Here is a 72089-nt window from a genome sequence, read left to right as displayed (position 1 = left end):
GAAAGAAGAATTCTTTTTTTGTCCTATATAAGTATTCTCCAACTCTACTGAACAGGTTTAACAATGATTTCATAGTTAGGAAGCCACTGCACTTAGCTGAGTGATAATATAGGCTATATTTAATGCGGGCTCAGTAAGAAATTCCCCGGAGACCCATGAGGATATGGGAAGTAATACCGCGATAAATATACATAAGTAAATTGCAATATCATTGAAAAATGAAGTAAATATTCCAACATTTACCCACGTTTTAAAAGTTTACAGAAAACTAAAATTCAAATCTATTTATTCCCATAACAGAAGCCAATAGCGTTAGTTCAGTTCAAAGGAGCATTTCTGCAGAATAAGTGGAGGCAACAATAGGCCTGAGGCCTGAATGTGAGGCCAACAGCCTGTTTGCTTGGCCCGCACTTCTAGGCCAGATAAGTCACGCCTCGTGGCCTAGCTAGGGCTGCCCTGATTTAAATTTAAAGTTGATAATTTATATTTTTAGTTTATTTCTTCTACCTTTCTTCTTCTTCTTTTTTCTTCTACCTTTGGGAATTGGTAACATACGTGTACATAAGCAATAGTTGATAGGGTGACGGTGTGAATGTAGGTAAATATTTTTGTCGATTTTGATTTTTCTTTTATCTTGATACATACTTAAGTCTATGAGGAAAGTCTGAGCCAAGTTATATGATTCTAGACCTAGTGGTTTTAGGAATGCTTTTATCTACCAGTATGCTAGAAGATGGAGACAGCTAACAAAACTTGTGGTGGTTGTTTTTGTTTTTGCCAATTTTATTTTGCGTTAGTGAAATCTAGAGCAAAACGGAAGAAAGTAACCAAAGTTATAAAACGTACAAATTCCACTGCTCCATTTAATTGTCGAGTTAATAAAACGGGAGAAACTAAATGGCTAAATACTTTATTCAAATAGCGCGGTAAAAATAAAATGTGAACGCATTATTTTTGCACCAGTAATAAAAATTTCTCGGCGCGAATTTTGACGGTACGGTGGAATTTAAATTGAGTGTCGATATTTTATTTTATATTTGTACTAGTTAATTCCGCAGCCGTGTGAAATGTAAATAATATTATTTACCATACATTTGGTTTAGCAATATACATAACCTGCGGTTGTTTTCAATCGACCGTGTTATGCTAATGGTTCCTGTTAGGGTTGGTTTCTGTTCAATTTACAAACAGGCTGGATATTATTTTAGCACTTTCATGTTTGGATTATAATAGTTTTCATTTGGGATTATGGTTTCGTGTTTAGGATTTAATTTAGATATTGTTTACATATTCCAATAAAATTAAAACACAATGAATATATTTTTAAATCTCTTCTGATACGGAGCAGGAAGCGTCAATTACCAAGCACGCTCAAGGCAGATTGGCTTCTTTCAGACTTGAAGTCCAAGTTTTCTCAAGATATTTTTCGTCCAAGATATACCTACTTACGGCCAGTTTCTTCATCAAAAGTTAAAGTTAAAGTTATGGCTAAAGTAATGTCTAAAGTAAAAGTAACGGTTAAATTCAATTTTTTTATTAGTTTTGCTGTCACTTTAGCCTTGAAAAAACGAATTTCTTAGAACTTTTACTTTAGACATTACTTTAACTTTAACTTTTGATGAAGAAACTGGCCGTTAAAGAGTTTATTTAACTTAAGAAAATTAAACATTTAACTTAAGAGCATTAAGACTTGCCTGATTCGGAATCGAACCAGCACACTCATACTTGAGATTCTGATTTTGACCTCTATCTCTAATATCCATACTATCAAATGTAACTGTATTGTACGCTCATTTTATTATGTTGATCGACTCGCCAACGCACCACCACACAGGTCGACAGTCTGACAACGACTGACTCCCCACCGCTCGATCCGGTATTTATAACCGAGTGACGTATGCGCACGAGGCGTCATAATAATGACATAACCTATACAATGATGCACATGTACCTGCATACACTACATCTCTCCCTTGTTGTTTTGATTTTAACCTTGTTTCAAAAAGTCCAACAATCAAACTCATAAATATTTTGGTAATTTCTTAAAGATCTATCAAACACCTGCAGCACAACAAAACCACGCTATCAGATCAGTCCACCGATCACACTGCCATCAAACTGATTTACTTTGTTCCGTTTCCATTTCATTTCCCTTTCCATTTAAGGAGACGACAGATATCGGTGATACTGCAGGACACTACATCCCTTCCCTTGTGAAATAAACATAAATAAAAATCCGTCCCTTTGCAGACGGTAACATACCAGCATCTGCTTCAGGCTCAACAAGACAAATTCGTAGCAGTGATATCAGGCCGGCAAGTTTAACTTCAGGTTTTGTAGCCGCTGTTCCGGCCCTGTATTATATCTACACTAGAGATGATCCGTCCATTTGGCAGACATCCCGCCAATCAGTCCATGTGAAATCAAGCAAGTCTGAAATATTGCTGTGCCTTCAGATAATGAGCACTCATCTTGCTTGGTTCGACTTCACTTAAAACTGATACAGAATGCATTGTTCCAAGGTAAAAGATCGGCATTAGGGTACCTCATCAATGCTTTTCACTCATTCAAAACCGTACGAGCCGTACGAGGAAAGTAATCACATAAGATCGTCCCAATTGAATGGTGACCTAGATGGACTGTTTCCAATTTGATGATGACCATATACTTTGTCACCCATTTAATGGCGACCACATACTTTGTCTCCAATTTAATGGTGACTCTATACTTTGTCACCCATTTAATGGTGACCACATACTTTGTCTCCAATTTAATGGTGACTCCATACTTTGTCACCCATTTAATGGTGACCACATACTTTGTCTCCAATTTAATGGCGACCACATATTTTGTCACCAATTTAATGGTTTAAATTGTAGTTCTATGTACGAGTTAAGTACTTTGTGTGCCTTGTAAGCAAGAGAATGCTAACTCAACTAATTTTGGTAATATGTAGTTTTTAATTTGAGAGTGGAATATCAAAGCCTATCATTATCTCAGCAATGTAACAAACAATCTGGTCTTCAACCCTATTGATCAGCGCTAGTACTTTGCACGTTTCTGCTAGTACACTCGCTGAAATTCTGATATAGGCTTTAAATACCCTACATCAATGTATGTCCAATATCTAGTCAAGAAACTGTAAGCTTCTTAGCATTCAACACCCAACATATGAATACCTTACTGCATATAATAGTTGGAAGCGACCTGCATCCAGCGTCTTCCGGTGACCTTTATAAGGTCGTCTTTATAAGGTATCTGTGGAGATCAAAGGGGGAGGCCTATGTTCAGCAGTGGACGTCCTATGGCTGAGATGATGATGATGATGATGATGATATAATAGTGCGATAGGAATACTTATATTTCGGTTAGGCATCCAAGAACACTATTATCACCGGACATTGCGTTCTGTAATGTTTGTTTGCTTTTATTAATGTGGTTTTCAAAAATTAAAGTAGTCAAAGAATTATTATGCTTTGATGGTAAGCTTTTTAGTGTCATGGTTACATATTGATTATAACGAAGGTGTAAAGTAACAGTACGAATCAGATTTTAACTAATTAGAACCATATTATGTAACGAACGCACTTTAACAGGTGTCACTAACTTTGCACTATATATTTTGAAGCTGTGACATTCTGCATCACCATAAAATAGAAGAGTCCCTGACCCTCAACTCATGCTCTTCTTCCTTTCAACAAGGTGACAGCAGCTCACAAACAGTTTTCTAGTCGATGCAATTTTCCTTTTGCAAAACAACCGCTAAACTTTCTAAAACATTTGTCTACACATAGATAAATGTGGGATTCTAATTCTATATCTCAATTTCATGAGCAGCTATGCTGCTCTCATGTCATACTTGACCTCATCAATTTGATGATCAGCTTTGTGCTGCTTCCATTTTTAATATTTTACGCTTTTCCAATTTCATGACCGCGTATAGGTAACGTAATATATATTTTTTTTTTTTTTTTATGTAAGTATAGTTGGCTGCATAAGTATGTTTATAGTTTCGTTCAAAAGCGCTTACCCTTTATTGCAGCTGACTTTATCTACGTTGTTTTAGTTAGACAACCAGAATATAAAAATATTATTATCTTTTATAGGGACAGCACCCCAGTAAATTTTTGGTGACTAAGGGCAATTTTACTTCCTATACTTTAAGGAACACTTACTCAGATTATATTTTGCAGTAGGACTTAGGAACTTAATAACATTTTAGTTATTATTAACCAAATGTCGACGCAACTGTGTAGTTTAATTAGCACAAAAGAGTAATAAATGTCGATAAATGTAAATAGTGATAAAGTTCTTTACCTCTCATGCGAGTCCAATTGTCTTACGGTAACCTAAGATTGGTGTTCTAAGATCAATTATTATTAACCCTAACGCTATGGACACAAGACATTATTTTGTTAATAGATATCCATCCCATCACCCATATGGATCTTATCTTATGGGATGGGTTGAGGAAATTACACAACTTTATATTACAAGTAGGTGTGCACTTCAAGAATATATTAATGTGATGATTTATTAACTTGAGATCAATAAATGGATTCTATTTCATATATGTTCATATATGGTTACGTTATTCGCTCCTATGGAAGCATATTCTTCCACAACTCTCAATGTACTTATACTGCTTATTGGTACTGCAATACTGTAAAACATAATTTGCAAATAACAATATTATAATGAGGGCCACTTTGTTAAACTATTTGTAAACACCAATGTAAATCAATAAAAAAGAGGCTAAGATACCAATTAAAATTCATTCAAGCCTGAGTCTTGAAGGTTTTAAAAGCACACGCAATCATCAACTTTTGAGAACTTGATTGCAACAATCATCCATGAGCTAATCATCATTAGACAGTTCCCAGAGTAAGTATCTACATTGGAACTCCTTCCAGGTATCATCCTTAAAAGATTTTTTGTCACAGATGAGAAGGCCCAGTTGGGTAAATGATGATGATGTCCTCCTAGCCGATTATCGGCTACGGCGGCTGTACTCACGTAAGGGGATTAGCCAACTGCGTAGGACATATTATAGTGCACAAGCATTTGCGCAGACACAGGTGCACTCACTGTTCCTTCACTCTCATAACCCGATGGGACGGCAATCCGACACGACCGGAAAGAGATCAGGCGCAGGACCGACATTTACGTGCTTTCCGATGCACGGGTGTATCAATCACCAACTTCCAGGCCCGACCCGGGAATCGAACCCGAGACCTCGTGCTCAGCAGCCGCGCTTGCGACAGCTAGACCAACGAGGCAGTTGGGTAGATAAAGTAGCATTGTCAAATAAATCACAGATTGCTCCAATGCTTAGTTCCATATTCTTTTGATCTAAGAGTTTTATATCAACCTAAAGTACTGAAATTACAATTGTGAGCTAGCATGTTTACCAAAGATTCTATCTATTGAATACCAAAATTTTGATCCACATTTTCCAGCTAGTATTGCTGCTTGTATGCTGTTCTACTGTTCTGTATCTTCTGGAATATCTCTGTTGTATAACAACCTCTTTAATACAGCAAAATAAAGTAAAAGTATTGAAATTATACCTAGGGTGACTGAGCAACTGTTATAATTAACACTATTATGGGTAGGCAACCCACTAGAGGTGTTGATGGACTTGGATGTTGTGCATAGGTGAATACATACCAGTATACCTGGGCGAGTTCTTCAACATACATGGCCAACCTACTACGGTCCCTCAATGTGCTGTTTGTTTAACTAGATACCTAGCACATGTTTGTCATTTGTAGAACCGTTGAGTATATAACCCACCAGTTTGTTCTTGTAATATCCTCTATATTGCAAGCACTTGAATTAAGTTAGTTAAGTACCAGAACAATATAGCAGGTATAAGTTGTTGACTAGACTCTGAGAAGTTAAGTTTGGAAGCTTTTTATGATCCAAATCACCGGGCACAGAAAATATAAAAATTATCAAGATTTACTATTTAGTTGTTGCAGTAGTTGACAACTATCGCCAGATAATTTATGCGTGTACAGTCAATTGAATGACCAGTAGACGTTCACTACCGTTAACTGTCAAGCTGTCAATTTAATGACCAGTAGATATAGACTACTGCCAACTGTCAAGCTGTCAATTTAATGACCAGTAGATATAGACTACTGCCAACTGCTAAGCTGTCAATTTAATGACCAGTAGATATACACTACTGCCAACCATCAAGCTGTCAATTCAATGCCCAGTAGATATAGACTACTGCCAACAATCAGGCTGTCAATTTAATGACCAGTAGATACACACTACTGCCAACCATCAAGCTGTCAATTCAATGCCCAGTAGATATAGACTACTGCCAACAATCAGGCTGTCAATTTAATGACCAGTAGATACACACTACTGCCAACCATCAAGCTGTCAATTCAATGACCAGTAGATATAGACTACTGCCAACAATCAGGCTGTCAATTTAATGACCAGTAGATACACACTACTGCCAACTGCCAAGCTGTCAATCTAATGACCAGTAGATACACGCTACTGCCAACTGCCAAGCTGTCAATCTAATGACCAGTAGATATACACTACTGCTAACCGTCAAGCTGTCAATTTAATGACCAGCAGATTTTTGGAATAGAATAGGTCTTTATTTGCTTAGAATGCAGGCACTTACAAAATAGGATTGTAAACAACATAATAAGATCCGTGTACATTCCGCCTTGTTGGCATGCAAGCACAACAATTATTAAACACAATTGATTATAAGGCAAATAGGTTATTGTATTATATCCTCTAGGAAATCCCACCACTGCTAAAGTCGTCTTGACGACAATTCAACAACCAGCAACTTTATATTGCTTCCAATAAATGCCTATTATTGAATAAACTTTGATGCAGGTTTAAGAATGAGTAAACTGATCACCAAGTAATGATTTTGTATTATAAATTACTCATTTGATAAATATTAACACCTGCAATAAATATTGCTACTTCCATTAGAATTGTAACAAGGTAAACTTAAACAAAGAATTACGTAAAAAGGTTAAAATTTGTTTGCAATTCGGGTGATACATACATGAACATAAAAGTTATGTATACTTTGTCATTCTACTCTCTTCCCTTCCTTCTTTCCTTTTGCTCTTTTTAATATGATTGAATATTAACATGGGTCAGAGGTTACTTGTTGTCAAAGCTTATTTAGCATACATTAATTTGGTATAGGCATGAATAGGACAAATTATTTAGTATAACCTTGTATATCAAATATTTTTCTGGATCACAGAACTAATAGGTAGTTCAAAATTATAAAAATTAGATAATAGGTAACTGTTGGTCCAAACACTCACGGTTTTATCCTCGTCGCCAATGTATTGTACGCTCATTTTATTATGTTGATCGACTCGCCAACGCACCACCACACAGGTCGACAGTCTGACAACGACTGACTCCCCACCGCTCGATCCGGTATTTATAACCGAGTGACGTATGCGCACGAGGCGTCATAATAATGACATAACCTATACAATGATGCACATGTACCTGCATACACTACAGTAACTATTTATGACTATTCATATCTTTCGTTTTAAAATTTTCTAGTGGCAACCCTATATCGCTTCTCTCGCAGCGACAAGTGACGTCACAAATCCTGCTTAGCTTCGTGCCTGCGTTCGTGTATTTTTGTATTGTCGCTGTAACTTTGCATCACATGCCTTCAATTTTGTTTGTATTTATCATTTTATCCTTCTAACTAAATAGTATGCTTGAAATTAATGGTATCACTGTAGTCTAAAAACTTCCAGCCGCGGTTTCACCTGTCGTGTTTATCTATAAATCTATAGGTTCACAGATGCAGATAAATACTTTATTCTCATACTAGCTTCCGCCAGCGCCTTCGCCCGCGTGGTGTGTTGATTAAAAATAGCCTATATGTTAACCCAGGGTATCACCTATCTACATACCAAATTGCAATCAAATCGGCCGCCACCAGCCGTTTTTGCGTGATTGAATAACAAACATACAGAAACTTTCACATTTATAATATAAGTAGGAAGTAGGATTGTAGGATAAGCTATGTCACTGTCAAGTTTTATAAAAATCCATCCAACAGTTTGTATATACATTGTATATATTTTATATAATTATAAAAGGTATATATTTAATTTATTAAGATATTATACATATATATTATTGTTATTAGTATAACGTTGCACATTCGCCCTACCCCATCAAATCACTCTTTCACTCTAAGGTTGGCTGTAAGAGAACCCAACACTGGGTTAAGCTCGCCGTTGTACATAATGTCTCCGTTTTCAGTGTGTCAAATGTATTTATGTGTGCAATAAAGAATAATAACAGTTTTTGCGAGAAAGAGGAACAAACCCTATCATATAAACTTTCGCATTTATACTTTTAGTAGGATAGAAGGATTATCCCTGAATCCACCACCACTATCCGTCATATTCGACCCCTATCGTTAGTCATGTTTCAATATTTTACAGTGTCGAATAAGTAATGTTTTCGCCTCCAAAGGAAGAAGGACCATTAGTTTCCAACCATTACTAGGATCCATCGATGCACCTACAAAGCATGATTTTCATTACTTTTGCACAAAGAGTGTGCAGCTGCTCCGTGCATATTTTATTTTCTAAGAGAGTAAAATGTACATAACTTTTATACAGCAGTTGTACAGCTTTCAGCGCAAATGTAAAATCCCTTTTTATGTCATCGGGTGACATTTCAGTGTGCGGGGAAATGATGTTCAAGTACTTTAAGTAAATATTCCCGATAGCGGGAAAAACACAAAGATTTGTCAACATTTACTGAATTAATTGCCTATGTTGTTGATGGCAAGATTTGAAAGGAAAAAAATATTACTGACACACCACAAAACAAACACAATAAGTGATAAAAAGTACACATCATGGTCACGTAAGGTCAAGTTCAATATTATGCCACACAGGAATGCCTGTGTGTGTTGGTTTTGATTTTTCCTGGTCTTCAATTGGACCTTAGCTAGCTTGCTTAACTGGCTGCTGCACCGATGACCGTATTTTCATGTTCATCATTCACACCTATTATTATTTAAACTAAATAATTAACAACAAACACTACGCACCACAACTCCATTACCGAAATACCTCAGCATGGAGAGGTGGCACCTTACCCCCCTCACTCCGACCCCCCCCCCACCCCTCCGGGGTGTGAGTAATGGATCTCAGATCGATCCTCTTGTACACATTTAAGTCTTAAGGCATGTTCTATCAATAGAGTACTGAGGGTATATGAAGGGACAATCAGGAAGGGATGTGGACAGTTTTGAGATTCTGAGTAGTTTTAAGTAATTGTTGTAATGATAAAAAGACTTAATGAAATCTGATAGTTGTATTAATTGATTTGCTTATAGATCGGGCGCAAAATATTATCAACAAGCAAAATGTTAGGCTACAAGGACAAATCCGTTTAGCGGTGCGTCTGTATTAGTAGTTGTATTAGCAGTAAACTATTTTCTGAATTAAACACCTGTCAAAAGATATCTTGTTACATATGTACCTTGCTGGATGCTGTTTGTGATCCATGATTATTATCACGTTGACAACATCAACTTACCCCTTCGATTAAATCAAGGTGCATCTACAGTTACGTTAATAACATAATAAGCAGATCAACACACTTACATACTTTATTAAAACACCATAAACCCATAACGTGGAAGTCTTTAACACATAAATGAATAATTTAAACAATGAAACAGTAGCAATTACCAATTCAAATCGTAACGTTTACCATCGAGTTTACGTTCGTAATCTGTCTTGTTGGCGTTTCGGTGAGATTGCAATTAAACCAGGTTTAATTCGACGATTAGTCTTAACTGGCGTGACCCAATTACTATTGAGTTACAGGCTATCGGAAGATTTGGGAAAATGACGAACTGTCTGCCTTGAGGGTACCTAGCTGTGAGGTTGAGAGAAGCTGCAAAAGACAGTTCCCTGAAATGGTAACTGGATTGATCGTAGTTTGGGTCAATGTAGCTGAAGATAAACAAACAAAGCTTATTGAAGGCGATAAAATAATTAGACAAAAATAATAAGGTAACGATAAAAGGTTGGAAATATCTTCTACTTAATTTCTAAGAAGAACTAATATTACAATACCTTACCTAAAAAGTACAAAAGGTACCTATAGAAGTTTGTAACTATATCACGCTTCGACAATAAGACGACTGAACTAAAATGAATAGAATATCGCAGGAGATAGACAAAATGTTGAAGACCGTCTGATATAAGCATGCTACATTTTCGAAAAGAAATTCTAACATTAAGGACGTTAAGAAAATCTTGGAAAGAACACAAAGATAAAATAATAATAATTGAATAACCATTACAAATGTTGTGAACAAACTTGAAGAAATCTGCGTTTGTAATCTTGTCTGTAACTCAGCATTTAAAGGGCCAGAAAAGGCGTTACAGATGTCAACTGTCGCCGAAGTGCGAACAAAGTTGCGAAGGAATCTATTGCGGGAACCAGTTATATGTATAGGTATGGTACGACCTTTTACTGAGCTTTTACTGAAGTATAAGTAGCCTTGTGTACCTATACAGAATTTGTTGTTTGAAAATGTGTGAAGGCTAAAAATAGGATAGGAAAAGATATGAATGGGATGTAATGTTAGGCTCAAAGAATACCTGCGAAAGTTATAAGTGTATATTTTGAACACTTATGTGTTTTTGAACACTTATGTGTTCAAAATATTGCTATTCGTTTTCATAAGTTTTCAGTACAGTTTGGCAAGACGTAGGTAGGTAATAATGGTAAAAGTATATGTTGCTTTGCTTCACAAGCATCAGTGGTTTGTTGTCCAGCCAACGAAATTGGCAACGCCGAATTAAACAATAAGAATGAAGCAAACAAATTCTGACTGAAACATTCTAAATCACCAGCTTCACAATACCCAGCACCAATCTTCGTCCAACTGCCCAAAATTACATGAAATCTTGCCAAAACTTGGCTAAACAATTCCGATTTATTTTCAGCCAACCGCGACTTAAATTTGAGCAATCTAGTAAATTGGAAGCATTGTCGGCACTCCCGTTAACGACGACGCGTTTGAACGATACACCATTGATTAAGTGGGAATTGATAGATTGTTTTGTTTCGAAATTTATTTACAAAAGCCTCATTGTTTGAGTTAAGTGAAGATTAGTGAGAGAAACAGTGAATACAGCGGTATTGGTGAAATTGTAATTAATTGTTAAGCTGTAGAAAATTGATGGGGGTTCCTCCAATTTGCAAATTAGATGCCGCCATACAATTGAATTGGTTAGATATATTTATTGTGCCGGTTTTCTTTGTAACATTGCAAAGTGAAATGGTTTCATACATTTTATGTGAATTTCACGTTTAAACCTGCATGGTGTGAATTAAGAAGCATGAAAGAATGAAGAATGTTATACATAATTCATTCACTCATCATATTATACTGGAGAGATGAAGTGGCAGATTAAACCAAGCTTGTACCTACAGAAATTTGATCCGTATCAAACTCAGTCTGCTTATAAAGAGTATGAAGAGAACTCCGGTAGAAAATCAAACATTACCTGAACATTCATTCAATTATTGGTGTTCAAATTAGATTTGCGTTTTCCCTTTGTTTGTGCTACAGTCGAAAGGAATTTCAATCATTGAGTTCATTAATTTTAAAGTATGAGTTATTTTAATGCAAATTATCTTTTATAAAAGAGCGTATTTCATTCCTTATTAAAATCAAGTCATTTTTGATAGACTGTCATTACAATAAGGTTACCTATTAATTTTACGTTCATGTCTATTAGATTGACTAACTTTTGAATTAAATGCATTTACAGTAATAATAATTGACCTCTTATTCGTTTTAAGTATATTCATTGCATAGACAATTCTAATAATACATAAAGTTTTTAGTCACTAAAAGTCTGACACTTATTCACATAGCACCACAGAGAAGGAGGAACATAATCGGGCCCACGTAGGTTTACTCGGATGCAAATGAAACCAATTCTATCAACAAAATCCTGTGCTATATCGTTCCATATCCTCGAATGTCGAAAATAAACTGTTCCAATTCCGATGCAACCCTTTGTAACCGCCTAAGAAGTGACATCATGACCCATTCTGGAGCCGTAAAATGGGAACACATGTTATAAAATAAAAATGCACGAAGAATTGTTCGCGGAAATTTTTGGGGATCGTTTAAAGAAAATGTTGCATTATAAGGCATGTATTTTGATGCTCTATTGTAAAGCTGAAAAGTTTTTTTTTGTATAAGAGATCTATTTTCAAGAACTACTGGTCCAATTAGAAATAAATATATCAGCATTAGATAGCCTTTTACGAAGAAGCCTATTTTATATCCAGATAGTCAGACCTATTATGTATGATAGTCAGACCTATTATGTATGATGTGAATTCCTTCGAAACCACTGCAGAAGTAGTAGAAAAATATTTCTGAAGTACCTATTTACAGGCTGGTAGCTACATGAGCAAGAAATAATAAGGATATTTCTTGGAAGACAATAAGCAGGTATTGTAAGTCAAGTACCTATGTAAGTGATTTCATTAAGCGTAATACTCAATCAAGATGAGGAAAAAACTCTTGTTATAATTATTTCTCATGCCTTTTATCCTTCTCGTACATATGTTTGATGTCCATCTTGTTAAATAAGTGAGCATTATTAGATTTGTGCTTTCACGTGTAATAAAAACCTTAATGTTTTTATTAAGCATCGAGAGAATAATTTCGGATTCTTTGCGAAAGACACGTCTTCAAAGAAAACCGTATAAATAAAGGTTCCATAGGGAATCTATGAATAATAAGTGTTAAGAAAATCATATATATGGTTTTCTTAGGTAGGTGAAATCTCCTTCTTTTTTGTATTTTGTAGAGTTGACCATTTTAAAGAGATCAAATCATAAACTCTCTTTGAAAACGAAGGTTCTATTGACCTTCTTAACATAACACACAAACCTTGAAAAAAGAGCCAAAAAACAATAACCTATTCTTTACCAAATGTTTCAGTATCCGTCAAGGACCAAATCTTGGAAATCTCCAGTCTACCTGCTATAAATACAACTTGTTCTAGTTCTCGGAAAAGGAATTAATAATAAACGTTTCACAGCTGATAAAGGAAAGTGTTTTTATATTTATTACTGAAGAAAAGAAATAAGCAATCGCTCCACTGATTCTTAAAGAGAACTTAAGTTTCCAAGAAATGTACAAGTGTTAAGGAAAATGAACCACTTCAATTATTCCACTAAAACTATTGTTAGATCAAGTGTATTTGGTTCATTTTGGTTTTTATAAAAGATCAGATTCTGCCTACGGTTACATCCGCGTCCCTTGGGAACTTCTCCACGAACCTGGAAAAAAATTGCCGGTGGCCGTCCTTGATAAATGGACTATCTAACACTGAAACATTTTTTTTATGAATCTAGTAGTTTCTGTGATTAGCGCGTTCAAGTAAACAAACTCTTCAGTTGTATCTTACTGGTATATAGACATCGATTTTATTAACAGAACATTTATACCATAAAATTGTGATGTTGCTACATTTAGTTTGTCCCCTTTTAATTGCTAACTTTAACTTACCTTATTATTTAACACTCACTTATTTGCCGGTTATATAACCTTAATATCACAGGCGATGGGAATGAAATCAGACGAATTACCAGCAAAATAACCAATTAACATCTCTAATGTTGTTTTAAATAACAATTTAGTAAGCACATTAATATTAACACGGTTAGAATTTGCATTTATTTACACGTGTAAGTTATTTACGGCTTCATCGCACGTGTGAGCACGAGCTAATCCCCTGTGGCTTAGATTTTGATTTAATTGATCTGTTTTATAGCGGTTTTCCTTGTGGCGTGGGGGTTTTAAATGGACTATATAAGATAAGGACTGCGTAGGCTTTGAAAGACTATGTAGCCTTAAATTGTACTGGCTGGAAACATGGTCGTCATCTGGAACACCTGTAAGTTAGAAGACAAAAGTACAGTCGCAAGTGGTCCGATTAAATTCGACCCTCTTTTAACCCTCTACACGGATTTAAGGACTAGAGGGAAACCATAAGGTAGGAAGTTCTGCGGAGAGTTATAACCCTATCAAACGAGGATGTCTATACAGCTCTTAATCTTGAGCTTTTTGTGTTTTAAATAAGCATTTACTACTATTAATATTGCCTACGTACTCCTAATAAAAACTATAAGTAGTTCAAATATGAAGAAAATACGACTGACTTCTTTCTAAAGGCAGTTGAGTTCCAACCCGATATTTTCCTTAGGCGTTCAGCAATAGCTATAGCTTACCAATTGTATATCTATATAGTAATACATACATATGTATGGGCTCCTGAATGTATCATGTGTGTGTGTGTACCCTACGGAAGGGGGTTCCAGAAGCGTTAAACAAAACAATTCGATTTTCGCTCAAACTCGCGGTTGCTGTGTGGTATGTTATTGGGTTTCAATAAAACGATAAAATATTAGCTTAACTTTATTGTGTACTTTTTTTTTATTTTTATAAACATTTTCCACATCAACATATAATCTGAAAAATATAGTTTAAAATTGTTGGTGTACTGGACCGATTATTTTTACTCTTAGAAAATGTCATTGTTCTTTAGTGAAATCATCTATAGTTGGTCAAGTACATATAAATACTTAAGAGCCTCTTAACGACAACTATTTTGTGTATAAGTATGTATGTTGATTACAGGATAAAAAACAATAAGTAAATATCCTATGATAACTCTGAAAGTATATAGCAGATGCTCCAGATATTAAATAAATCTCCTCTAAGTGTAGGTAGCCCCGGTAAGCTAAAAGCCGGAAATGCAGCCTCCATCGATATTATCAATAATTAGGCACGGTAATGGAACCGGCACTAACATTTCCAAACCTCGGGTGAATACTATTCACAGCTCCTGGGAAAATACCGGGAAAATTCGTAATTTACGGAAAATGAGGATTTTGTCAGTGTTAGTACTCGTGCGTCAAAAATGTATCCATATTTAGAAATTACCAATTAGTTAATAATTAGTTAATGAAAGGACAATTTGAGACTTGAAAATAAATAAATTATTTGAGGTATATTTTAGTCGTTAGCTATTAATTTGTGCTATTTTTACTTTATTTGTGTCTAAATACCGTTAAAGTTAAGATATTTCAAAAACAGCAATAATAAAATTATGTCAAAAAAAATATATATTTAAGCGCTTTAAAGAGCGCTGGCGGCGTTCACAGTTTTTATACGATGCGAATAAAACCGCGGAAAGGTATATTACGCCCATATCTTATGAGTTTATTCTTCGATTATTTTTTATATTCGTATATAATTCAAGGGAAAAAACCATGCTAACCAATAAAAAAATACAAAAAAAATATATTTAAATTTCCCCACTACATACCTCACAGCATCCCGTCACACAAAAACGCAGGCGTTTAATTTTATTTTGTTTACTCTAAGGGTCTCCAGTCCCGAGGGCTGAGGGAGAGTAGAACAACATTGTCACCACCGCGCAATTTGCCTGATTATTCCAACTCTGGGTTCAATGGACTCTAATATCATGTTTATTCGCGGTGAGTGACGGTAGGTATGTAAAGTGGCGACATCTAGCGTTTAGGAGTTCTAGGTTTGTATACTAATCTTAGGGTATACAGACACAGTGGACTTTGGAGTGGTCTATGTAGATGCTAGCTAAAAACACATAGGAAGTGGTGAATGGCTGGCGTTTTTGGCAGCTGTCTTTTGTAAATTTGACATTTGAAAACTGCTGATTTCCACTTTGAATAAATGACTTTTTATCTTTAACTGAACTGGCTTTTATTTATTTTTGTATAACACTGTTATAGTCATCATCGCGATAGTGGTTCTTGCATGGCCAACCCATGTTTTTCTGTTGTTTTTGCTAGTTTATATTTGCTTTACTTTCATAATTAAGATGATTAATGATTTGTATGACGGAACTAATCATAAGATCAGCCGAACTCGGCCTATGTGGGCCGAATAGTCACGATAGGTAAAAAATCATAATAAGTCTTGAGTACCTACCTACTTTGTTAATCTATTTAAAATCGCTTTTTATACACTTTTATTTCCTTATAACTACTTATTATGTAGATATCAAAGAATATTGAATACTTATTAATACCAGAAATACCATGCATATTAAATAAACTTTTCAATTTAAATAACATGCTCCAGAATTTCGATGATAAACCAAAAATGCACACACAATATTAAAATTTAACTTTTCACAAAAAACCCCGTAAATTCTGAAAATGCAAGCACATAAAGCACCAAGTAGTTTTATTAATGAGCGCTCGACGCTTGTCGTTTTTATTTCTGTTCTTTATTTTTCGCCGATAATCGACCAATTAAACCATTTCAATTGTCGTCATTAAAATACCACGGTTCGTAAGATTTACCGCTGAAATAATTAACGTAAACAAGTGTAAATTGCATTTCGAATTGTTCATTTTGTTGATTCGTATTAAAAAGATGAAAAAAGTTTGGGCTCGTCCGGGATTTGAACCCGGGACCTCTCGCACCCTAAGCGAAAATCATACCCCTAGACCAACGAGCCGGCTGACAAATTTGTTCAATTCGCAGGTCTAATCATTTTAATATGATTAAAAAATACTAGGTACCGATAAAGAATGGGATTAGAAATCGCGACAGCTGTATTTACCTCTCGCTCATACACTATAGCACATGAGCGAGAGTTGAATACAGCTGTCGCGATTTCTAATCCCATTCCTTATCGGTACTTGGTAGTATAAAGATACTTGGCAGCAAGTCGCAATAAAACTTCATTAATAAAGAAAATCCCGTATATAAAATCATTATCAGACGCATTTTAATATCTTATTATGACATTTATGGTATTATTTAAACAGATAAAAAAAAACATTAAAGACCTACACCTATTGGTAGACGACAATAGGTATGAATAAACTGGCCCCTCGATTTCTTCTGCATCCCAAAGAATCCTCTTCTTCAACTTGATCAAAAGCTGCTGAAAGACACATACTTAGTAGGGAAAAGGTGCTTCAAACAGGGACATAAAACTTAAACACGGTTTAAAAATTCATCAATTCACTTAGTTTTAAATTACCTCTCAACAAGAACACCAAACTGTTCCCAAGTCATCCCATTTCCCATCCTTTAAACACCATAATACAATCGTATTCGCCACCGCGTCAAATTTATACCTGCCCCTTATAAACAACAGATACAGCCCCCTGTAGGCTCGTAAACACGTAAGTACACATCCTGTATGTGTAGCCACGGAGTTAGAAAAGAAAGCAGAGATACCATAAGGAAGATAGGTCAGGCGCCTTCTTGTAGGTCAAGCTACGTACGGTGGGCTTGATCAGTTACTAGAACCCAATCTGTTAAAGACTGGTCTTGATGGATTGGTGATTTTGTTTTGAAAATAATGGGAACTTCCCAAAGAAGGCGTATAAGAGCGGAGTAACGTCACTCGTACCCCAAACACCCTCATTTGCTGCGCTACTTTCTTAGAGGATTTTGTGCTATGACATATCCGCTAGTCATTTCATTCTCCATGGCAGCACCATATAGCAGCCCTTTTGTGCTGTAATGCTGCACATGGTTATCTATGTCACCATGAAAGTGTTAATGTTAAACTAGTCGTTTCTCTCGGTTTCATTCGAGTCTCGGGGGTACAACTCTTCGCATCTGAATAAGAAATATAGATACACACGCATATGTAGGTATATTACAGTCATTTTTTATCGAGTAGTGCCAAACATACAGACATCCCTACAAACCTTTAATTATGTTTGCTGTAGATATGTTTCGTAAGTAATGACAACTTGTACATACATTAAACTTGGACATAAACGCACTTAGATCCATTAGGATCGGAGACAATTCATATCCGATTTATACGTTCCAAGAAATACTGCAGCATTGATTGCAATCTTAGATAGATATGGATTTTATTGGAAATTCTCTAAGATTAGCTGTAGTTTCGGCAAGATTAATTTCAAAGATGAACGCCCCTTGAATTATAAATTACAGGCTATTTTTCTTAGTGCGTAACAAAATCAATTTCAAAATATTGTTGACCATAAAAAAGTTATCTTGTAAATAACATCTTTAATAGATCGATAAAATATATTCTTTAATATAAAAACAAAAACAAAATATTTCTTCTTTGGAAAGGCAATTAGGTTATAAAACCGAAAATACTACTTTAGACGATTTTCAATATTCTATTTATAAGACTTCATTCATCAACTGTCTAGCCTTCGGCTTCCAGTCTAACTGGATGCAGCTGAGTGCCAGTGTTTTACAACGAGCGACTGCCTATCTGACCTCTTCAACCCAATACGACTAGGTAAGACGGGTTGTCAGATTTACCATCTTCTGACTACCCGTATCAACTTCCAAAGATGCTCAAAATGACAGCTGATTTATAAGACTCCCAATTTCAAGTACTAATTACTCCAGCTTTACCGAACAAATGATTAATAACACAATTAGGTAAAACAGAAGGGACTGGTAATATTTAGAGGCTATACTTAGATAATATAGATAGGTCCATAGATCCGTAGTTAGCTGAAGATTGACCTACTTGCACACGCAAGCTCCGCTTTGTCAATAAGTTTGGAACGCACTGAGCTGTAAGTAAATATGTACGTTGATGAGATCGGTAAATATAAGTAGGTAGGATAGAATCAGTTTTGGAGTAGTGAAAATTTAAGAGTTTTGTTTAAGAACGAGTGCTTATTATTATATTTTTGTATTGATTGTAAAAATAATATAATGATGAGGCATTACTGTCAAAGGGTCCCATTTTGGCACTAAGATAAAGATAAATTTATATGTCCAGGCAGATGCAAGTGAAACACGTTTGTTTGTTAAAAATATGAACTTAATATAATTCTGTAAACATGTGGAAGCTTGTCATTAGCAATTATTTTATATACTTTGTTAAATAATTGGTGTAATTAGTCTGTAAGCTTTCTTTAAAACAAAATAAATAAATAAATAAATAAGATAGGTTTATACCTACGCATAACAAATATCCTGTCTCTATGTTTAAGTTTGTATAGGTACCGAAAAATAAACTCCCGCATTTATAGGAAGTCATAATCTGCAAAGATTTTAAGCATCACCAATCCTAAAGAACGCAGCTTACCTCTTACGAATTTATGTTAACGGAGAAGTGTAGTGTTAGCTTTTACTATCAAAGCCAGAATAATCAAACATCTCATCAGCTTAATAAGACCCTGTTTGTCAGTACATCATTATGAAATTAATATCCATGTGACTGTCTTACAGCTATGATTACACGCTGTATCTCAATTAAACTGATAGACAACGGATACCAAATGACTTCTAGTTAAAATGACAATCCATTAATTAACAGTAATCAATTGCTTCATAATTGATAACGGATATTCAATATAGAGTCGACAATTGAATTAATTTGTAATGCATTATTCATGTCTGCAAATAGTAACATAATAACATCTTAATATACTTAGAAATCAGACGTTCGAACAGTAATTAAAAATCCCTGATTTTCTTGCTACGACTTTTTATAAATCCTCAAAAAAATATCTGAAAGTACACTCTGCGCACCAAAAGGATACCAAAAAGACGTACATTAAAAGAAGCCTTTAGCCTGTCTCAGTAAATGGACTACCTAACACTTTAATAATATTTCATATCAGACCAGTAAGTAGTTCTTGAGATGATCACACTCACGAACAAACAAACTCCACAGCTTTATAAGTAAGGCTTGGTACGACACTAAATCATAAACCAACTCATTACACCTACTTATTGTATTTGTAATACGATCATAAAGTGTATCTCTCGTTGCACCCCCATCTCAAAAACCAACTTAGAAGTAAGTATGTAAGTAGATCGTAACCGCCCTGTCTTGATCTGCGCTCAAACCATGGAGAACAAAATGATTAGCGGAGGTGCCGTAACGGAAAATCTCCTAAGAAAGTAACGCGCCAAAAAGCGGGTATGCGGGGAACGAGGAACGTTGCTGTCTTCGTCCTTATACGCCTTCTTTGGACACCCGACCACTTTTTGTAATACCAGAAATCATTGACAGATGCCTCAAAGACCTCGAGAGCCTTGTCTGTTTACTTATTTCAACTAGAAGAAGGCGCTTTACCTACCTGCATCATGGCATCTCCGCTCATCTTTCCTGAGTCCGTGGTTCAAACTTATATTTACGAGGAAAACAAACTTCCCTGTGTCTGTGTGTGGGCACAATTGTTTTTTATGGAACTGTTATTGGTTGGAGAATATATTACAGAACATTGTTATGTTGATTATAGATTTTCTGTGTTCATAGTGATTGTTGAGTCAGGAGAAAGAAGTCAGGAGAATAAAGCTGAAGAATTTGAACGAGTTAATCTCAGGGACATCAAAATATTAAACAACTAATTTATCGAGAAAGGCTATGAGCAGCCCATATATCTAAGTGCGTTGAATGGGGGCCTTAGAATCACTAATAGCAGAAGCTGTTTTATTACAAATGCAATTATCCAAAAGAAATGAACTATTTAGAAAGCGTAGGGGACAGAAATACTTAAAAAAAGACATTTAAAGATTATTTCTGTCATTGTCTAGCCCCGAAAATCTAGAATCTTAGCTGAATAAAGAATTAAGGTATTCTACACCCAAATTCTATGACTTTAATTAAACCGTTACCACTAACAAAATTAAGCTTAGAATACCCCTAACCCCTTAGAAGACACCTTAAAACCATTACCGTAACTTCTCCCAAAATGCAGCCATACAATTATCCCAAAGTATCCCCCAAATGAATTGGGGTAATACCTGCACCCCCGATTCATTTTTAATAGCAATGTGTTGTAGTTAAATTGCTCGTTAGGGGTACAATGTACCCCTGGCCTAACGAGTGCGCGTATAAAAAGCTGGGGTAATGGCCAATGTGAAGCAGTTTGGGGTTATATGGACTGGTTTTTGGGAAGTAATGTTTTTGGACTATTGTCTTTGAATTAAATAGGTGTGTCTTTTTTTGTAAATTGGGTTTTATTTTGTTAGTGTCATAAGCTCAAGTAGTATTGTTTGTTTTATATTTAACGTTGGCTTAATTCCAAGAACCTTGCCCTTTCTTACCTTTGAAATGGACAATATCTAATTAAAAAATTAAGCTAAGAAGGAATAAAAATAGGTTCTTTCACAACACAAAAATAAAAAGGCAAACATCTTAAACTACAGTAGGTAACTGAACTTCTTATCCTAAAATAATTATCTCTAAACCAGATCATTAGCATGTACGAACTAAAATTAAATGAAAATACTTAGTACCTTACTTCACAGCTCTACTAGCTTAGTACGGCATTCAAGTGTAGCTTAACGCTTAGGTATTCTAAGCCACGGAGTAAGGAAAGATGAGTGGAGATACCATAATGCAGGTAGGTCAGGAGCCTTCTTCTAGCTCAAATGCGTATAGTGGGCATAGGCAAAACCGTCAATTACGAGGGAATAACGTGGCGTTTGGGTTCTATGAGACATGTGTGAACGATTTTTGGTATTACAAAAAATATTCGGGTCCAAAGAATGCGTGTAAGGGTGCAGACAGTAACGTTCCTCGTCCCCAAACATTCGCATTTTGGCGCGCTACTTTCTTAGGGATCTATCAGAAAGAGAGCGATCACGCGGTCAAGCATTTAAGCGGTCAGTGTTGTTCTTTAGGACGTTATATAGATATACTGACACAGGAGGCATTCTGACCGCGTCGATCAAGTAGAGGAAGTAGTAGTAGACCTAGAACGCAAAACTGCAAAACGCTTGAAAGCTTGATCGCGTGACCGCTCCCTGTCTGACAGATCAGTTAGGAGATTTTCCGTTATGGCACCTCCGCTAGTCATTTTGTTTTCCATGCTTAGCTTATTCTAAGCTAATGCTGTACGTGTAACGTCTAGAGGCGTTCTATGTGTAGGGTAGCACGTCTTACCCACTTTTACCTAGCTCTTAATAGCAGATCGTTACACTAGATTGCGAATACAGGCACTAGTGGTGGGTTAGTGTCGATAGTTTTTGTAAATTACTAATTAATTTGGGAAATTTTGTGGTATTCAAAAGAATAAATTACTGGCACTTGCAGATTACTTTTCTGTCTTTTTTATATCGTAACTATATGTGCCGCAAATCGTTAATGGACGCAGTTTTGAATACAAATCTAAAACATCTGACAAGTTGATATCTCAGCAAGTCAACTGTGATCATACATTTCCTTATCTAAACGCATGTATTTTAGCTATAGTTTTCACGCTTCCTTAGCGTGTTGAGGTTTAGTTCACAAAGAGTTTCGATGTTCATCATCATTCTATCATGCTTACGACGACCAGTTTTTTACATGGAGCGATTTCTCCAAAAAATAGCTTTCGATGTTATTTTATCTATAGTTGTTCCCCGCACTATCGCAGCTGGCACAAGAGCGGTCGGCGTACGATAATGTTAACGTTAATCACGGGATCCCGCCGTAATGAAGTTTCTTGTTAACTTTACTGAACGCAACCTCTTGCACGCTCGTGTCAACCTGGTACTTACAGCAGACATCTGATATTATGTAACTTAAAAAAAAATTTGCTCTAAAAGGCAATTTTTAGTTGTTTTTTTTTGTAACTTACGATCGCATTTCAATATGTACATCGACTTCTCGGTATTTCATTGGCATTGGTATGATAATAATTTTTTGTCTGTTTGCAGGAAGCTATAATTTCCTACGCGGATTTTCATGCAGTTTTCACCAAAAGATAAATTAAGAGGAAGGTTCAGACAATCTTTTAAATTGATCAAATTCGTGTTGAGATTTTGACACTCATTTTAATAATGAGAAATAATAATGTTACGTATAAATTCAATACTAATGTTCTTGATGGCTTTTTAATTTCAAGGGTTATTGTGTTATTACCTCCAAGACAAACCTTTTACAATTGAGTCAGGTCCAAGTACTCTCAAAGTTCTCAATAGGTGTGTTGTCAATTAATTATGCCGTGTGAACTTGACAGCGGAGTACCATCCTCCCTATATGTAATGTCGTAAAAACTTCTTCGTTTGTGTGGTTGGTGACAAAAACGTACTTTCAAATAGTTGCAGTAGTTTAGTATTTGGTATATAATTCGGCACCTCTGGATGAGTATGTACCTGTTTTGAACGCAAGAGGGATTTCTTCATATTATAATGGTTATGTATGTTTTCTTATCACTTATTTATTACTTGTACTAACCTAACCAACGTTAAGATTTTTGGTCATATTATGTAAAATATTCCATTACCAGTTTATTTACATATGAAAATAATGTTAATAAATTATTTAATAGATATAAAATATAGCATTGTTTCATAAAAGACGAACCAATGACAAGAACGTTTTCTAAACCAAACAAGACTCGAAGGTCGAAATTTAATACAGCTATTTATTCATCTTATCGAGTAACCACTTCATTTAAATATGAGACGGTTTACAATGAGACCCAATTTCGCAAATACGCCAACATAAAAGTAAATACCTACCGAATAATTTATTCGTATTCTACTTTAGTAATATTAGAAACGCGGTATGAAAGGGAACTGTGTCTGTCTGTTTGTTTTGTTCTTGTAATAAAACTGCTCAACTGAAGATGTTGTATTTAAGTACTACCCGTTTCCCGCGGTTTCACCCGTGTCCCTTGAGAACTAAAATATAGCCTATGTTACTCAGGAAGAGTGTAAGTAATTGTTTAACAGTTAAAGAATTTTTCAAATTGGTTGATAAGTTTTCAGTTTCAAGGTACAAACAAACAAACAATGTTTTCTCTTTACAATATAAGTATTGATTATTTTCTATATTTGGGACATTATTATCTTCTACATTGGCCATATTGGAGTAGGCTCCTTAAACTTTTTCACAAAATCCTGCACTAACATAATTAATCGTTAACACGGCAAACTACTCCCTTCCCCCTCAACAATTTGCTCGAGCGTGCCCAAATCTGTCAAGTTTGCCCATAAGGGCACATTATAGGGCCCACGTTATGGCAACATGTGGTCTCGCCCAAATTGATTTTATGCTACAAGTTTGACACCTTGTCCTAAGGCTTCTGGAAGTTTCGGGGACTTTCGGGTACTTTCGGGGAGTTTCGGGCACTCTCGAGGAATGATATTATTGGTTGTCAAGTTCGAGGTGTCGGGGAAACATGTTGTAGCATTAATGTCTTTAATCTTTAGATTTGTCTTGTAATTATGTAAGTGATACCTATCTTAGTTCATCGATAATCGAATATGGTATGAATAGAATTCGTCTTCAAAAATAATTAATCAAGCTTCCGAGTTAGTGATTAGAGCTCTCTGTAAAGCTATTTAGAGATCGTGCCCAATCCTCACTATAAACTTTTCAAATAGACCAGGAGACTAACAGGTGACATGCTAACTAGTAATGTTATGTTTGACAATTATTGACTTCATTGCACCTTTAATTACTTACTAAGTTCTATATAAATTTCTAGGAACACACGTACAACACCCCAAACACCTGATAATTTGTCACGCGCCATTATTCGCATAAATCATGCGAATAAATCCAAACCGAATACTAATTACGCGCAGAACACCAATAAGTTACGTTTTTAATTTCATTCAGAACTTTTTGACCCAAATAAATTCTTATTGGACTAAAATACGGGCATATTTTACGAGCCTCACTTAATGAAACAAAAGTACATTCGTGTAATCAATTCTCGCCCGCCGCATCCCGGGGGTGTCAAAAATCAAACCTGAAATAAAACGATATAATATAAAAGGGCTTGGATTTTAATACTGTGAGGTAAAATTTTACAATTTATGATCGGGCTACCTGAGAAGTTAAGTTTTAAGATACGACGCAATTTGGAAATAATAATCTAGCGATGAAACACGAAGGATATATGTATCTTTGTGAGTAGTTACGGGTAGTCGGAGGCCAAAACGTCTGAAAACCAGTCTTATCAAGCGTTTTGTGTGTTCCCAGGTTACCTACTTGGTTGGGGAGGCCAGATAGACTGTCACTCCTTTTCGAACGCACACTTGCATCCTGCTCAACTGGAAGCCGACCTCGACCTATTTGGGTAAAAGCTAGGCAGATGCCGATGAATCTGTCTTGAGGCCACGTTCTATATAAATCCATACAGCTTTCAGAGAAATCATTTCTAATAACAGCAACGATTGCAGAAGGAATATTCTGGTACCACCACGAGCAGTATATAATACAACTTAGCATAATATTGCTATAAGAATTCATAAAAAGCGAATAAAAATCCTTTGGGAGCCATTCCTGCGTTGCGTATTTGAGAATGAATCGAGCTGAAGTATAACATTATTATCCTATTGTTGCATTATCGTTCCCACTGCAGGCGTCAGTGCATTCTTACTCAAATCATAGAATTCATATTTTGTTTAAATATCAACGGTTTCCATGGTTGCAATTACCTAATACTTAACGTATTCGCAGATAATAATGTAATCTTTAGCAGGATCTAGGATATTACCTAAATATTTCTTTAGCAATATATTATATGGTTAATCTTTGAAGACAGTAATACCCTATGTATACTTATCATAAATATTTGTTATAAGTAACTTAAAAAAATGATAGGAATAGTTGAGATAAGAAACCAAAAGAGAGTATGCAGCCACCATTATTAAAGGAACACGTATAATAGACAATTCCAATAAAAAAGCAGATATTCCAAACCAACAAAATAAAGAGTATAATATTCAAAAAATCCCCTCTGAAACACATCTCCAATACAGAGAAGATACAATTTAAACAAAATCGCATATCTAGCGTTCGGCACACACTGCGCCGGCTTCGAGGGCAAATTAAACAGCGCGCGATTTCGAATAAACAATTATTATGTACGCCGATCCGAGTACGCCTATCGTAGGTTATCTACTGTTCCATATAGGCCAACTCTGAGTTTGTGTGTAAAGTTTTTTGCAATATAGTTTATTATATTTTTGTAATATATAAAAACTTGAATTTTGTGCATCCAAAATGATGGAATTGGTTATTTTTATAAGAATACCAATCTGTTTAGTCATTTACTGAACAACATTTCTTCTCTTTTTTGGGACCTCTTTTTTCCTGATGGTTGGCCGTCAGCTTTTTGTGCTCCTCTCAGTCCGGAGCCATCCTGAGCCGTCCCATCAATAGATGCTCGACGGAGGCGATGCTGGTCCACTCTCGTTTGTTCTGACTTTGAGAAAGTCCTTAAGAGGGTTTCACCCTCCACTGACCGCAATATTATAAAACTTATCAGCTTTATAATATGAGTATATATTAGTTACAAGTTCCTTTATATTTGCTGTGTGCAAATCACTTTAGGCTTGAGACTTTAGGCTGCCGCTGTAAGATTCAAACTAGAACTTTCAAACTCATTCTTCCTCCATATAATCGCACTTAAAACTTCAAACTGCAGTTTCTAAAGACTAAATATTTAATTGCTTACCACCCCATTGTCCAAACCCAATATATTGGCAAGACAACACAACAAAATAGTTGGCAGGCCATTTTAATTGGCACCTCAAGGATTAACGAGAAATCGATGGCAATTGCGAAACAATAGCATTTGTCGGGATTCCACTGGCATTAGTCTTGGGCGTCTGCAAGAAAATTAATTAGAATGGGAAGTACTAGGCAAACTAGTTTCTTGGTTAACGTGAAACATGTTGTGGTACATAATGACATTTATTAGTGTTTGCCTTGGTTCGGTGTGCTGAAGAAATGGGATTGTTAATACGAGTTACATTAAATGCTGTTCAACAATTGTTGTAGGTGAAATCAACTCGAGAACTGCAGTTTCTGGGGACTTGCAGATTATTAGATAGAGAAAATTTCGTTTAGATTACAAAGGGAAAATCGTATTATAATCCGTGTTTCTGAAAAAACTATTGAAAGAAAAGGATCCGAATATTTGGAATTGTACCTCAGTCCGATATCTCCTATCAAGATCCCTATAAATATTCACTTTGTCATCTTTTAAAGTCAGTATTTAAGCCATAGTTTATAACAAGATATAATAATCTTAATATTATCAAAAGTTTACGCGCCGTAATTGTTGTCTCGTATCTTCGATAACGATATCAATTACCTATTGTAAATTACATAATATTATTATTATGTTAAAGTTATCCACTGTATATACTTAAATTATATTTTACGATGATAATACCGAACTGTTCATTTTCTTTAATTTGTTCACACCAACCACTTGAATCTGGTCATACGATTTTTATGTCTGTACAATATAACTTTGGTCGTGATTTTTATTGGTTGTAAAAACTAGAACAGCCCCTTCACTTTTAATTATCTCTGATTATAGAAATTACCGAGTTTTATGGAAGTAGAAATCACTGGTATAACAGAATTAATTTTATGGCTCCATTAACCACTTCAAGGTCAAACACCACTGAATATTCACTATTCCACATTCAACACTACAACGTATAATTACCATCGAGCCATTTAATGCAAAACTTGCGTGCACCGCCGTACAATAACAGGACGGCCAATGTTAGCGGTCAAGTACACCCGTGCAATCAAGTGCTGCTGACAGATTTATGCGAGGAAGTACCTTTTTCCATAGCCTGCGTGGTTCACAAAATTTATGGCTTCAGAATCGATATTAAAATGCTTTCAGATTTATCGTTTCGCTTTTATAGATAAGAGAAGGTCAAGGTCATTTGTAGAGCAATTATTTTGACCTTGAAAATGGTAAGGTATAATTAAAATGGATGCTTTGTGAGAGGTGTATAAATTATACAAGAGTATTTTAATTATAGTGGAGAGCCTAAATACACAGCTGGTTTATTTTAACAGAGATTTGTAGGAAAATAGACGTCGTTGTGTTATTTTTATTTGCTATTTTTTGTTAGTCTTCAAGGTTAGTAGATTCGAAAGCAATAAATTATTTAGAGATTTGACATTTGGAACTTCTACTAAAAGTTATGTCATTTTGAAATCTTTTTCATAAGTTAATAATATTTTTCTACTCATACCTATAGATTAAATAAAAAAATGTGATTTAAAACGTTAAAAAATTACCCCAAGTTAACTCATGCTAAAATATTACAGCTGCATAAATAAATTCCTCTTAGCCCAATTAATTGACGCCCAAAGGTAAGCCTTTCCTATTTATTCCAGTTCAAACTGGTTTTATACAAAATTAATAAGCATTTTAACGTTAATTGTACGAATAGATTAAATACTTTATTAATGCGCTTGGTGATCCCTTATCGATCAGCCGATACTATCAATTTAAGTGATATGTTTACATAATAAATGAATTAAATCGTTTTTGCTGTGAATTTTAGGGTACTGTAATCGTTTTTGCTGTGAATTTTAGGGTGACATCAAGTGACAATTATTAACTGATGTATTAAAATATAACTGATTGATTTTGGCTCCCAAAGTGTTGAAAAATAAGCTGCCTCCATCAAAATTATCAATTTATGTATCATCATCAGCGTTTTTAATCGTCCCACTGAAGGGCACAGGCTTCCTTTGACATAGTATACAAAATATTACCAATCATTATTGTATTTTTAAATATTCAACTTAGCACTTTTGCAAAACTTCTGGATTTCAGCGGTTTAAAAAAAAGCATTTTGCACAGTATTATTCAATCTTAATTCTCTCACATCTTCATCATCCCATAGATCTACGTATTTTCACTACCCCCTTGTAAATAAAACCAAAGCATCCTCTTATATCTATTGACCTGTAAACATCCCTTATCGTAAGTCCGTCGCTTCACTTACAATACGTCACAATTAGTTGCCAGTGTGACTGTAAGCACGTCTCAGGGTAATAACCTCTCGAGACTTACCCTCTTACTTCAGTATCCTTACCCAACTGCACCGAAAGAGGATCATGCTTTTTATTTTTTACTAGATCTATACTTAATTTGGACCATGAAACATTTTTTAGGATTAAGTGATTATTACCTTGAAAATATGACAGCATATTATTTACATAGTATTTAAGCATAGATTTGTACGATGTTTTATTACACAGGTTTTTACCGGATTGATAGCCTTATTTTCTTCTGATCGCGTGTCTAAAGTTATAGTAAATTAGCAAGCCTCTGGCATAAAGAATAAAATGATACCAATACATTTTATACTTAAAAAGGGTGCTTCAAAGTAAAAACTGTTTCTTCAACACAGCATGTTTCAACAACAAACCCGATGAAAAATAAAAAAAAAACATGTCCAAAGCATGGATACAATAAAAGCTTGCCAGTAACTTGGCGCACCCTGTATAATACCCACTCGTGTGAAGTTTACACCTATTAAAACCTTCCAGTCAGCATATTCAGCGGAAAATGTTATTTTACTAGCAAGAGGGAAATATTTTATGAAGCACGCTAAAGTTATGTTTTCAGTACACTGCAGGAATTTTGCTCTGAAACGCTTTGTTCGACTCAATTTTCCATCTTTTTTCTCACATTTGCATTATACTAACAACTTAATATTGTGAACATCCTGATAAGTTTGTTTTCGTTACAAAAAAATATTAACATTACTTAGCTATTAACTAACTCATCATCTGTCTAGCCTTGTATGTATGTTTGAGGCGGTTTTCTGACTAATCCGATGAAGCTGAGTATCAGTGTTTAACATAGAGTTACTGATCTGACCTCTTCAACCTCCCTAACCTGGACAACCGAATACCTTGGTAAGAATTATTTTCAGTTTCTGCCTACCCGTAACGACTGCCAAATACGTTCCCTAAAACAGTCACCAATGAAGGTGAAAAGCGAGGCAAATGAAACAAAAGCGCTTCATTACATCAAAATGTTATTATTACAAAACTTTTTTGCTCTTATCCATTCTAAAAATGGAGACGAAAAAATATGAATCCAGAAATACGACTGGGGGCACAATAAATAATTAATTATGAGCGCCGCTAATGAGGGCGCGCCAAGTTTTTCAATTAAAATAATTTTCTTGCTCACTTCGTCTATTTTAGACGGAACCGTAGATACAGATGCTTGGGTCCGCCATTATGGAGAATGAGGGAGCCTGCAAGTTTAATAAAATGTATTTTTGTGAATTGAGGAAAATATTGACTTAAAAATATAGAACGTGTATAGAACAAATCATTATCATCAGCCTTTTCTATTGTCCTGTCACACAGAGAAGGATTGCTCGTTAGACTTTTCAGACTTTATTTTCAAGGCTCCTCCTCGAGATGATTTCCTTCACCTTTAATCATTCATTTTGTCCAAGGTATATGAGAAAATTTTTACAAATGTTGCATGGGTACTTGCCTGTCCTAGAATCGAATCCATACACTTGATGTTGAGATGTTGATGTTTTATTTACTAGGCCACCACGACTTTATAAATACTGATTTATAACTCCACAAACAATTTCTTCGTTGCATGCAAATCATGGCGCACTATCGGCGTGTCAGTAACATCGGCGGGGCGGTAACATCGGCGCGCAGGTAACATGGCCGTCCATCATCCATAGACAGTCGATTTGTTCATCGAACGTTCGTTTGTCACGCAAAGGAAAACAAAGGATTATGCCTAGCACGTTTGTTGATTAGAGATCTGTGTAGGATTCGAGAAATAAGGTGAATTGTGAACGTTATTTTCGTCATCTGAGCTGAAGGAATGAGTATGCAACACTAAAACACATCGGTCGTCTAATCGGTTTAGAAGTCCGTGGCAAAATAAACATAGCTATAGATCCACCTTTTTTGCTTTTTACTGTTTTTAGAAGTTATTTGTGCCAATGATGAAAGACGCAAACATAGATACGCTTATATTTTTCATGAAAAATTAATTCATTTGAGTGAACAAATTAACTCATGTAATATTTATGTAAACATTTTGTTAAACGATGATTTAGATCAAAGCCTTGCTTCAGGCGTTTTGTTACAACGAGGTAAAAATTGTACTATTTGTTCGACACAACGTTGTCTGTTTATTTTGTAGTAAACATACATTTTAGATTCCTGCTCTAAATTGAAGATAGACATTTGCTTTTTGTACATTACGAAATATGTTTACATAAAAAATATATATTATTGATTTATTGCCAAAAACTTTGCAACTGGAAATATGAGAATAGATTTATCAATAAAGAATAACAGGTCACCCTGAAACATGGAAATGTGAACAGTCCTGCTTGCTCCGAACTTTATGGTCACCCCTAAATTACACAGAGGAACCAAACCTATCCCATACCGTAGTATTGACACAAACTATCCGACATGTCCCGGATCTATCCTCAACTATCCAACATACGCGACAATTGTCCACCAAATCTGTTTAATGACGAGCTACTAATTAGGACTTGGTGTTAGCTCTGGCTGCCACCGTTTGCCAAACCAATTTTAATCAAGTTTTCCGGATAAAACGGATATTTCGGATATTCCGGATAATTACGCGGTCAACGTTTCGGAAGTATCCGCTAATTGTTTTCGGTTTCTAATTGACATCGCTGTGGTAGGAGAACGCTTAGTTTGTTCAATTGATTTTAAAATTAATTTAGATATCTGACGTTTTGTAACTTATTTAGTAACTTAGTTAGATAGATAGATAGATAGATAGATAGATAAAACATTTATTCAGACAAACAAAAAGACACCACAAAGATACACAATAAGAAAAATAAAACAAAACAAGAAGTGGGTAGAAAGAGAAACATAAAATATGAAATACAATCAGAGATTAACGGCGCGCTGCAGTGTCTTACGTTTGCACCGAATGGGAGTCCAACTCAGCATGTGTCAGGTAGAATACCTGACGCTTGAGTTCGCTTGATAATATAATTATCTAGCATTCTAACTAATATAAGATGGTTGTCAAAGTTATTTTGACCATCTGTTTTGCTTTGGTTGACCAATAAAAATAGGTAAAAGACATAAAATAATTGATTGATTGTTGAACCAGTCTACCAGGGTAAGTGTATCAAGTTGCCCGGGTGAGTTGAGCAGTAGGAGATCATATAAGTAGGCGATCACTGCATGTTTGGTGCTCAGCTACTGGCTTTTCATAACTATGTTGGGGTCGGCTTCCAGTCTAACCACATGCAGCTGAGTACCAGTATTTTACAAGGAGCGACTGCTATGTTTGTGTTTTTTTTTTAATACGTTGTTATAATATTTTCAAGAAGTGGGAAGATTAGTGTTAGCTAAGGATTATTTGCAGGTCCAATAGACAAGTCAGCATTAAGCATCAATCAGGTGGGAGTGTAATTATAAGCTAATTAACATTAAGTAATTAGCGCGGCTAATGACTAATGGGACGTCTATAGACGTTATTGTTGTTTGCTCACAGATTACATAATATGCATGATTGTGTCTGTTGCTACTTGACTTACAGAGGATTTCTATAACCGATCTAAGATATTGTATTGCTTACTAGAGGTAGATACTTAAAGATAGACTAACTTATAGTTGGACATTACCTCCATACAAGTTTACTTGAATTGCAATGAACAGACGAATCTACTATAATTTAGTAAAGAGGAAACATTTTTTTGTTTGTTTGTTTGCACAGGCTCCGAAACTATGAAAGTAAAAACGCAAAGTAATTATGTACTTTGAAATAGTTTTGTCTGTTTTCATTTATTACTGAAATATTAGTTTTACTTTTAACATTATGTTGATACATTTGAAGAGTTCTATTTCCAGAAGACGTGTTTGCAAAAAAGTTAAAGGTAATTTATATTTTTATAAATATCTAGATATACTTCTTCAGAGCACATTTAAGCGACAAGCATTTGCAGAAATCAATAAGCAAAGGTCATATAAAAGTATCCTCTCCTAATAAATTCCCATCGTTCTGACCTTTTAAACTCGTTACAAAAGCCATCACCAAAAAGTTTGTTCTCGACCGGGATTTGAACCCGGGACCGCCCTTAGCAAGAATAATACCTACGAGCCAGCTTAATTGAGTAAACACTTTTTTGGTCGAATTCTGTTGTACATTTTTTGAGTGGAATTGTAATAAAAAAGATTAGTGACTTTTAGTACCTCTGTTTATCGGATTTCAAAATATTCGGTGAGTTAGGTAGTTTGTGGATTAAAAATAATTATTTTAGGCTGGTTAAAATATGACTTGATTAGCATCTGCCTATCCTATCCGGCCGGCTTCCAGTCTAACCAGAGGGAGCTGAGTAACAGTGACAAATAAAATGTCCCTAAAATCTATTGGAGATAAACAATCATGATAAGACTTCTTATTAAAAACTCAGTTCAAACGTAAAATACGACTAAAATTCAATGGAAATACAAAATAACAATTAAATCATTGAAAACAATTGAATCATAAGCTACAATTAGGCAGAAGTTTATTTCTTAATAAGTATGTAATTGCTGAACAGTCTTATCAAGATTACCTACCTTTAGTTAAGTGTTTGCTCAATAGTGTATAGGAAAATAAACTCATAAGAAGTATGGTAAAGTCTCCACGTGTCAGCACTTCAGTCATTTATTCATGGGTGACCTAGATTATACGCTAATTGCATTGCTTTGTACTTTCTATTTATTATTGAGTACAATTTGCCTTGTTGTTTTACCTCAACGTATTTATATTACGAAGAATGTATAGTTAGAAGGAAGAATTAATTCAAAAGATAAATCATTTGCACAAAAATAATGCTACGGCGAAGTTTACGATTTAACTAAAAACTCCTCTATTTCATAGTTTATTCACCGTGATCTTAGGTATATTCTAACGAATAGTTACAAAAATTGGGCTCGTCCGGGATTTGAACCCGGGACCTCTCGCACCCTAAGCGAAAATCATACCCCTAGACCAACGAGCCGACTGTCTAGCATGGCTAAATAATACTCTGCAATAATAAAACATCTGATAGTTAGGTACTACCTTTCACTTCGTCACTGATAAAGATCTTGCTTTTAAATGGAATTGGAGGCATGGCATTGCAGGCTTGGTATCTGCTTGCGTTAAGATTTTGTACCCTCTATCACACTTACACGTAAAACTGTGATGGTGTTTCCCAATTTTTCCCGGAAGAGGTCGAAACAGCTTAGACGTAATATCTTGAACACTACTGTATTTCTGCTGTTTAAGTGGGTTTGTAAATTAAAACTTTAAGTATCTTTACTTAATACAATTTATATTTTAACACACGCGTGCAAGCAAATTAAGTACACTACTTTACCAAAAGCATTTAGTGAGAACAACCAGTAATCATTCCTACAAATTATCACAACATTATCCATATCAGTAATACCTGTCTTCTATCGACATAACTTGTCACTAAATATTCCATCTATATGTCCCACTTACATACAGTAAACAACGTATGTAAATAGATTTTACCTACTATAGTTCGGCCATTCAGAGAATGCGTTCCTGACACGTCGCGATTGAACTGACGACGTAACTTTGCAATGGCGTTGCAGTTACGATAAAAATATTTTTGCTGGTTGTTTACCGTTTTAACAATTGAGGAGCATTAAAACAACATTATTATATCAATAATCAATGAATGTAGTTACGTCGTCAGTTCAATCGCGACGTGTCAGGAACGCATTCTCTGAATGGCCGAACTATAATGTTCGGATCAATCAGTTAGCTTCACAGAACAAACATCTTAATTTATAGCTCGTTATGTTTGCTTGTTCTATAAATACCTATATAACCTAATGATACCCTTCAATTACCTAGATGCAATTTTAAGTTTTTATTTTTCATTAGCCCTGTCCCGTATGATTCTGAAGGAACCATTTCTCGCACTCGGATAAAAATAAGGCTATAAGTCTTTTAAAATGGTTTTTTTTCAGGTTCTAATTATATGTGTATCAAACATTTGAATCGGTTGGCAAATTGAGCGTGACAAACAGACGGACTATCGCGTTTTAATAAGTTGATGCTGATTTTTTAGGTAGGTATATGGAAAGGTGCGACATATACCCACCGGTACCCATGCTTATCATTATAATCCTTCTGCCCATCCCAATTTCAATTGAAGTGGGTGCAGCATGTTTTTCACTGTCTGATATCATCTCACAAGTAGCATTCTTTTCAGACATATCGTATTTCATACAATCCCCCGTTGTACCCATAGTATACCCCACAATTCCGGTATGAAATGCGAAAAACAGTAAGCATGTTGTATTAAAAATATTCAATTGAATTACCGCCATTCGTTATCACAATGATAATTCGTAATTTATGACATCTTATTTTATCTGGCTTAGTAATCTTTATTGAGAGTTAAGTAAGTAATAAAGTAGCAATGATTTATTAACTTTATATCTGAGGATAATTGTAACAAGCGTAAGTTAACAGTTTGATAAAAAAAAAAAAAAAAAAAAAAACAGTTTTAAAAACCAGACAGAATCAATTACTAAACTATCTCATATTTTGAACGTTCAACTTATGTCATTATTGCAGAAACCATTCAAGAACTTTTTGGCTTTTACTAGTAACTGTTAAAAAATTGGGCTCGTCCGGGATTTGAACCCGGGACCTCTCGCACCCTAAGCGAAAATCATACCCCTAGACCAACGAGCCAGCTGTCTTTATCAACAAAATTGGTGACCAGTATCAAACTCTCGCAGTGAAAGGTGACCTACATACATGCGTTGACGCATTCCAAAACTAACGCTGACGTCACAAAACGTGTTTTAAATCGAAAGTATAAGCGTGATAAAAATATTATGTAAACTAATGCTACTGGGCTGTTAAGAAATTGTATGTGGATATTTCATTTGAGCATATTAGTGGCTGGCTCGTTGGTCTAGGGGTATGATTTTCGCTTAGGGTGCGAGAGGTCCCGGGTTCAAATCCCGGACGAGCCCAATTTTTTTACGAAAATGCTCTAGGATAGATGCTACAACATCCTCCATAGTGAAACTGATTGAAAAATATATTTAACTCGCACTGAGTCAGAGACAATGATGAGCCACCGGACCTTTTTATATATTTTTATATTAGAATTTTAATCAATATGATTTTGAGTTTCATCCAAAGTTGCAAGTATCACTTAAAGCACCAGCCTAAAATTTTTCCATGATAAAATTATGTATCGAGTCCCCTATTCTCCCTTCTTTCTTGTACTAAGTAGGTTACGCACCTGATTGCCCTTTTCGTAGGACATTCCCGTAAGGTAATTGTACGCCCTTTTAGATCCCTTCCGGATTCCTACCTCTATAAATCCTTTCGTGATTCGTCTTATTACATCCTTTCTATATTACTAAATCAACGGAACTATGGGGAAAGGAAAAGGGGACTTGTAAGATGTTCCATTTTTTTGGCTTGCAGGTGTATGACAAAATCTTTGTTTGGGTAAGTTGATTAGATATTATGATACTTTTCAGTGCCTCTAGATTTAGTATTGTGAGCATTTATTCTATCCTAATTTCTGAGAGACAAAAGAAACGCCTTCCTCTCTTCTATTTTGCTGTGCCCATCAGGGTTCATAATTGTGACTACCTCTATTATTTTATATTTTCCATCAAATGTACATTATGGAATGCAATAAATGATATTCTATGAAAACAATATTTAGGTCCCTTGAAAAAGTGTGCAGAACTCTTTTGTAAGCTCAGAAAGCCAGCCAGAATAATATGGTTTCCTGTGCCCTGAGCTCCTCAAAGACATGACTTCATAATTGACGGGGCTTATTAGTGACACTGTATCTGCGAGGGCCATCTTAACAGGTGACAAAATGACATGTGAACAATCAGCCAGAGCTTTTTAGAAGATAACTTGCTTGCATCCCATGTAAAACATACTAGGTTTTTTAATGTTTGATTGATATGTATTAGTTCTTACAAGTATATATAGGTACTGTTATAGTATGTATGTATTCTTATCCTCGTGTCTACGTGCCATTATGTTATTATCTGAGTGAAAGGCGTTCAATACAAACTGCTCGGTCTCGTTAGTTTCGGTGTGATAATCAGCTGGCTCGTTGGTCTAGGGGTATGATTTTCGCTTAGGGTGCGAGAGGTCCCGGGTTCAAATCCCGGACGAGCCCAATTTTTAGTCAGTTACACATTTTATCGAAGGCGTTGGTTACTCTAGTGCATAAATATGAGAGACCTTTAGATATTCTTTTATAGGTATTTCGTTTGGGTAAGAAAAAATAGAATATGGTATTGTAATGACATAACTATGTTTGTCCAATAAATTGACCCTGTCGCGAATATATGTTGATCGCATCGACTAACAATTTACTAAAGTTCTCTTTAAAAAATAACTAGATTGTCTAAAACTCCTTATACCCACTATCTATAAATAAGTAATGCCTTTAAAATCCACGAATGGAATGAACATTACGTGACTTTTTACATAATGTTACTTACGTCACAATTATACATTATACCAATCTAGTGAGAGAAATCTACTGTATAATTTTAGCTTATTAGTCAGCTGGCTCGTTGGTCTAGGGGTATGATTTTCGCTTAGGGTGCGAGAGGTCCCGGGTTCAAATCCCGGACGAGCCCAAATCTTTTGACAAGTATCTCAGTGTTTCTTAGCAGGTTGTGTTAGTCAATGGCCTAGATTTTAGACGCATCCTAGCCCAACGTTAAACAACGTTCGTGTTTAAAACAGAAACGTCGGTCGTTGATGTTTGACTATCGAAAGAAGTCAACATCAATTAATCCATTCTCAAATTAATAGTTTAACTAATATTCTAGTTTATATACTCCGTATTCTTAAAAGAATCCTTCAGCTTAAAAGAGAGGACTCTATAACTGTGGTTATAATTATCTATTATTAATGCAGGCAACCAAATGTTCATCCATGACTTAAAAGTGCTAATATTAATATTCGAATGCATGCCACTAAAGAAAAACATTCGTGCTGTTGGAAAAACGATTGAAAAAAAGATTGATTGAAATTTCTTACAACTATCAAAGGAAAAAACTTAAAAATCTATAGTAGGTAATTAATTTTTACCCAACACATACAACAGCAAAATAAAATTCTTTCCATTTTTCTTACAGAAATTACATTTCTTGTAGGTAAATAAGCAATATACAAGTTTCATTTATAAATTGACTTCACAAAGGTGGGATTAACTCAAAATTTTACTGTCTGCCTTTGAGCAAGATAGAGACAATATACTGGTAAAATGTTATTAGAAGATTTAAGAATGAAAAATACAACATAATATAAACGTTTAGACGATGTTTTAAAGTTATTCATTTTAAGGAATTTATCTGTTATACATATATTATTTTTATTTTATTTATTTTATTTATTTATTTATTTATTCTAGGAAGGCTTACAGGCTAATAACACGACAAGATGGTAACAATAGTTTAACACATTGCTAATAACAAGCCCCCACATATAGGTAAGCTAACATACAATAAGTACACTGAAGACTCAATGGCATACAATCGCATACAATAGATAATAACATAATATTTTACGCATCGAAAAAAGATTTGGCTAGCAAACGCCTTGCTGTGCCTGCACTTGTGCAAAACAGATCTATATTCAAATCTAGTGGTATTGCGTTAAAGCTCCGAGCTGCCCTTAGTAGAAAATTATTACGTCTGTAGTTTGTCGTTGCAAAAGGTGCCTGTAACAGTGGCCGCTGACGGAGTCCACCCATGTTTGTTTTTAACGATAAGTTCGCTAAAAGTTCAGGACAATCAACTGTACTATTAGCGATATTCAATAACATACATATGTCATTAATATAACGTCTAGTTTCCAGCGGAAGAAAATGATACCTTTTACAGCGATGTGTGTAATTTTCAGACCATTGTTTTGCCTTGAAGTCCAGATATCGTAAGAATTTCTTTTGGATACCCTCAATACGAGACGTGTAGATCCCGTATTGAGGGTTCCAAACCTGTGAGGCATACTCCAGGTGGCTGCGTACAAAGGAACAGTATAAGATTTTAACAGGTTTAAGAGTACGGAAGTCTGCTGTGTTTCTAATTATGAATCCTAGCGCTTTCGCCGCTTTCTTTACAATAACGTCTATATGTTGATCAAATAAGAGCTTGCTATCTTGTATTACTCCTAAATCTCTTATGCTGCTAACTTTATTAATATTTTGATGGTAAAGTTTGAATGCCGCATTTACTATTGTTTTTCGCCGAGAGAAGGTTATATGAAAACATTTGGGCACGTTAAGTTGTAACCTATTACGCTTACAGTATTCCTCAAACCGTTCAAGATCCGATTGAAGGCATTTGACATCTTCTAGGTCTCGCACAACTTTATGTATTTTCATGTCATCTGCGTACATTAGGACATAGGAGTGTCTGAAGCAGAGTTTAACGTCTGCAATGAATATTGTGAATAGAAGAGGTCCCAAAATGGATCCTTGTGGTACTCCTGAAGGTATAGCAACCCAATCTGAACTATAACCCCGAAGCACCACGGCTTGAGTGCGATTTTCTATATAAGAAGTGAACCAGCGGTATAAACTACCGTGTATACCGGCTCTCATTAGCTTATCCAGAAGTACCCTGTGATCTATGCGATCGAAGCACTTGCTAAAATCGGTATACATTACATCTACCTGTCCCTGCTGCTCCATGCCTTTAGTGATATATTCATGCGAAAGTATTAAGTTAGATGTAGTAGACCGATTTCTGATGAAGCCGTGCTGCTCTTCACCAAATTTGCATTTTAATGCAGTGTATACACTATTATGTACAATCCGCTCGAGCACTTTAGCAATCAAACATATTTTGGAAATAGGGCGATAGTTGGCAATGTCTGTCTTGTCTCCTTTTTTAAAAATTGGTGTTACAAAGGCTGACTTCCATATATTAGGGACTATACCTTCCGCAAGCGATCGTTCGAATAGAATGCATATTGGGATGGTAATACTCTTTGCACAGTTTACAATAAAAATAGGAGCTAACTGGTCAGGCCCGCCAGCCTTGGATAGGTCCAAGGACTTCAGTAGCCTATAAACTTCAGAATTACTTATTTCAACAGTGCTTATGCATGCTGAATCATCATCTGTGGAGAAGTCAGAAGGATCCACGGGTGTTAGTGGGTCTGGTTCTTGATAAGTAGAGCAAAAAAACGTAGCGAATAAATTACTAATGCCTTCTCCAGTAGATGCCGTCTCATCACCATACCGCATTACGTTAGGAAAAATGTTGTTATTCTTTTTACTCTTAATGTAAGACCAAAAAGTCTTAGGGTTTTTAATAATAGCTGACTCCATTCTGTCCATATATTTACTAAAGCAAGACCGTTCCAATTTGATTACTCGATTACGCAATATAGAGAAGGAATGATAGTCTGATATATTTCCATATGTCTTGTATCTGCGGTGATATTTATATTTTTCTTTAAGCATTTTGACCAACGCTGTGTTATACCAAGGAGGATGTGAACTTTGAGCTATAGTTTTAATAGGAATATATTTATCTCTAAGTTCATATAATTTGTTATAAAAAGTTGACACAGCCTCGTTTAATGGTTTTGTCAGTAATAACTCATCCCATTTTACTTGATCCAGGTCATCTATGATAGCTTCGTAATTACCCTTTGAATATATAAACTTGGTTGTTTTTTTCTCCACCAGTTTATGAATTTCTACAAAATTTGCATTAATAATTAACGGCTTATGATGTAGGTCTACGGGTAGCGCCAGTGGATTAATACATTCTGCGACGCCAACGGAATCATTAGAAAATACCAAGTCCAATAACCTATTGTTGACATTTTTTATATTATTGTATTGATAAAGGTTAGCTAATATGACGGTATCAAAGAAGTCTTTTATTTGCTGAGAGGAAATATTAATGGGGGTTAGATCTAAACTATTTGTACTTACATTTATCCAGTCCACATAGCTGCCAAAATTGAAATCACCCACTATTATAAATTTATCCTTCGGGTTTGATAACACTACGTGATTTAGGGCCGATTTTTCAATGGTCAGATAAAGGGACAGATAAGGTTTATTCCACAGTTAGCGAGAATCTCAATTTTTCAATTGACAGATAGGCCCTAACGGTCAGGTAAACTCTCTATCCAGCCGATAAATTTATCTGGCCCTTTACGGGCCAGGTAGCGCGCTAACGGTCAGATAACTCAGATATTTTGTCATTTCTGCAATCACGCGCGTTCGTTTTTGTAGGTTATACTTGTGTTCTTGCTTCCTAAATTATAAAATAATGGATATTTTTGATTCTATCGACGACGAAACAATCGAGGAAGATGATATAGTGCTAAATTATTTAGAGTCAGAGAGAAGAGAAAGAGTTATTAGAGAGAGACCTGATAATATGTCTCTATGGGATGATAAGAAATTTCATAGGAGATTTCGTCTCGAAAAAAGTACTGTGCAATTTTTATTAACCCTCATTGAAAGTAAAATCGCCAACGTAACAAACAGGTAAGAATTATTTTCTATATAAATAATAAAAACGAGATTTTTGTATATTGACTACGATCTAGGTAACATTGAAAGATACCTATATATTATTTTTTTATTTTTCAGAAACAATTCTGTTCCAGCTTTACAACAATTACTTCTGACTTTGCGGTTCTATGCGTGTGGTAGTTTCTACATTACGATAGGTGATTTTGCTGGAATACACAACTCAACTGCGAGCAAAATTATAAGAAAAGTTACTGAAGCAATTGCCTCTCTTCGCCAGGAATTTGTTACATTGCCAGCTAACAGAGAAGAAATATTATTAGTACAGGAAGGATTTTTTAATATTGCCCGATTTCCGAGGGTTATAGCGGCATTGGATTGTACTCACATCAAGATAATTTCACCAGGTGGCAATACTGCAGAAGACTACAGAAATCGAAAAGGTTTCTTCTCATTGAATGTGCAAGCTATGTGTACTAGCGACTTAAAATTTGAAGATATAGTAACACGATGGCCAGGTTCAACACATGACAGTTTGATATTCTCAAACTCTGCAGCAAAGTTTCAGTTTGATACTAATAGATTTCAGAATGGACTGGTCCTAGGTGACAGTGGTTATTTCTTAAATCATTATTTACTAACTCCGTTAAGTGATCCTCGAACAGAAGCCGAAAGACTATATAATGAGTCTCATATTCGTACTCGAAATGTAATTGAGAGATGTTTCGGGGTTTGGAAAAGGAGATTTCCTGTGTTAAGTATAGGAATGCGGTGCCGAATCCCTCTCGCTCAAGACATTATTGTAGCAACAGCAATTTTACATAATCTTGCAAGAATTAGAAATGAAAGCGAACCACCTGTGGATCCTGAAGTCCACATACCACAACAACCACAATTTGAAACTCTCATTGCTGACCAGCCAGGACACCAACACAATAGTACAAGGGACTCTATGTTAGAATATTTTGAAAGTCTAATCAACTAGTAATGATATATTAATAAACACAATTTTATAACTACAATGTGTTCTTTTTATTATACCTCCACTTTACAGTAATCATATTGTTATAATCAAATAATTTGTGGTGAGGTATTCACTGCTTTTGAATAGGATTATTAGAATTTAACAGTCTGGGTTTGTAGTGATAAAAAATTAATTTATTGGAACTAAACACACACATTACAATAAAAAATGGTCAAAGACTAAAGAGATCCTTGTTTTGTTGAATAGGTAAATGAAAAAAAAAAAACATTTTATAAATCTTTATTTATTATTTCTAAAGGACTTGTTCCATAATTTACACCAGTACGGAGCTTACTTAATAGTACTTCATGCATTTCCTGCTTCCTTCTTTCATCATTATGCAGGTTCTGCATTTTTAATAAGTGTGCCTGTTTGACAAACTCATGCTCTTTTATGGCAATTTCCTTCTGGAGCTTCACTAGCTCTAAGCGAGATTCAGTTAAATGGTCCAGTTTTGCAGTCACTCCAACTTTAGTAATTTTTTGATTACTTTTCAAGTATGGACTAATCTTAGTTTTTAAAGCCTTTGGCTTCCATGAAGACCACTTATTCTCTGAAAATAATGATAAGTTTTAATTAATGTTATTTTATACAATGTAAATAAATGAACTGGAAAATTGATAAAGACATACCTTTTTCAGTTTGATCCACTTCCATATCCTGTATCTCTATAGATTGAAAGTCATCAAAGGCCTTGTCTGAAAACAAATTAATTTACTATTATATTTTATTACACTATTATACTATGTACTTTTTTTTCAATAAATTAAAATACCATTTCCAATTTCACTGTTAACTTTCTCCTTTAAATCCTGTTGCGGGCAAAACTCTTCTTGATCTAAAACAAAAAAATATATTCAGGTCCTTGTTTTTCATTTTACATTAAATAAATATATATAGGTTGAACATTCTGTAAAAAAATCAGTGGCCATCATGTGATCATAAATCTATCAAGGATATGAGTAAAAATCAAACATTTATTCTTTTCCATTCTGCAGCCAGAGATTAATTACAGCACATGTTTAGTTATTTTCTAAAGTTATTTATTATTATTGAATTAGATATTTTACCTAAAGTACACGGAATATCGTCATCACATGGTACAATTACTAAATTATTTTCTAATGATTGCAGTGGCAACGATAGCGGGTCAACTTTAGCAGTCTCTTCCAGTTCTAAAGGTTCTGAAAAAAAAAAACAACAATACACAAACTGCTTAGAAAGATGCTAAAGATAAATGTAGTGCGTTATTACTTTTGTTTTCATAAACACTATATCAATTCCCATGGTAACATCAACAAAAAATATTTTAAAATATTTGACTTCATACCTGGAATTTTGTCGCTGTCATTTCGAGCATCCAGCCCATTGATATTCGAACATATCGCGATAACCCTCTCCTGTATATCTGTAACCTCTGGGGCTGAAGAGGGCCCGCCACCAGTTTTGTACAGCTCTTGCCGATGTTTGGCCAATGTTTTTTTGGTTTCCTTTTTTATGCCTTCATATTTAAGCTTCAGGCTCTTGGTACTCCTCGCTGTAAATCCCGTAGCCGCATTAAATAATGAACTGATTTTTATCCACGCTGCTTCCTTTTCTTTATTGGTTACGGCGTCTGTCTGCTTATTTTCAATTATAGTACGGTGTTTTGCCACCAATTCAGTCAATAATCTTATTTCGCTTTTGTTAAAATTCGTGGAACGTTCACGTTTTACGATATTTTCCATGATTACACACAACACACAAACAGCAAACAATAAATTCGAACGGAAAATAAATATTAACACGAAGACGAGTCGTCAAAGTTTAAGGTTATGTTATGATTCCCTCTAAAATGTGACAACCGCTGTCATTAAGTTGAAAATTGTTTGTCTCTTTCTTAGATCTGTAAATGTTCATAAGCGCGTCTCGCTCACACAGATGTAGTGTGAAGCTAGTCACAAAAAAAGGTCAGGTAGTAAACTGACTGGTAACTATGCTTTGAAAAATTGAAACTCTTTATTGGTTCGTTAAAGAATCAGATAAAGTTATTGATCAGTTAGCTACTTGACGTTTTATCTGGCTCTTGAAAAATCAGCCCTAAGGGTATTTGTGAAATTATTTAACTGTATATTATATGTGTTACCACGGTTTTCGTTACAAAGGTAAACAGTGCAAATATGAAGGTAATAAGTCACCGAGGGTCTTGACCTTTTAAGAATCAATGAAATCCAAAGGTCCTCAGCAGAACTACGCCAGTCGGGTCTCTCAACAGCTGTAAGGTCACTTCTTACGGCAATTAAAACACCACCACCCCTACTTTGTACAGCACGGGAATAGTCACGGTCTCGACGCCACACTAAATACCTATTATCAAACATTTCACTATCACAAATATCATCCGAAAGCCATGTTTCTGTGAGAACAATAATGTCATAGTTATTAATACTAACATTACGAAGAAGACTGTTCGTTTTTGTACGCAGACCACGGACATTTTGATAGTAAATATTAACGGACATATCGGAGTCTCACAATAACCATATTATTCAACATAATACTAGAAATAATCGAAATTATATTCTTTAATATACAATTATAAATAAATAAGTCGGTAGGAGCACAAGTAGTCAGGCACAACCAGACACAGTGTATAGCGCAATATAAGTGTGTAAATATTTGGTCACCAATGGAGACAGAAGGCAACCGGTATCCAAGCGCTAGCAATGTTAAGTGATTAGTAATAAGCCACATAATGATGTATTGAAAATAAAGCTCAAATTTTATGGACTTAAGGTCATTAACAAGTTGTAACACAATACTAACGACTAAAATATTTTTATAAAGCTTATTTGAACACAATGAGCATGGACACATGAGTATCAGGAAAACGCAAGCTGGACTCAGTGATCTACGGCTCTCAAACTGAGGAGTATTATTTAAGTAAATTACACTATTTTTGTTAAATCCTTTTCTGATTTTATAATAATAACTGGACTTGTCTCCGTTTTTCGTGCATGTATTTTCGCGTGTTTTATCCACACGTATTGAAAATTTGCTGCAGCAGCCGACTTCTTGGTTTGGGACAGTAACAATTTATTTTTAATGGTAAGATGGTCGTTAATGTATACCTTTTGATTACCGGATAATCCAAAGACACTGTTTGTCAAAGGAGACGTTTTGGCCTCCAGTCTAGCGGCGGCAATGAAGTCCTCCTTTACGTATCGGTTACAGAAACAAACTATTATTGGTTTAGTACGGTCCTTCTCGCGTGTTGGTACTCTTGATACAAAATTTATTTGGGTTTTTGAGATTGGGTAGTTAATTTTTGAGCCAATTTTTACGACTATCTCCAACAGATTTTCATTGTTTTGCTGCGTTATTCCTTTTATTTCTATATTATTCATTCGTGACCACTGGTCTCTGTCCTCGGATTCGTCCTCCAGTTTCATCAAACGTTCTTGAAGCTTCTCCACGTCTTCTTTTATACACTCCACCTTAACAACACGTTGCTCCATTACCCTTAACTTATCTTCTAGTTTATTTATAATCTCATCAAATTGCTTACTAAGTGATGATTTTAAATCAGCGAATTCCTTCCTCATTGTTGAGACTTCGTCCTTTAGACTCTCCAACGGAGTCAGCTTTTCAGACAGCGCTCGTATTTCCAGTAATACTGCTGATTCTGCGATTGGTGATTTTGGTGCAGGCGATACTGGTTGATGGGACGTGCCGGATAGCCTACATTTGTTGCAACGCCAGGTAAGCTTTCTGTCCCCCAATTTCCGATAACCAGCTTCAGTAATTCCCGCACATTGAAAGTGCATTGTCATACAGCATACAGTGCAGTATACTCCATCCGACATCCGTTCACTACAGGTATCGCAAATTTTATCCATCACCAAGAACTTTGAGAAACAGTGGTTCGAGAACTCCCGACAGAACGGACTTGAGTAGGTAATACGCGACCGCAGGGTACGAGTCTTGGGTATTGTGTATATAATAAAAAAAAAATAATCGACCTCTTAGATGCAGTGCGAATTAGGTAGAAACTATTGTGCCGTCTTCGTTACTTAGTCTTTGGTGTGTGCGCACGCGTACGTCACCGAACGTAACCGCGCGCAGATATGACACTTATGCGCGGCGCGTAACCGCGACAGTAGCTTGCACTATGCGTATAATGTCCAGTCACACACCCACCGAATGACTTCGCAAAGTTCGATGTTTTAAACGGTTCACACCAAAAAAAATGTTCACTAACACACTTTTTAACACTGTTTTTATAGAATTACACTTTAAGTTGAGTATTCAATCACTTGAAACAATTTTATTTGCGATTAGCGTCCAAATTGTTAATATTTTATATTTTAGCAAAGAGCAAAAAATTTATCGACTACTCGTTGGGACTGTCATAGAGTAAACTGTTTGTGTAAATAAATTGCTATTGATATTAATTATATCATTCATACATATGGAAACAAAATCATAACAGGCACAGTATCTACTTTTAATTTTAAGAACTAGTTTTAAAAAGTTATTCATTCAACAAGCTTAAATAAAAAATAAAAACTTATCATTTTCAAGATCTGAACATAGCCGTATAACGTGTAAGTGCATCAAACAAATATGAAATAGTTTGACGAGAGCAAACATCTCAAGATTGCTCTCCTTGTACCTATGTCGATATATTGAGATGTAACATCAAAATGTCTAAACCTTATATGAAACTTACCTTAGATCCTTTGAAATAAAAGAGTCACGCGTACGTGCAATGAGTCTGTACAGGTGAAAATCATAATGTACAGCACGGATTTTCCTGCGACTTCTACTTAAAAATAAAGTGATTCATAAGAAATGGCGAAAATACCTCTAGTGCAGCCCCTTACCGCTGGTCTATGTACCTAAAATATGTTCGTGTATTTGTGCCCACAAAAGGTAAAAACGCCTGAACCAATTAATACTGAAATTGGTATACCCATAGGTAATATAAAGCCTAACAAATACATAGGCTACTTTTTATCCAGATGGGGTTAGTAGTGGTAAATAGCCAGTCTTTCATGATCTCTAAAAGCAAATTCTACACCTAAAAGCTATTTCACATGTGCGGTTTCAGCGTGTACTGAAAACTAATAAACCTGTAAACTGTTGACTCGTAATTTCGGATTTCATTGGTTTAGCCAAAGTTAGGCGATTGGGTACCAAAGCTTGGGCTTAGTATTGGGGAGGGCTATTGTGAAACCACTATCGGACAAATCTATTAGACGGATTAGATACCTAAATAAGGATTGCATTATTCTATTGTAGGAAAGTTTGTGGAATTATTGGGCAATCTTGTTGTTTTTAGTGGTTTTAATTGTTCTGAACCAGATATTAGTCATCATCAATGTATTGGTAATATTTTTTGTTTGTTTCCTTGAGAACCTACACTCATGAGTATTTTAAAGCTGAAGATTTTGCTCGTGGGTACACCTACACGCATTGATTGCTGGCTCATAAATAATGAGAAAAAATATTTCTGGGTTACATAGAAATACCTATGTTTTTTAGTCTTTCTGAAAAGGAGTAAAACTACAAAAATAACTAATTACAATTAATGAATATTCAAATCATTACTGCATATTGTCTATTTTTCACCAACATTGATATCAACTTATCTCAATTCCACAGAAAATTTAAATACAAAGTCAATTCCCATATCCAAAGCGGCATTTAAACTGCTCTAAACTCAATAATATCGGATAACTAAACCTACTAAACCCGCTATTGATACAAAATACAATTTGAATGGATAGTAATAACTGAAAATAATATTCCGTCGCAGCATCAAAACAAATATAGTTCGATGCAGCGTTGTATCTTTGAAAAGCAAATATGGTGGCGTAAGGCTAGGCGCATGCGAGATTGCTTTTTGAAAGGATTAAACGGAACTATACGATTTATTGCTACACTACCGTTTTTTATTAGAAAGAAAGAAAATAGATTTATTCACGAGAAAATAGAGGAGTAAAAAACACACAGAAGTAAAAATACGAACAACTAACAAAAGAGTCTAGACAGAAGAAAAGAGATAGAGGGAAATATTCGTGACACACAGGCGAAACGGACTTTGTTATAATTTCGTTGATTATACATACAATGCAATGTTTATTTGAAAAGATACATTGCTTGAAAAATTACATAAGTAAATAGAGAAAGAATGCTTTATTGACGAGTGACAGCGGATTGGTAATGGAAAATATACTAGCCGATTTTAAATAAAAAAAGTACAGGAAGACGAAATGATTTAGGTTACACATTCAAAATAGCGTAACCATAATTGATAAAGATTTGTATACTAAATCTGACTGAATAAAACTTTATATTCGTCGACAAAGATTTGAAGAAACAAAGGACGCTCTTAACATCTCGTTCAGCTATTGAGAATGATCGGTGCTAAAAAGTTTGGGCTCGTCCGGGATTTGAACCCGGGACCTCTCGCACCCTAAGCGAAAATCATACCCCTAGACCAACGAGCCGCTTGTTGTTGATTTAAAATCTACGTACAGACCAAAGATTGCAGTCTTTACTCCGCCTTTCACTAAATTAAGCAATATAGATAAAAGTATTACTTAATCAATATCGTCTCTTCACTTTATCAAGAAAATTAACGTAATCATGGAATAATAAAAACTGCAAATCCTCTATTAGATAGGATGTGTCGCCGCCGTTAGAATATGTCGATACCATAAATAGTATAATTGAGTTTGATATGAACATTATATACATACCTACGTAATAATAATGGGATAAAAAACGTGCACATTAATTTGAATGTTTGTGACTTCTTTACGTAAGATTAACTGTAACGAATTTGATAAAACTTTACTGTAATATTTATTTTATATCAGAATAACACATAGGATACGTACTTTTCATCCTGTTGCAGGCAGGCAGGTAGTTTCATGTAAAACCCTGATGAACTTCAACTGCCAGTTTTACAGACATTAAGGAAAACAGATTTATCGAATAGACTTTTTGAACATAACAAGTCGCTAATTCGCGTATCAATAGTCGTTCTGTTTGTAGCGTGCCTAAAACAAACATATTTCAACTAGCAATATCGTGTTCTGTGACGATCTTTTTTGTAAACACTCAATAGATGGACACCTGGTGCTAGATAAAAGTAGAACGAATTGCAGAATAACGAATTGAAATGTTATCAACGTATAGGTTAAAGGTTATGTGGTATTTATATATTAAAAAAAAAAAAAAAAACAATGTTTAAAATGTACACAATCCTTACTAATATTATTAATGCGAAAGTAACTCTGTTTGTCTGACTGTCCGTCTTTCACGCCAAAACTATAAAACGAATGTGAATGGTAGGTACACAGAAAGGGTGCCTGAGAAAGACCATAGGCTACTTTTTATCTGTATGAAGTGTCTAGTTTCCTCCTGCCTAACCTGCTTGAATATTATATATATATAGGTAGTGAGGTAATAACAGATAGTCATACACGTGCTTTTTATGATAATTATATAAGGCGTGATAGTGAAAGGCAATCATTAGTCGCGAACTCTACGTATATTTTGGACAGCTATCAGCCGGCTCGTTGGTCTAGGGGTATGATTTTCGCTTAGGGTGCGAGAGGTCCCGGGTTCAAATCCCGGACGAGCCCAATTTTTTAAGTACTTTCAATACCTCGTAATTACCTACCCAGGTTTTCTTGCCACGAGCATGCAGTATTGGTAGGCTTACCATATGTATATTTTTTAAGTATTTAGTATTTGGTGCATGTGATCTCATAGTAGGATTGCATCCTGCACCCAAGCCTCAATTTATTGTCTCACGGAGTGAACACTTGACATTTTACCATCAAACTATGTATTTAATTTACCCGATCGAAGACTTTTGGCTAGCACTTTACTCAAACCCGAAAAAATAGGTTTACTAATAACAGTGAGAGACAAAATACTGACCATACCTATTCAGAACTCTAATATCCATCCTCCGAGCCTGTTTCCCAAACTATGTTGGGGTCGGCTTCCAGTCTAACCGGATGTAGCTGAGTACCAGTGCTTTATAAGGAGCGACTGCCCTATCTGACCCCCTCAACTCAGATACCCGGGCATCCCAATATCCCTTGGTTAGACTGGTGTCAGACTTACTGGCTTCTGACTATCCGTAACGACTGCCAAGGATGTTCAATGACAGCCGGGACCTACAGTTTAACGTGCCATCCGGTTCCATCCATCATCATCGGTGCCATCTGGTTTCGGAAAACACAGTCATTGGTGTCTACGATATACTTAGAAAGTACATATAAACTTAGAAAAGTTGCATTGGTACTTGCCTGACCTGGAATCGAACCCGCACCCTCATACTCGAGAGGTTGGTTCTTTGCCATTTAGAACTCTAATACTTATTAAAAAAAAAAACAATGAATTCATAATACACAAAAATTCTCTCACACACCACAAAGGTTTTACCTAAACTGCATAGCAGCAAGACGCCGACAGTTTAGCAATGCAAATGACCGGCGTTTGCCGAGTCAGCTTGCAAGTGTCACTATCTTTCAGCTAAAATACGAACATGGTGGTATAAAGAGCCCCTTTGACGTTCCAACCTTAAACCGGAATATTGTTTGTGAACCATGTTTTAGTAACACCGTCTAATCTTCCATTAGTTCTCTCTGAAATTCTGATTGTGTTTGTGATTCTCTGTAGCAGGTAATACCTACAGGTATCCTTTAATTATTATCCTGTATCGCTAAAGGGAATGCAGATTTGTAATAATAGCTTCAAGACCTATAGTTGGCCATAGTGTAGGCGGCTGTATTCTTTAAGGAGATCAGTCAGGTGACCAAGATATAATAGGACGCGCAAACAGAGATGCACTATCTATTGCTTCACTTTCATAGTCCGATAAGAAAGAGATGAGGCTTAACATCCCACGGGTGAACTGCCCGAATGTGAGCTAGTTTGTAAAAGTTTCCTTGAAGCGATTTCAGCCCGAACCGGGAATCCGAGACCAATAGGCAGACTTTGTATCTATTTCATTTCCAATGCACTAGTTTACTGTTTCGAAGATCTTAATGGTCATGAAAACTATTGCAGTATTGAATTGCACTCGGAAATCATTCTGTCAGTGTAGCTTACGAAATCTGTGAAGTCAATCAATGTTAGACTTTGAAGTACATTTCACAACATGTATTCAGCTTATCTCAAACATTTTTCTTCTACAAATCCATATTAAAATATTCCCGTTCCCGTACTGAAGAAAACTGTGTTAGATAGCCCATTTATCGCTGAGCCTAATAGCAACTTTTTATTCGGAACCGCTGGGAGACGCTAGTTCCAGATAATTTCAAACTAGCTTTACCTTTGTAAATGACAAAGACTACTACTAAATGTCAAGTGGGTACTTCAAATTAATAAACCGCTTCTGGCCATTTCCACAGTTCACTTGATAGCTCCAACAATGCCTCTGAATATTAACCAAATAAAACAATTATTTTCAATCCTTTAATATCCGTTATAAATTTTACCATTTTTACTGTAAAGGCCTTTCATGAAATGGCGGTTATGAACCTTAACAATATCAGAATATCTATAACAAAACATTGAAATTAATCGTTTCATTCAGTTCCGTCACCACGCGAGACCGTTCAGATAAAACAACAAAGCGTACATATAAATCATTTTTTATTGAAAGCGAGGGTATTCGGAAATTTCAGCGGGTTGATAAAAATGTTTTATGATAACATTGTTTAACGTTTCCGAGGAGATTATGTATGTTATTCATGGTATTACTTATCAGGTAACCCGGCTTGTATTGTTTGAGCTTTGTGTTTGATATTGACCTTTGCAGCTATATTTTAGGTACTTTAAGCACATTTATCTTGCGATATTACTTTTCCCACGATTGTTATTTTTTGTTTGAAACGAATCGCACCGAATTTTATATTTTTGCGCTATCTCTGCAGTATTAATTTTAATGCCAAGAAAAAATTGACAGCAGATTTCATAATAAAATTGTCTTTATTGTAAATGGACCAAAAACATCTCACACTGCTCCTTTTACACGCAGAACGTAAAAAAATTCAAACTGACAAACATGATGACGCAGCTCTAATTTCTGAAAGAATACTCTTCAATTTTGCCGGTTTATTGTTGACAAAACTGGGCCAGCTCGCCTTACTTGCAATATGTTATACGGCACATCACTCTTATACCATGTCCCACAACATTTTCCGCGTGAATGCTCCACCTAACATTGTGGCCAAATGGAGATTTTACGATGTCACTAAAATTATTATTGTTGTCCGACATCATAATGGATGTGACCAGCGTATTTTTTACTCCGATGCTTACTAAAATAGTGGAGTGAAAATATCTAGCTATAGTTTCGTTGTTACGTTATTGGAAAATCATGTTTCTTGACGTCTCGTCTACTTCTAAATTACAGTTGTGGCGAGAGCTTTGTGGAATAAAATTTAATCAAAAATGAACTCGCAGTTTTATACTGTTAACTTTATTTCTAAATTTTCTAAAGTCAAACTTTCTCCAAAAAAACTATTATCTTGTAGAGCAGTATGACTGGGTATGCTACAATAACCGCGATAAAGTAGCCTTTATACTCTGATGACGATCCTAACTGAAATGGATTCACAGATTCGGTTTATACCAAGTGGAAGATTTGTCACACAGACGGTGTTCAATATGACCAGGCTTTAGATCTCTGCTGAGGTGAAAGGACCAAATCAAAGCTGCAGTTATCAATCCCATGCACGAGTGCACATGTAAAGCAAAAGTCGATGCAGTTCTATGCCGAATAACTTAGTCACACGTTGCACGGAAAATTATGGACGAAAAATGAATCAGAGATTTTTTTATTGAGACCAGATGTTTCCTGTGGTATTAGCTACTTTATGTACGCGGAGATTTTTATAGCTTAAGTGCTAAATCTTAATAGGTTAACGCTTTTGAGCACATAACAATGCTGAATAATGTTTATTGGTAATTAATTTATTAGCGAGACAAAAACTAGTTTATTTCTAAGTAATGAAGTTTTAAGTCTGTACCCAAATTTTTGCAGATCTTAGAATTTAAATATTCCACGTCAGAAACCGTAAGACACATGTTAGAAAATTCATTACCTACAATTTACTCCGTAGCAAAAAGAAGATCATTTCAATTCAATTAAAGAAAACACATTCTTAAGAATTTGTAGACATTCCGTTTTTATTTAGGTACACTAAAGCATCTGTCATTTGTTCTAAAGAGAGGTTTTTTAGACTTCTTTTCAGCTAGTCACTAATGACATCGGAGTCATTGTGAAAATTGCACACATACTGACGAACTAATGAAGGCAATAAGTTATCATTTACTTTTTCTGCACTTAAAACCATTAGTGTTTTATGTTGATAAATAATTACATCCATTATTACAATCAAAAGTATCATTAGGTTTGTTCAATTAGTGGTTAGTAGAAGAAAATTAATTAAAATAAAGAATTTGAGGACTGAAATTACCTAATGTTGCAATCCTAAGTTTAGAAGAGCCTGAAAAAACTTTTTTTGTGATTATTTTTAACGACAAAGACTCTGGACTGATTTTTAAATATTAAATATTTCTTTATTGACCCCATTATATACGTACCGATGCATAATAAATACAATATTTAATGAACCCATACGTAGTTTTAAGATTTGATAAAATTGCACCAAACGTTGTTTCATTGTCTGTTTGGTTATTCATGTTAGGGACTTCTGTTTACATACTTAATTACTGAAAATTATACCTTTTCGAAAGCTTATTTCAAACTTGTCACTGTATTTAAATTTACTATGTTACTATTGCTCGTTTTAGTGACTTATTCCGTTTATTCATCGGTATCCCGGGGTTGCAGCGACGAATGGAAATGACTTGGCCATTTATAGTCATCGAATCACCTCACTTCGGTGATTTATTGGTTTAAGCCTTTGGATTGCTGGACCTTTGATGTAGTTTAGTCATACATACATTTTCGAAAAAACTGTTTTTCTGTCAGAATTTTTTCTATCCATTTACTTAAATTTTTTATCGTTTTTTTTTTCTGTTAGAAGATGACAATGCTAGATAGAAAACAGACAAAGGATTTCAAAAAAATTTAAACAATAATTTTATTTTGAGCAGAGGAAAATAAATACTTCAACATAAAAGGCTGACAAGAATTGTGGAAAAACTTAAAAATATAGTTTCAGATTTTCTTTTAAAATACTGTTGAAAACTATCGAGATCCCAAAAGCGTTTGACGAACGCCTGAACATTTGTCACGCAGCGCAAAACTTTGACGATTTATGTGGACATACATCAGTTTATTTGCAAGTCAGCTCAGTCTAGATAACATTTTAGCCTAAAGGCCTAAACACAGAACCAAATGAGCCGTGAAGGAATCAGGATTACTGAAATGTCAAGGATTTTAACGATATTTAGCTGATGGTGATGTAATATTTTCTGAGAAAACTTTTAAAGTTTTTCAAAAAATGCAAATTGGTATGAGAACAAACTCACTAGTTTGTAGTAGTCAGTAGTTAAAGTTTCTTATTTTACGGTCGTTAGATAACATCAAGTTAATTATTAGCAGACTATACTGAACCAAAGCATTTTTATAATATATATTGAGTAAAATTATACTACAATTTTTGGAACATTCCTTCATTCAAAATGTACCTCATATTATGAGTCTAAAATTCTAACACCTTTAGACGATTCCAAATAAAAACTTTAAACTACTTATAAATAAAACGTGATCCAATACTCAAGCGCATCCAATACGTATGTACCAGCGTCGTATTTCAGCGACCAAGACATCCAGTTACGATATAACGAGGAATCCTGTACTTTATGCCCTTAGTGCGTTGAACTGACTGCTCACTTCAGTTCCATTGGTTTTCAATAAGATTTCATATGCGGAATGAAGTATTATAATGTCTCCCAAAAAAAGGATGAGGAATATGAGGATCTTAATTAGCATATGATTTTTTTGTTACCGTAATGTCGTCTTTTTTGAAGCGTGCTCGAAGAACATGGTCTATTGAGTTTGAAAAGAATGTCTGAGAACTTCCTTGCCGGTTCTTCTCCGTAAGAGCTGAGTGGAAATCAGTTTTCTAAAATCTGCAATTTGATGTTAAATATTTATGAAGGCACTTCTTCTTTGCTTATAAATTATTATGGACAAAATTGTTTCCATGGTCATTCAATAACCACTTTCATTCATACGTCTAAATATAAACTCTATGAACTTTACAATAGTTCAAATACCTACTACAAAGTTCTAATATTATAACCTTGTTACTCCATCATTTTGAAGCGTTGAACTATTAGTAAACTTATTCGGGGAGATCAAAGAGTTCACCTGGGTACCTTATCTCCTTACTTTGATAGTTCTTTCTGTACCCTTTTATTATCATCCCTTTTATTCGATCAAAGGGCACATATTTGTATTATTAGTTTATTTTGAAAGCTACGTTCGAAAGATCAGACGTGTTTTTGAAACTAGTTTGCATACTAAGTGTCTCTAAGGATTGTTTACTTTAGGTATAGCTTTTGAGTATTTTGAAAAGCAAGTTTTTTGGATACAGCCTCATTAGCAATTTTTGTCAAGCTGAAAGATACAAAAATAAAGGTTGCTCGAAGCAAAAACTCAAATGTTGAGATTAACAGCTGTTGCACACAAAAAGTTGAAACTCCGACATTCAGTCTTCAGTCGCTGACTGCAGCTCAAAGTGTTAATTAATAAAGTATCAACATTTTGTTTACGAACTAACTTAAACTGCGAGATAGTTGGCAAAGACCGAGTGTGAAGATGAACGTTAATTAAATAGCGCCAAAAACTTCTTCAAGTCGCTTTGGAAATCACCAGAACTTTAAAATGTATACAACTAGCTGTCCCCCGCGGCTTCAAGGATAATCATTTCCCGCAACGGAGTAAAACATAGCCTAAGGTGATCTTCACACTGCCCCGCATCACGCTGCATCTTGCGTGTCGACGCACCTACGCGCGTTCCTGCGGGAGTGCAGATCTGCATCATCGTGCGGGTTTTTCGCGCACTCACGCGCGTAGGTGCGTTTAGTAGATTCAAGCACGGCGGCTTCCATTTTCAAATATACACGTCACGCCCATTCAAAATCACGCGCGGCACTGCGGGATTCAGTGTGCTATACCTTGCGTTTCGCCCCGCACCTACGCGCGGGGGTGCGTGTTTCTCCGCATGTATGTGCGTGATCCGCATGAACGCGCGTGGATGCATTTTCAGTGTGTTGGACTATGCGTGTTTTCCATACAAACGGAGATATTTACAAGCAACGGAAAAAAACGCATCCACGCACTACGCTGCATCATGCGGGGCAGTGTGATAATCGCCTAATTCTCAGGGCTTGAGTTTTGTTTAAATCAGTTAAGTAGTTTTCTTGACAGTAGAAACTAAATTTTAAACACTGATAGACAAATAGTAAAGCAACATTTCAACAATGGCTAAAATGAATTTGTCAGAAAAAAAAAAAAAAAAAAAAACAAAAAAATACGTGATGGATTCAATACCGCAAATAGTGGAACAAAAGGACAACATGGCTATGATTAAAAATATATTCATTATAGTCATTCTTACATTAGACATAATTTCAGCATAAAACAAAAAAAATATCTCTGAAATATTAAATTTTCAGGGGCAGACGATGAAATATAATGAGAAGGCAACTTGTTTTAATGAACTTTATATTGAGTGCTATGTAAAAGATGGGTAGGAGTATGCTAATTAGGATCGCATCAAAGCCTTTATCTATGCTCTTTGGTAGTAAATTCGCTACTATGCTTCGTGGCTAGCTCGTAATGAATGCTACTAGGCTTTATCTTTGCATGATTTTCTAAGTTAATTAGTCAAGCCTCTAGATGTATCTCTGTTACGTAATGCTCTGGAAATATTATTTTGTTTTATTTAGTTTCTGTTACGAAAATCTTTGGATCATTTTCTTTATATTTGATTCTCCCATTACACAATAATCTTATTCATACGACATTTTAGATGTTATTTGCCCAAGTTATTTAATTGTACTATTAATTAAATTCAATGCCCTGTCCCATTCGATACCCAGTTACATAAATCAATTCAGATATTACTCTTACCCGATTTTGACAGTAAATCGCTTATATCAGGGTGTACAGTGATTTTGCAATTTTGCTGACCGTGGTGGATCTTATGTAATCGTTTTATCAAATAACATTCATACCGTTATTTAGTATGCGATAGCATTTCACATTACGTATTAAATTATTTAGAGCACCGATACGTTCCCCAATTGAGCATAAATTTAAAGGCAAAAGGGATATTGTATAGTTGACACAAATATTTATTTTTGTTGAATCCGCATTTAATTTATATTTGGACGATATATTATTTTGTCTTTACCTGATACCATTTCAAAATACAATTTAGCAAAAAATGAAAATTGAATTGATAACTTTCAGTCATGCGAGATGGTAAAAAGCCGAACCTCAAGAATTCGTTACAAAATAATCCGCACCTTCATACGTAATGAAAATCCATTTTTAGCTAATAGTGAAGATCGAAGAAATCATTCCCATACTCAACATGTAATAGGGCACTCAGATTCTCTTGTAATATAATTATTAGCGATAATTCCCTCTTCTGAACACGTAGAAGGGTGGCTCGGGGCACTTATGCAGAGGGCTCCTTGACATTTCACTTGGATAGCACGCCAATTTCTTGCTCATTCAACTTGATTAATCAATTAAGATAAAATGAATATGGTTTTTGAGAGCTTATTAATTTCGTCTGTATACTGGGTGTATGTGCCTTATAATATATAATATATAGGGTAAATACGACAAAATAGAAGGTATTTATTAGCGAGGGGTACAATTAATTTCGATTTTATATAAATATTTAAGGAAAACAGAAATACTCATCTTGCTTTTTCTATCAAATTATGGCGAATCACAACATCCCAATCTACGTTCAAATTTTCGAAATTGTAAATACTAAAGAAACATGCATTGTAAAAGCAATACGGCAACTATTTGAATCAGTTATTGGTATTGGATCGGGTCGACCGGCGCCATTAACATTGTAATCAAATTAAACCCGGCGAGCAAATGATAAAGTGTCCTGACGCCCCGTACTTTGGTATATGCTTCTAAAGCTATATGTATTTGAAGTAATTCCGATTTTAGTATCAATAGTTTGTATCATATCAGGATCGGGAGTGGTTGTATAGGAAGGCAATTAGGTATGGATGAGAGAACATAATCTTGAAATCAACTACCAAAAAACTAAATTAATAACCTTCCATCCATATCAAAAGTCCTCATTAGAAATAGATTTTTCAACCAACTGTATAAAAATAGAAAACGTTATAGATTTCACACTATTAGGAATAACCGTAGACACAAATTTAAACTGGAAGACTCATGTAAAAAATATCCGAGCAAAAATATCAAGATTCGCCTATGCTTTCCGGGAAATCAAGAAGACCACTGACTTTCAGACAACATTATCCACTTACTATGCCTACGCATATGCGTGGCTTAGCTACGGAATTATTTTGTGGGGAAATAGCACAGACACACCTTCCCTTTTCACTCTTCAAAAAAAACTTATCCGTATCCTAACTAATATAGACCAAACTGATAGTTGTCAACCCTACTTTAAAAAACATCAAATACTTACCTTACCATGCATCTACATTCTAGAAATATGTAAATTTGTGAGAAACAATATTGCCTTCTTTACAAAACGTGGAGACAAACATGCAAACAGATCAATAAGACATAAAAACCGACTAATGTTACCTACTTCTAATATGAGCCTACATTCCAATAGTCCGTATGTAATGTCTATAAAAATATATAATAAGCTACCAGAAGCCCTAAAGTAAGAACCCAGAAATATAAAATTTACTAATAAATTAAAACAAATACTCATAAATAAAGCATATTATAATATTAAAGAATATATTAATGATAAAGATTTAAAATAAATACTGTAATTAAAAATTCAATATATGTACGACATATATAATATTAATGATTAAATCACCTATTACAATACACATATATAACGAACAAAATTATTAAAATAAATGTTTAATATATAAATATATAAACCTACATAGAATATATAACTACATTTATAAACATTTTCATAAATAATACTAATAGCATTACAAAATAAGTTGAATAAAACAACTACTTATAACTAGTAATAAAAAATCTGTGATACATAATCTAAATAAAATTAGCGTCCTCCTCTCTTCTACGTTGCCGTGCCCTACAGGGTCCATACTGTACTATATTATTATGTAACACCTTTAAAACATATGGAGTGCAATAAACGTATTGAGTATTGAGTATTGGGTATGTTTAAATCCCAAAACTGTGCGGGCTTTAATTTCACCAGCCAATAGGCTAGACCTGTCGACAGCTTCATTATTGCAAACCAAAGCGATAAACTAAGGTTTTCCATCCATATCCCACACATAGCTACACAGCCAAAACGCCTAATACTAACCGCAAACTAACCATAACAATAAACAATTTCAGATTGGACGGTGCCATGAAACCACACGTCTGAAAATCCGGTCTCTCCTAATCAGATCCCGATTTATGGAACAGCCTGAAATTGCCAATGAAATACCAACTTTACACCTTATGGAATAGAGTCAACTATTCAGTGGCACAGTCGAGAATATTTCCACAATTTCCAATTAAAATTAGACTTTAGAATTAGAGCATTTGAAGCGGAATTTTCTTTATCAAAAAGTTATTATTATGTCTGTCCGTATATTAATTCAGTGTGGATGAGTATATTTTCCTATTCACATGTTTAACTTGGCCAGTTATTTGAAAGTTCTTGTTTATTATCCTAAAGGGTACGCCGACCTAATTGAAAACGAATGAACTATCCATGTTTTAATTAAAATGTTGATATAAAATGTACTACGAATAGAATTGTACAACTGTTTAAAGTTTGAATAGTTATAGTTAGTACAATAAAGCCTGTGTAATGAAAATTTCAATAAATAGATACAGAAGTTGAACAAGAAATTGTAAGATAGACACGAAGTCCTAAACTAGACTAGCAAAAAGAATTCCGACAAATATTTCTCCAATAACGAAGCCAAAACAATATACCGAAGACGATAGCTCCAATAATCATGAAATATAACTATCAGATACTAACAGCATGTTCAGGGACGTTTGCGGTGACGTAGCATGCGTGACGGCCGCAGACGTGACCGCGGAATGCGCTTCGTTGACGGACGGTAACGTCAAATGGACGGCGAGAATGTCCGACGATATAATTGTTAACGTGACTTGTGGTTTGCTATTTTCTGAGTCATTTTCTGGGTTGTTTCTTGTCTTATTTGTGTTATGTTAGTAGTTTCTTCAGTTTTCTTCTTAGACAATTTTTAGCTTGTCGGTAAGATCGTGTTTAACAAATGGTGTGGGTGTATCTTTAAGTCTATTGAATTAGTCCTCTATCACGTTTAACTGTTTGCGAAATTCCCTACATATTTAACATAATCATAATTCTCTTTTTCGCATAATTTTCATTAATCACAATTAACCACTGAAAACCGCCTAATTTGTCAAAAATCGCATTCACATTTAACTTTTCTGCCTCTGCAACAACAATTTTATTTTCAAGCAAATGAATTTCGCTCGTGTCATTGGCTTCCACGCATCGTTTGCACCAATGATTAATGCTGCCAGTTTTTTCGCTCACCTGATGTTAAATGGACCATTGACTAAGCAGATATAATCCATCAGACTCTGATAATGCCGTGTCGTTTGGGAGGATGCGGGCACATGGGTCATGGGATGTGACCGGCGATTTGTTGCTATGGGGTTATGGGAAAATAATTTGGCGTTTCATTCATAATAATTTTCATCTAACTTTGACTTCTGAATTCCGGGTCAACTTAGAGAACATATTTTATTGTGAAAATAGGTGACATATTTTAACAATTCAACAGTTATGATAAACTATTAGCAAATAATAATCACAAAAATAATTGTTCACACAAATAAATGAATACTGACTTGAAATTGTACGTGTTCCAAGTCAAAAGATAATGAACACAATATTTCTCATAACGATATTTCTTGTTCAAATTCACGAAGGAAAATTAGGTGCAAATCCTGTAGTCCCGCCTAGTCAACTTCAAAGCACTTTAACTGCTAAGAAGTTCATGCCATTATTCAGACTGAAGTTGTCCGTCAAGGCAGAGTAAAGGTGTGTCTTGAGTACCATTGGATTGAAATTTAAAATGCAGTAGGAAAAGATTTCTCAGAAATTAAAGTAAAGGAAGGTATTCAAATTATGGATGAGAATGCAGAACCAGGCCTCTGTCACTCGACGTACTTGCGCGCGATAAATGCCTACCGCTCGCTGGGTTACCGGTAGCCCCACGCGGCTCAGGGCTTTCAACAGTCACACGCGCCGCGCGCGCTCTAATATTATTATTTTTATTTCATGGCATGTTATGCTGTTGGTTTTTATTAGGTTTTTTAAGCTACCTCACAAACTGATGGATTATTTTGAGTTGTGTTGGTTTATATGCTACTATTGTAAGATTTAGAAACATTTTATATGTATGAACTTATCTAGTAATTCTATTTTTTTTTATAAATTAATACATTTCTACTTTATGATTTTAACAACAGAGATCATTAGGTACTTATTTTACTTTAGATACCTACTTAGTTATATGAACTGTATTGTGAGTTTTGTAGCTCAAAACACATCTCGAGTGTAAGTAGGTATAGTTCCAACTTAATGACAACTCGGAACATTACGCGTGTCGCTACGCAGAAACCAATTTTAGGTATGTATCAACACACTCGACGGAGTTGTACCATATGGGGTATGGCACTTGTGCTCGAAAAATAGTTGGAAACCGACTTTGATTTTGACGAAACCTATGCTTACGTATTAGGTAATATTTAGTTAGTAATATATACCCATACTCCATTTTAGTAGGCAATACAATAGTTAACTAAAGAAAAATATTCTTGATATTACTTTTTATTTAAAAACTCAGTTTTAAAAATGGCTCTCTTAAAATAAGCGTAACTTTGTTTTCCTACTTAAATATTAATAAATTGTAAGAAGCAACCCTAAGCACGGCCACGGCACGGTTGCGGTCACTGAACTGTGCGCTATCGCATTGGAATAACAATCAAGCGCTCGAGCTTTTAAGGTTCATTTTATAACGCAGATAGGAATTTGTAGGTAGTTGGGGAACTTGTAGGTGCTTATAACAGTAGGTATGGACTTTTTTGTATGGAGTGATTTATCTGTTACGTAGTAACTATTATATAATCTGTGGCAGAACGCTTTATACTGCTAAACTACAAAAGCATTATGTGCCATGTACTCGATTATTAAGTTGGCTAAAAGAGGAAGTTTTTATCAAGCAGTAAAAGCATAGAATACACATGTATTTCTACATAATTCAAGGGAGATAAAAACAAAGCAATCATTTTAATAAAACAACACTGGAGGGAGAAAACGTGTTACACATTATTTTCACATCTAAACAAAACAAAAGCCTGAAACATCCAAAATGCACAAAAACCCTTTAGAAAGTCACAAAGCGTCAAACAAAATTGTATTTATTATGAATTAGAGAACGTAAACGCACATTACTTATTCACTTACAAAGAAAAACTTTTCGTACGATCTTCATCCCATTATGAATATACAAAGAGAATTTCACAGATGCTGCTTTATTCTTTCTTATTTGAATATTTTCTTTGTATGCTTGGAATTTGCCAGGCTGATCCAGGAAGAAAAATATGTTGTTCTTGGGGTGGTAGCCGAGCTAAGGTTTTTGGTCAAAATAGGGTTTTTTTGGAAGTCCTTGTGGAATTTGTGTAGCTATTTTACGATACATACCTATTGTGTTTAGTAATATGGTCAAATTTCAAACACAATTTGGTCAAATTGACTTACTATAACCACAAGTTCAGCTTTATAAAATATTTTTTTACAATCCACCCTTAATACGAGGTACGCCCGTTTATTTATTGTTCTAAAAACATTGGAACCATACCCTTTCATTCAAATCAACCGCAATAATATTTAAATAATTTCAAAACGTTGAGTTGTTACCAATGGTTACCCCAATAAAGTGCCATTAGAAACCCCTACATAGAAATTGCTGGATAAGTACCTATTCTCGGGCATTTACCCTCAAAATGTTCAAAGCAGTTTTATGTAAAAAGTGGGGTTTTATAGCTCCAACGCCTTCGTAATAACATGCTCAGATTGGAACTTTTTATTAAACCTTCGTATATTCAATAAGAATCTCAATGCTTTAGGCCAGTAGGGAAAGTCGTGATTGAAGTACTTAAAGTTATCAAAAGTGATACTTTTGTAAAAGATTTTGAAACAGACTTTTGTTTGACTTCACGATTCTGGAAAAACGATATAATAAAATACAATATCATTTCTCTTACTTTTACAAAAATAATAAAGTAGGAAATATTAAACTAAGTATCAAAAAATTCATCCGCATCGTTGTCAGCGCGTCATTTCTCTAACTTACCAAATCTGACAAATTACCAAAACTCAAAATTATTAAATCTGAAAAATTACCAAGACTGACAAATCTGTCACACACACTCTATCACAAAATATCATCTATTATTAATATGACTATACAATCTATAGACACAACTATTTCAAAATAAAACCACTGTAGCAATAAAAACGTGCAAACAAAAACAGGTCATACGACATACATGACTAAGTTAATCCCCAAAGAACATGAGCAACAGATTCATTAAATACTGATTGATCTCATAATTTATCCCAACAGAAGCCTAACGGGGTATAAATAAAACATTTTGAATACACGCGCCGAACGAATAATGATATGTGTCACCAGAGATTTGAGCTCAGTAAATATGTATACTTGATCTGACAGTCTGGGAGAGGGGACTTAAATGAACGTTATACTTGTTTGTTTATTGGTACAAAATGATAACGTTTTCGAATCTTAAAGTGATTATATTTGCTATTGTTTGGTTCGGGAGGAAATATGCTATGTTAGAAAACCTGCAACTTACTTACCTATTAAGCTACTAGCAGTTTCAGCAGTAAGTTTTATCATATCAATATTCTCTTTGATAAAAGAAAATGACATCAAATTATACTTTAACCTGAAATCACAATAGCTTGCAGTAAACTTTTTACTTACTAATTTTATTGGTTTCTGATCATCGGAAATGATCAAAACATCGCAGTTATGAGCCACTACGATATTTATTGCGACAGCACTACCAAGATGAGTGTAAACCAATAGGAAGACAAGCTCTATAATACTCGTAAAGCTGCAACCGACATTTGATCTACGTCGATCGATCGACATTCGACATCGCCTGACATCAAGTAAAAACCAATCGACATTTTGTCCGACTCATCTGACTACATCCTTCCATTCCAATATCCATCCATAGATTTATCGTTTGACATCGAGAGCAAAGTCTGTTTTGGGTATCAAATGTTACTCAATTGAAATCAATTTTTATTTCACCAAGTATGATTGAATTACGATTGATAAGCCAGAGTATGGATGTCTTCTGAGCAAAATCTTCGAATTCCTATCACTTAAGCTTCAATAAAACATCCCGACTCAAAGAACATGAATTTATGTTACAAAAAAACGCAATCGTCTATATCGAGGAATATAATTTTATTAGATATTTTATGGCAAACTGAAATTCATGTGGCACCCTAAAATTTTTACGTCCCACTGTCTGTATCGGGCTGTATCCCATAAAACGGATCATGCGTGAGAGAAGCTGTAAAATTGTGGGATATCTTTTTATTGTGAACGTCTTATTTGAACAATGCGACTTAGATGAAGTTATATGGACATCACTGAAGTGAGGAATTTTGGGTTTTTATCTAGCGTTGTTTAGTTATCTTCACGCTCTAGTTGCTTTATGTGGTGCACATATGCAAGATTATTAAATGATTTATAAATATGTGTAGCTGTTTTACAGTATTTGCTTTTTAATAGTAAATCATGGTCCAATGACTTTATTCGTGTTAGCAAATCATTTATTCTTAGTTACCCTTTGTGCAATATATAAAAACTAAATATCTGCGATTCTTGGCCAAAAATATGATAGGAATTTCAGGGGATCCTTCTTTGTTCGATATTATCCTAATAAACAAATGTCGTCAGATGACATACTGTCTTCTTAAAACATCATTGCACCAAAACAGTCAATAAAACAAGCAAGTCTTCTCCACAATTTTGTCAACACAGTTCTTTAATTCCATAGACTTTAACTCGACTACGACAAACATTAGTGCAACGTACAACCAGTAGCAATTTCATTTAATCCTTTTGTTTAGTAGTTAGCTGTGTCTGGAAACTAGCGACTGTTCGTTGGAATTCCAGAGGATCCAACTTACTACTTTGTGTTGAAAACGGTTTGTGTTTTATGCAAGACAGTTGCATCTGGCAATTTTGTTACCCGTGTGCCGTTTGTGTGAAGATGTTTTAGTTACGTGTCGCTTTTGATATTGTGTTATTAAGGTGAATTGGTATTTTAGTTGGACGAATGGCTATTTTATTAAAGTTGATACTCGAATATATAAAATAGTAATTGGATTAATTTTTTAACAGCTTTAAATAGTTTTAGGAATCAGTCATTAAATGCTTTAATAATACTTTTTGTAACAATTTCACCTTATAAGTACTACAGACCAATTAATGTCCCAAAGTTAAAAAGTCCAACACAAATAAACACGTGTATGACCCACTCAATCGCGAAAGTAGTTCTCTAATACCCACGTAACTAAAGGAGGTAGCACTTTCAGAAATAGGAGAACATGTTGTCACTTCCGTATATCATGCGTGTTTATGATAGCCGCTCAGGGATCGGTGGGTTGTTAAAAATATTCTCTCACAAGGAAAACGTCGTGTTTATCCGCTAAAAGGTTCTTGAACCGAAACCTCTTACTCTGATAGCATTGATGGAATATGATGAAACGGATCACTTTGCAAAAATTAATGAACTGTGGGCTGAAGAATGTGATATAGGTACAAGTAATTATATATCTCAGAGTGCGACGATCATTAAATTTAACGTAGATATTAATAAAATGTTCTGTGAACAATAACTCTTATATGATAAATTAACTAAAGCTAAGACTCACCAAGTAATAAACTCCGAAGGGCATCACGACGACTGCCACCAGTAGATCAGCAACAGCCAAACTCACTATAAAATAATTAGTCACGGTTTGCAGCGTCCTCTCCCGCACTACACTCATAATCACTAACACATTCCCAAACAACGTGAAAAAAGGAAATATTAACAGCAATAACGCCCACAGATTCTGATCCGAATCATCTACTTGTCTATTAAAACATGATATATTGAAAGTGCCATTAAAACTACAGTTTGTGTAACCGTACACGTCTGCCAAATCTAATTGGCTCGCGTTGGTACTAAAGTCATGGGAGGTGTTACCATAGAAGTAATCACTGAAGTCTTCGACTAGCTTCATAAAGTCACCACTGGTGTTTGTGTCCCTGACTTCGAGTTTGAGGGTAGCATTTCTGACGTCAGGCGGTCGTTTGGATGGGTAGAGGTACGTAGTGTAATGTGTATTGTTGTGGTATGGCACTAGTGTTGTGCTCATTGTCAGTTCAGAGCTCGGGTTGGAGCTTCGAGCCTTCATCGTCGTTCTCGCGTGCCCCCGTCGCGGCCATTTGTGCTAGTTGACGCGTCGCATCTGCAACAAAGAAAAAGTTTGATTAATGTTTTCATAAATCGAGGCTATTTGTGAGAGTTCGCGGGGGAAGTTTTGCTAGTGCAGCCTTTTTGTATGAATCGGAGCAGTTCAGTTCAATATTTTTAAAATAGTGATCATTTAGTTGTTAGACTGAAGTGTGTATTCAGAAAATAATTATGTTATCATATATATCAACGGACGGTCACTAAATATAGGTAAACAGACTAAACAAAAAACCATTAAACTTGATTATCAAACTGAACGATTCGCATTTAAGCCCCGCAGATCACAGGATTACACTCGTCAATCAATCTTCAAGGACGTCAATTGAAGCACTCATCCACAATCTTTTTTATAATTCTCCAAGTCAATTTAAAATGATTGATTTGAGAAAAATCAGGAGTGGTTATCGGCATGATAGATTATACTTAAGTTTCCGTTAAGCGCCGCTTTAATTGCTGTCCCTTAAGTGTTTTGAGATTGAAGGATTAGAGATGAAAAAGTAATTTTATTAAAGTCAAGTTAAAAATGTACAAAAAATTGCTACAAATAGTGGCTGCTACAGATTTGATTGTCGAGACTCCGTAATCGATTTAAAATGAGATGAAAAAGTATTTTTCAGATAGTCGAGTTAAAAATGTACGAACATTATTCACGTTGATATAAAAATAGTTTCTTATAAAAGAAGCAATAATAGACGTTTAGTACTCGATTTGAAATATTGTGTGGATTTTACAAAATCGGTTTTCTAATACCGATTTAGTTTGTAACAAGTCTGAAAATGACTTTGAATTAGTACATATTGTCTTCGTGTAATAATATTGAGTCCAAAGTCAACCAAAGTCGCAGTTAAACCTACTTCGCCTTATCTAAATGTCTCACATTCACACTAGATATAATTTCTAATAGATTCAAATGATAGCGTGCACCTTCTCAAGGTTCAAGAAGCCATAATTTCACCTTAAACATGGACTGAACGCTTAATAGCTAAATCATATGCCTATCTCACCATAATGACTGACACTTCCAATTCTGCTCACCAATTTGCACTACCATTATGCTCTAATTAAGTTCACTCACATGAAAACGGCATGACTGACACAGTGACAGCTTTCTTATTAGCATTTCACGTGATAACGCTTCTAGAATGTTCTCGCGATCAAAATCTAAATTGTTGTGTCGTCAGCAGAAAAATGTGTTTGTTATCTGTGTTTGCGTTTTAATGGACTTGGAAGGAGCACGTCTTGTATTTGGCAGTTTGTGTGTTGTTTTGCTCTTGTTTTTGTTGACCATACTTATGCTATTATAGTTTTGTTTTGATCTCAACTCTCTCTGTGCCACTATACGGGTAAACAGTTACCTATAATTAGAATACGTTTCCCACGATTCGTTGGAAATAAATTTTAATTAAGGAAAAGGATCAAACAATTCCTCATTCCCGTTTGATCCACCTGGTTTTTTGATGATTCCTAAAAAACATTGCCTCATCAATTATACACGCTGATCCGCCAGAAATTCCCGGTGCTTTGTGTGTGCACAACAATAAGCAATAAATTGTCCGGGAGAGGCCGGGATCCGTCAAATCCCGGGACGGGACATTACCATAATGCTCTTCATGATGAAACTGGCGAACTCAATTTTCGACACTATTGATTTTCTCCTGATCATTTAGTGGGTAATTGAAATTAATGATCTGTAAGTGATCAGTTATTATTAAACAGCAATTATTGGTAAGATATTACAAACAAGTATTGCGGCATGATATTATTCGTACGGGTTATCATACCCTTGGACTTGGACCCCAAGCTTCTGCTCTGGGTTTTAATCTATCTTTATACCGGCTTTATACCGGTTAAGCAAAGTTTAAAATTATAAAACCAAAGGTGAACTTGAAGACATCAAAATTTTGAAGTTTACAAATTCTTTCAATTATCTACTTCAAAACACGCTATGTCCACAGTCCTTGAACATAACGATGCAGATGCAACGTACACCACCTAAGAATCGTTCAAAAACTTAAGATCGTTAAGTGGTCCAGCAGCGGCTCCCGCCATGATAGATGATAGATCACGCCATTAAGCCACGGGAGCTTGGCAGAACTCATTTATCTTAGCCAATTTATACACTGACACATGAAGGCGTAGTTTTAGTTCAGTAATTAGTTTCGACGTTATAAATGGGTTTAAAAGGAGGCTTAGAAGTTGCTTTTAAAGTTTGAATTGCTGGAGGGAACAACGGCTCGGTTGGAAAACTGGCGGATGAATACGGGTCTCAAGTCTGTTGGTGATGGTGCTATTGAAGTTGTATTATGGCTTTTTGCAATGTGGCATTTGTTTAGGTTGACCACCGCTTTAGCATGTTAATAGAACTTGTACGTATATTTAAATCGGATCGGCTAGTAAAGTCATTGCAAAAGAATAATGAATATACTGCATCAACCAATTTAGATAAAATATGGTCAGTTATTTACTGATTCCAATATAATCGCTATCCTATCCGTTAAAGTTTTATTTGAAACCAATAAATTAACTATTTGACGTTAAAATTGAAATATTTGCAAACCAAATTAAATGGAACGGCGTCAAAATGAAAATAGCATTTTGAAACGAAAATTATCATCTTTTGTGTAAAATATTTGCAGCATTTTGTAAATTCGAAAGAGTGGACTATGAAAAACGATTATAATTTATTTTCATTCTTAAATTACATACTCTTGCAAAACTGTTGAAATTATTCAACCATAAAGTGTTGCTAATAAAATTACTTCTACTTTATTATTTAACAAAAATTGTTTTTGAAGATGATTAATTTTTGCCCAACCTGCTTTTAATCACGCTTTCCATCAAATCCCTTAGAATCCCTGAAATATCAAATTGGGTATTTATGTGACGGACAAAAGCTGCACCCTACTTATCACCGAACACCCAACGGTATTGTAAATTTCCGTAAATAAATTATAGCATCAATAAAGGGTTACCTGTTCTGAAAACAGACTCACACTGAGCTTATATGGATGACATCATTATTATCAATATTCATCACTAGTGTTGCCCAAATGCAAGAACAAGACGAGACTTAGCCAGTCTTGGTCTTGGTCTTGCGCCAATACACCTGGTCTTGGTCTTGGTCTTGGTCTTGCGCTCCCAGTCTTGGTCTTGGTCTTGGTCTTGCAGCAAGAGTCTTGCAAGTCTTGCAAATACCTATTAGTCTATTACTATTTATTAAAGTTTACTTTAAATCTTAGAAAAACGTATTAGAATTGGAACATTGTGAGCTTGAATTAACATAGCCATAGTAAAGATCAAGCAGATTATTAAATAACTGAAGATTTGATAAGAAATTCGAAAAATCAACTGACCTACATGTCGTTTTCCATGGAAGTAACTGTTTCTTAATAAACATTTATGATTTATAAGCTTACATTTGCTAAAACATGTAAAAAAACAAATTAATTACAATAACTTGACTGTATTTTAAAGAACAATACTTATCTGTCTAGAAAGAGATTGAACCCTCGACTTATAAGAAATTTAATAAAAGAGTTTTACGATTTATCATTTATTTTTTACATATAAGTGAATGTTTTGGAGTACATCTATACTAATATTATAAAGCTGAAGAGTTCGTTTGTATGTTTGATGACAGAAGTTTTAAAATAAATACATTTTATAAGTCCTGAACGTCACATACCTCCAAAGTTACTATTCCTCGTGGACGAAGTCGCGGGCACAGCTAGGAAATACTTACTCTCATCATCTCTCTCATAGATATTCGGGCTGGTAAGTAATACAAAACTCTTATCGCAGGCTTTTTATTTTATTAGTAGGTAAGTACCTACGCGTTTTATATTATTTTATTAGTTTTGTAGAATTAATTCCAATTAAGAAAAAAAAGAAAACACTTATAGTTCGGCCATTCAGAGAATGCGTTCCTGACACGTCGCGATTGAACTGACGACGTAACTTTGCAATGGCGTTGCAGTTACGATAAAAATATTTTTGCTGGTTGTTTACCGTTTTAACAATTGAGGAGCATTAAAACAACATTATTATATGGCTTATGTTTAACTGATCACCAGAAATAGTAACAAATAGCAGACAAAAATAGTAAATGATCACCAAAATGAAACTCGCATTTTAATGTAAAATGATAACCAAAGTTTTAACACTTTGCTATCCCATTTAAGTGAAATTACTCCAAAATAAATCATGCGCAAGCCAAAAATAGTAAATGATCACCAAAATTAAACCACCATTTTAAAGTAAAACGATAACCAAAGTTTTTACATTCTGCTATCCTATTTAAGCAAAATGAGTCCAAATAAATCATTGTTATCCCAAAAGTAGTAAATGATCACCAAAAGTAGTGAATGATCATCAAAATTATACCAGCGTTTTAATATAAAATGATAATCAAAGTTTTTACATCTTGCTATCCTGTTTAAGTAAACTGACTCCAAAAAAATAAGTTCGGCCTGATACAATAAATGTAATAACATTATGGGGACCCTTTTCCTGCACTAGGGTGGAAAATTGTCTATTGCATGCCTCTAAACAGTGCGATAAGAGTGTGTTTTCGAGGGAGTGTATTGAGAAACACATTCTTCTTCTTCTTTCTCCTGCCCTGTTCCCAATTTTACTTGGGGTCGGCTCAATCTGTCATTTTCTTCCATTTTCCCCTGTCACTCGTCATACTGACACTCACGCATGCATTGCAAGCCGGACACATAACTTAATATGGCATCATAATACTTTATTTGATAATAAGCCTACATTTTATGGCAATCACAGTGACTTATTTAGGCAAAAATAATACATTAATTTGGTCGTCAAGAGTTGGTGATCATTTACTAAATTTGGTGGTCGAATACAATTTAAAGTGAAGTCGTGACTAAAATAGCTGGTAC

The 72089-nt window shown here is 35.0% G+C and overlaps 4 protein-coding genes and 8 non-coding genes across 12 annotated transcripts; 5 read left to right on the top strand and 7 right to left on the bottom strand.

Moving 5' to 3' along the window:
- Positions 1 to 16535: 16535 nt before the first annotated feature.
- Positions 16536 to 16607, bottom strand: Trnap-agg. Its single transcript has one exon. It is a non-coding gene; the product is annotated as a tRNA-Pro (tRNA).
- A 17177-nt stretch (positions 16608 to 33784) lies between these two features.
- On the bottom strand, positions 33785 to 33856 carry Trnap-agg. The gene has a single exon. It is a non-coding gene; the product is annotated as a tRNA-Pro (tRNA).
- A 1646-nt stretch (positions 33857 to 35502) lies between these two features.
- On the bottom strand, positions 35503 to 35574 carry Trnap-agg. Its single transcript has one exon. It is a non-coding gene; the product is annotated as a tRNA-Pro (tRNA).
- A 215-nt stretch (positions 35575 to 35789) lies between these two features.
- On the top strand, positions 35790 to 35861 carry Trnap-agg. Its single transcript has one exon. It is a non-coding gene; the product is annotated as a tRNA-Pro (tRNA).
- A 1109-nt stretch (positions 35862 to 36970) lies between these two features.
- Positions 36971 to 37042, top strand: Trnap-agg. Its single transcript has one exon. It is a non-coding gene; the product is annotated as a tRNA-Pro (tRNA).
- Positions 37043 to 37439: 397 nt separating this feature from the next.
- Trnap-agg lies at positions 37440 to 37511 on the top strand. Its single transcript has one exon. It is a non-coding gene; the product is annotated as a tRNA-Pro (tRNA).
- Positions 37512 to 40930: 3419 nt separating this feature from the next.
- On the top strand, positions 40931 to 42399 carry LOC124636455 (putative nuclease HARBI1). Its single transcript, XM_047172549.1, has 2 exons — positions 40931 to 41392; positions 41498 to 42399. Exons 1-2 carry the CDS (start codon positions 41172 to 41174, stop codon positions 42360 to 42362), a joined length of 1086 nt encoding a protein of 361 aa, XP_047028505.1. The 5' UTR covers positions 40931 to 41171; the 3' UTR covers positions 42363 to 42399.
- Positions 42400 to 42625: 226 nt separating this feature from the next.
- Positions 42626 to 44470, bottom strand: LOC124636456. The gene is made up of 5 exons (XM_047172551.1): positions 43732 to 44470; positions 43472 to 43585; positions 43177 to 43239; positions 43034 to 43099; positions 42626 to 42954 (listed from the first exon to the last, which is right to left on the bottom strand). The coding sequence occupies exons 1-5, from the start codon at positions 44126 to 44128 to the stop codon at positions 42632 to 42634; spliced, it is 963 nt and encodes a 320-aa protein (XP_047028507.1). The 5' UTR covers positions 44129 to 44470; the 3' UTR covers positions 42626 to 42631.
- A 762-nt stretch (positions 44471 to 45232) lies between these two features.
- LOC124636398 lies at positions 45233 to 46777 on the bottom strand. Its single transcript, XM_047172480.1, has one exon. It carries the CDS (start codon positions 46277 to 46279, stop codon positions 45329 to 45331), a length of 951 nt encoding a protein of 316 aa, XP_047028436.1. The 5' UTR covers positions 46280 to 46777; the 3' UTR covers positions 45233 to 45328.
- A 2046-nt stretch (positions 46778 to 48823) lies between these two features.
- Positions 48824 to 48895, bottom strand: Trnap-agg. The gene has a single exon. It is a non-coding gene; the product is annotated as a tRNA-Pro (tRNA).
- Positions 48896 to 49966: 1071 nt separating this feature from the next.
- Positions 49967 to 50038, top strand: Trnap-agg. Its single transcript has one exon. It is a non-coding gene; the product is annotated as a tRNA-Pro (tRNA).
- A 16542-nt stretch (positions 50039 to 66580) lies between these two features.
- Positions 66581 to 67129, bottom strand: LOC124636690 (dopamine D2-like receptor). The gene has a single exon (XM_047172852.1). The coding sequence runs from the start codon at positions 67127 to 67129 to the stop codon at positions 66581 to 66583; it is 549 nt and encodes a 182-aa protein (XP_047028808.1).
- Between the last annotated feature and the right edge of the window lie 4960 nt (positions 67130 to 72089).

This window comes from Helicoverpa zea, chromosome 14 (assembly GCF_022581195.2).
Source record: "Helicoverpa zea isolate HzStark_Cry1AcR chromosome 14, ilHelZeax1.1, whole genome shotgun sequence".
Taxonomy (NCBI): Eukaryota; Metazoa; Arthropoda; class Insecta; order Lepidoptera; family Noctuidae; genus Helicoverpa; species Helicoverpa zea.
Note: the sequence above shows the minus strand (reverse complement) of the source record. Positions and strands in the feature narration are given on the sequence as shown.

Bases quoted from the DNA above. Each gene is read 5' to 3' on its own strand.
- LOC124636455 (XM_047172549.1), top strand. From the start codon at position 41,172: ATGGATATTTTTGATTCTATCGACGACGAAACAATCGAGGAAGATGAT. The intron at 41,393-41,497 runs GTAAGAATTATT...TTTATTTTTCAG, and splicing joins ATCGCCAACGTAACAAACAG to AAACAATTCTGTTCCAGCTT.
- LOC124636456 (XM_047172551.1), bottom strand. From the start codon at position 44,128: ATGGAAAATATCGTAAAACGTGAACGTTCCACGAATTTTAACAAAAGC. The intron at 43,586-43,731 runs GTATGAAGTCAA...TTTTTTTTTCAG, and splicing joins TGACAGCGACAAAATTCCAG to AACCTTTAGAACTGGAAGAG. The intron at 43,100-43,176 runs GTATTTTAATTT...ATTTGTTTTCAG, and splicing joins TAACAGTGAAATTGGAAATG to ACAAGGCCTTTGATGACTTT.
- LOC124636398 (XM_047172480.1), bottom strand. From the start codon at position 46,279: ATGGATAAAATTTGCGATACCTGTAGTGAACGGATGTCGGATGGAGTA.
- LOC124636690 (XM_047172852.1), bottom strand. From the start codon at position 67,129: ATGAAGGCTCGAAGCTCCAACCCGAGCTCTGAACTGACAATGAGCACA.